Consider the following 59,607-nt stretch of genomic DNA (forward strand, 5'->3'; position numbering starts at 1 on the left):
AAATTTGAACAATTCTTTTGTCTTAAGTTAGTATTTACATTTTGTCAAAAAAAAACAAAAAAAACATTGCATGTCTTAGGATCATATCATGTCATAAACACAACACCTTGGCTTAATCTTCCTGTTAAAAGGATAGTTCACCCAAATACAAAAATTCTGTCGTCATTTACTCAATATTCAATTGTTCGAAACATGTTTTGTTCTGTTGAACACAAAAGAAGATAATTTGAACAATGTTGTAAACCTGTAACCATTGACTTTCATAGTATGTGTTTTACATGTCAATGGTTACAGGTTTTCAACATTCTTCAGAATATCTTCCTTTGTGTTTAACAGAAGAAAGAAACTCAAACAGGTTTGGAACAAGTCAAGTGTGAGTAAATGATGACTGTGAACTATCCATAACCCATTATGGTTTCCTGATAAACCAAAGTCGAGCGAAGTCTCCTGCAGGCTGTGATGTTCATCTGGACAGAGGCAGAGTCAGGTCACTTTTGTCCAGGCTCTTCAAAAAATGCTGAAGACAGAAATGACAATATTAGAGAATATTAACTACACTTTTTTTCAACAGTTGTACAGTTTCTCAAATGATGGGATGCACTTCCGATTTGGGGAACTTCCATTACAAAAAACTGAAACAAATCTATTGATTTTAAATCTATCTGGAGTTCAAAGTTGTGAAGTGTGATTTAAGCCTCAACAAACAAACCATACAAAGATTTTCAACATGTCCATAATGTTGCAGCAAGTTTTCGGGGTTATTCACAGTCTGCTGAGAGTAAATAGCTATTTCTAATGAGGTGTTTTTTAAAAGAATACTCCACTTTTTGTGAAAATATTCTCATTTTGCAAGTCTCCGAGAGTTGAACGGTTGAGTTTTACCATTTTATAATGCATTCAGTCGATCTCTGGATCTGGGGTGTGTTTCCCAAACAACTACATCACTCGCAACTAAACTATCATAGTACGATGCATCGTTTGAGAGAGGAACAATGTAGTGATGAGTGACCAAAACTGTAGTTTCTCTGTCGCAGATCCATCGTTTGAACCACATTAGTTATAACGTAAAGCGCCCATAATGATGCTGTAAACAGGGTGAAGTAGCAACTTCTTTAGAGAAAAACCCCATAATTTTTCTGCAAATTATATTGTTTTACACACACACGCATTAAAAAAAATCCAATATTAGTTTAGCTAAAAACATGCACTCGCTTTCTATATTAACTGAAATGTATGTAAACGGCAAATATAGTGCCTGTGTTTCTTTTGCAAATATTATTGAGAATATTCCATATTCTATTCTAAAACAAAACCACTTAGCTAACACGCATTCTAATCTCATATATAAATCATTAATGCTTGTAATTTACAGTAGGCTATTTATTAAGAAATGAAGAAAAATTCACTTAATAATAATTTGTATTTTTATTATTATTAAGTAGGATCTTATTTATTTATTTATTGTAAAAGTCTACTTTTACAATTTGACACATTCAAACTTTCAGAAATGTTCTAACTAACAGGCCCATGTCATATACACCACAGATACATTTCTTAATGAATAACCTACTAAATTAAAACCACTAACGTATGCTATATATTTTTGTTTTGACAAGCTTTGGAGACATAAAACAAACTCCGCTTTTAAACGGCTGTGTTCAAAATGGCATAAATGTTTTCAAAGTGCACTACGATAGGAGCACAATTGTCAATATGAAGATCGCTAAAACATTTGGAAAGCAAATTACACCTAAGAGAGGTGACTTTAATGTTTTTTTAAGCATTCCAAGTTTAAATGTTGGAACATTCTAAATCAGGGGTGGGCAAACTCGGTCCTGGAGGGCCGGTGTCCTGCACAGTTTAGCGCCAACTCTAATCAAACACACCTGCTTATAGATTTCTAATGATCTTGAAGACACTGATTAGCATGTTCAGGTGTGTTTGATTAGTGTTGGAGCTAAACTAAGCAGGACACCGGCCCTCCAGGACCGAGTTTGCCCACTACTGTTCTAAATGAATAGGGCATAGGGGATAACTGAAACGTGAACACAGCCAGGAACTATGCTTCTAACTACAGCTCTAGAGGTGTAGTTGCAAACATACAATTTTGCGATGCAGTTTGCGCATGTTCGTTGGAACGATGGATTTGGGAAACGCCAAATTCAATTCATCTTTATTTCTATAGCGCTTTTACAATGTGGATTGTGTCTAAACTGATAAATTTGTCCAATTCAACAACATCTATGCTAGATCAACTAACTATGTTTTTAACGACGGAACTTGCGACCTTAGTTGGCTAACGATGGTTTTCTGAAACGCACCACTGGTTGGGAGCACTTTTAGCTTAGCATAAATCATTGAATCAGATTAAACCATTAGCATCTCATTTAAAAATGACCACAGAGTTTAGATGATTTCCCTATATAGTAATTACATCATGTACTAAAACTGATGGATAATGAAAAGTTAGTATTTTCGAGGCTGACATGGTATCATTGCACCTGCTGCAGCCAAAGTTTATTGATGTTTACGTCAGAATGAGCGTATATTAGCCTAGAAATTAGCAACTTCTCATAAGGACCCTATTTAAAAAAAAATGGAGTGTTCCTTTAATATTTAATCTTTAATATTTGATATTAGTTTTTAAAAACACTTTCCTAATTGTTTGCATTTTATCAGCTGTTACTCTCATAATTCAAACAAAGCATCATGGGGTGTATGAAAAAAGAAATGAAAGAAAAATAAACCCATATATTCCAGATCAGTTAACATTGATAAAAGTAATCGTTAAAGCTGCACATTACGTTTCACAGCCAGCAGTGTGTTTCCATGGCAACAAGCCACTGAGGTGACAGTGAAAGCATGGCTCTCGTCGAGCTGCACTGATTTCGGTATCCCAGAATCCTCCTCTTTCCTCCCGAGTCGACCGCGCGCTCCTTTACCCCAGGTGTACACTTCACCGTCTGCAGAAACAAGCAGCACAAACGCCCACATCACGTGACTTAATGACATCTCCGTCCACGTCTAGTTCTCAGATCCTGTGAGAATCATGAATGAACAAAGCTGACGTGAAACAATAAAGGTCTTCAGAGTCTTGTAAGCCTCTGGGACTCAGTCGGGGGAAAGGCTGACCTTTAGCCACATGTCACATTCATTAACCCACCTGCCCCCAATACAACACACTAGAGAAATGTGCAGCACTGCCTTTACTTTCAACTGATGTTATTTGTTGCTGATATATTATATTATATTATATTATATTATATTATATTATATTATATTATATTATATTATATTATATTATATTAATCTTTAATATTTTGCTTAGATTCAAAAAAATTGTTCGAAAAACTGTGATTTTATTCCCCAAAATCATGTATTTTGAGTTGTTTAATAGATAATTTACATGGGCTGATACCATTTTTGCTGTTAAAATTACCAACATTAAATGCCATATTGACCTTATTCTTCACGCACATTGGAACCTTTTTGGCTTAAGACTTCCGGTCTCATTCACTTCCATTGATTTTTTAGACATCAAAACAGCTGGTTATGCTGCTTCATGTTGCAAACTGATTATTACATTATTCTACATGGTCTGTATAGTCATGAACACACTTGTTTGTAGAGCAAGTCTTCTGACCGTTTTCTGCCGTTTATTATTTCTAGTCATTTAGACAGCTGAATCGGAAGTTCTAAAACAATCGCAAAAATGAGCACACTTCTGCATCGCAGAATAAGGTGAATAAAGAACAGTCATAAAAAAAGAAAGAACTGGGTTATATAAGGTTACTTGATGGGTTAGGTTAGGTTTTGGAATACTTTACCAGGTTTATATAATACCTATAATAAGTACATATGCGAAACAGAACTGTAGAAATAAAAGTGTTACCAAAATTATTAGCAAGTGCCAAAGATTGTGGGGGTGTCAATGTAGAAAATCTTAGCATGTAAAACCTTTAGCATCATAACCATCTGGTTAAAAACAAACATTAAAACCAAAAAAAAAACTCAAATTTGGGGGTGTCTGGAACAAATTAACCAAAGAAATTGTTTTTTGTTGTTTTTTTTGGAAAAAGGCGGGAGCACTTTTAGCTTAGCTTAGCATAATTAATTAAATCGGATTAGACCATTAGCATTTCGTTCAAAAAAAAAAAGAAAAAAGTTTTGATAATTTTTGATAATTTATTGAGTCAAGCTTTATTTAGGAAAATTATTGAAACTTTTTTTTTATTTTTGATGCTAATGGTCTAATCCGATTCAATGACTTATGCTAAGCTAAGCTAAAAGTGCTCCCACCAGACCTAAAGATTGGCTGAATGGTTACAAAAAGTAAAACTCAGCTGTTCAACTCTAGATGAACAACTGCAAAAATGAGCGTATTTCCCAACAAAAAAGTGGAGTGTTTCTTTAATGGTCTTAAAAATTGGCTTCATTATTTTTATTCTAATAAATAAAAACTCGGGCGGCACGGTGGCGCAGTGGGTAGTGCTGTTGCCTCACAGCAAGAAAGTCCGGTTTCCCCCACAAGTTATAGGTGAATTGGGTAAGCTAAATTGGCCGTAGTGTATGTGTGTTATTGAGGGTTTATGGGTGTTTTCCAGTGATGGGTTGCAGCTGAGGAAGCATCCGCTATGTAAAACATATGCTGGATAAGTTGGCGGTTCATTTCACTTTGGCGACTCCTGAATAATAATGGGGCTAAGCCGAAAAGCAAATGAATGAATGAATGAAAAAACAACTCTTTTGATTTTGAGCTGATTGATTGATCATCTGTCTTGTTTACCTGCTCCAATAGCCAGAGTGAAGGCATCTCCACACGCAGCCATCGTGATGCCCTGCAGGCCCGACACCTGATACGGCACTCGACTGCTTCTGCGGTGACTGCAGCCAAGCTGTCCATGCTGGTTGCTGCCAAAGGTGAAACACTGTCCTTTTTCTGCATTTAGAGCACACACTCCTCAGACCAAATCAGCAAGCAACACACTCAACTGTAATGTAAACCAAGAGCTCTGACCTGTGACTGCGACAGAGTGTGCTGTGCCGATGTCTATATACACGATCTTCTCTGTGTTCAGAGGAGCCGACTGGACGAGCTGAAACAGATGAACCTCCTCCACCTGACAGAAAGACGAGGGTTCCTCTGTCCCTGAGACCTTATCCAAACCCAGCTTGTTAAATCTGCAATTAACACGCTTAAAGGTGAAACACGCAAAATGAAAATTCTGTTATTTATTACTCACCCTTATGTCATGTTCCAATCATACGAAGCTCCAAGAACAACTCTGTGCACCAAAACAATGTAAAACGTGATTTACCAATTATTTTAATATAGATTATACCAATGTTATAATTTATCATTTAATTTTCATAGAACAGTCATATATAGATGCATTAGTTGCTTTTTATTGGATATTACGTCATTCAATGTGACTACGCATGACTTTACGGAGAGCTTACGACCTACTAATAACAGTTTGCCTTAAGAACATGTGGTGCATCCAAAGTGAGAACAAAATTAGTCACAAGCTAGTAGTTACTAAGCCCCTAGTGTGGACTTTACGTTCCAGAATAAGAAAGAACTTATGATCAGCAGGTGCAACCCTACCCAGATGAGGGTACCGTTGTTTGGATGAAAACAGAGAGAAAATCAAGATTCACTTAGCATTCACACTGTCATTTAAACATTGTAAACAGTGCTGTGTGCTAATTCATTTGAAAATCAGTTTGAAGGTCAATATTATTTGTGCCCTTAAAAAAATATTTTATTTTTCTTGATTGGCTCCTGAACAAACCGCAATTGTCTAATGACATGCCTAGTTAACATAATTAACCTGGTTAAGCCTTTAAATTTCACTTTAAGCTGAAGAATATTAGTATCTTGCTAAATAACTTGTAAAATACTATGTATTGTCATCATGGCAAAGACAAAAGAAAATAGTTATTATAAATTAGTAAACTATTATGTAAAAAAATGTGTAAATTCTTCTCTCTGCTAAACATCACTTGGAAAATATTTGCAAAAACGTTAATATTTCACAGGAGGTCTAATAATTTTACTTTTAACTGTATATATGGCTATACACTATAAACATATTTCATAGAGAGCGATAAATAATTTTGAAATTACTTATAAAGATGTACTTAAGTGGGTCAATTGGCAATTGAAGGACCAGACACTTGTTCATTTATTTGTAACATGTAATTATAAGTCAGAAATTATTTTACTTTTAAGCGTATATAAGTATACTTCTTAATACACTTTTTAAAAATATGTTAAAGTGTAATTGTTTTTAGCAACTTTATTTTGAAAGTCTGGCAAGTCCGTGTAGGAGGTTTAAAAAAAAAGGATATTTCACATTTAGACAGTACAATGGTGTGGCTGACAGGGTGTGATTGTTATTTAAAATATGGACATTGTGCTGGTCATTTCCTGTGATGAAATATCTTTATCATTCACTGCAGGAATGAGGAGTGTGAACTCCCTAAACTGGTTTGGCAATCTGTGAAAAATGCCCTAACATAAGCAAGACAGCTAAGCGTGGAGATATTTTCACATTTTGGCATGCATTTTTACTTGTAATTGTGATCCACTCTCAGGCTCATTAACTCTCAACACATTTGTGAATCTGTGACAGTCAACACTTTAACCAACCACATGCTGCTGTCTGAAGTTCTGCTAGATTATGCTGCCTTCTAGTCATGTTAGAATGACCGTATTTATGAAATGAGTGCACATGAAGTCATCGTTTCTCATAGGAATTTGGGTTTTCTTGAGCCCTGTTTTTTTGTGAGGGAACATTAATTAAAGTGTTGTGTCAGTAGCTAATTTGAGTTTGCAAATACTTTGCATTTCTTACCGCTGACTGTATAATTTGTTATGTGTAGCCAAAAATCCGCATTACCCATCATTCAATGTGGAATACTGAAAATCATGATGCAAATTTAATAGGGATGTCAATGTATAATTTTTAAAAATGCATTAATTAATTGCATTAATGCATTATTAATTGCATGCTTTTTGTGCAATTTTGCAAGTTTGCTAACAAGAGGTCGATTTGCTTTATTCAGACACACAAAAAACATAGTTTTCCTATCTAGACTAATATTTAATAAATGCATCATCACCATACAAATTTATTATTTAGAATTAGATAAAAAATAAATATATTACTTAAAATGTACTTAAGTCATTCCAAGTGGTACTTAAGTGGTAAAGATGACTTTATGATGACTTCATGAATTTTTTTCTGTGATAAAATAGAAGGCGTCAGACAGAAAATCGAAGATGTTAACCTTATCAACTCTTTTTTATCTTTAGGTCATGTTCCAAATCTTTTAAAGCTAGCTGTTATTAAGCCTGGTCTAAAATACTAGAAAATGTTGTTTCTGCCCAATCATGCTCCTTTCTGCAGATGCACAATGTTTTTGAAGTGTTTCAGTCAGGTTTCAGACCTCATCACAGTAAAAAAAAAACGCGTTAGTGCAAATAACCAACGATTTACTCCTAGCTGCTGACCAAGGGTGCATCTCGTTATTAGTTTTACTTGATCTCTGTGCTGCAGTTGACACCACTGACCATAATATCCTCATAGATCGGTTAAATTCTACAGGTGTCCAGGGACAGGTTCTACAATGGTTTAAGTCATACTAAGCTGTTACCAGTTTGTGAATATTAATAGACAGCCTTCACAAGTCAGCCCAGTAAAGTATGGGGTGCCTCAAAGATCAGTTTTAGGCCCTTTGCTGTTTACAATACACATGCTACCCCTGGGAGACATTATTAGAAGACACGTGATCAGCTTTCCCTGCTATGCAGATGATACTCGATTATATATTTCAACTAAACCTGATGAGATGTCTGAACTGTCTAAGCTAACTGAGTGTATTGAAGCTGTTAAAGACTGGATGACCAACAATTATCTTCTCTTAAACTCAGACAAAACAGAATTATTACTTATTGGGCCTAAATCCTGTACACAGCAGATCTCACAACTTAACCTGCAATTAGAGGGATACAAAGTTAGCGTTAGCTCTACTATAAAAGATCTGGATGTCATATTAGAGAGCAATTTAACTTTTGAAAATCATATATCCTATGTCACAAAAACTGCTTTATTTCATCAGAGAAATATAGCTAAATTACGAAGTATGCTATCCATCTCAGATGCAGAAAAGCTAGCCCATGCTTTTATGACTTCTAGGCTGGATTACTGCAATGCTCTCTTTGCTGGCATCCTTTATTAATAAACTTCAGCTAGTACAAAATGCAGCTGCCAGAGTTCTTACCAGGTCTAGAAAATTTGATCACGTCACCCCAATTTTATCCTCCTTACAATGGCTGCCTGTTAAGTTCCGTATTGATTATAAAATATTGCTTCCTAACCAATCTTCTGTCTCGCTACAATCCAACCCGCTCTTTAAGATCCTAAAACTCAGGGCTTCTGGTAGTACCTAGAATAGCAAAGTCGAGTAAAGGAGGTTGAGCCATTACATTTATGGATCAGGCCGTATCCCGAGCTGATGATGTGGTGATCATGGAAGAGTGGAGTGCATGAGACTGATTCCTGAAAGACCACAGTGACAAACAAGTGCCTGCATTTATCCTATGGACCAGCCTGACCTCCCGCCGGTGCCCTACTCACACCTATAGCTTCTCCACGATGGATATCCAGCTTCTTCAGCCTCTGGTTCCTAGTCTGCAGCTCCACACAGGAAGTTTTGCCAGAATAATAATGGTCGTGCCCAACAGAGCCTGGTTTCTCTCTGGGGTTTTTTTCCCCTTCACTTTGTCAATTGGTTAAGTTTTTTTTTTCCTCGCCATTGTCGGCACTGGCTTGCTCGGATTGAGACTTGTGGAGCTGCGCTTCGGTGGATTTGCTCTACAGTGTTTGAACTTTCAGCAGTGAAATTTAAACCACACTGAACTGAACTAAACTGAACTTCAACTCTGAAATCTGGATTTTACTAGAACTATGTTAAGCTGCTTCGACACAATCTATATTGTAAAAAGCGCTATATAAATAAACATGAATTGAATAAAGAGTTTCTTAATTCCACTGAACACTAAAGAGGATATTTTAAAGACAGCTGAAAACTGGTAACTATTAACATCTATAGAAAAAAACAAATACTATGGAAGTCAATGGTTACAGGTTTCCAACATTCTTCAACATATCTTCTTTTGTGCTCAACAAAAGAAAAAAAGTGAAACAGGTTTCAAACAAATGGAGGGATTGATGTGAATAAATGAATAAGTGAATAAATGTTGAAATAATTGTTATTTTGGGTAAATTATCCCTTTAAAGAGCCCATATTATACATGAAATAGGGTCATATTTAGGTTGTAAGGGTCTCCAACAACAGTCTAATATGCATGCAAGGTCATAAAACACTTTGATGGTCTTATAACCTGCATTTATTTTTACCTAATTATCCCAACGACTCCCATATGAATCGTTCAGCGATTCATTTGTTCCCAACCCCCTCCTCAGCGCGAAGCTAATCTGCGCTGATTGGACCGATGACAGCCTGCTGCGATTGGTCGACAGTGACAGCCTTCAGCACGAGACAGAGTGAAATGCCCAGCTGGTAATCAACTATATAAAAGTAGTCACAGTGCACACGCGCTTCATAGTGTAAGGCTTTTTTCACACACACACACACACAACCCTCCTCAGAAGAACTGGGGAGATCGACGCGAGTCTCTCTCTCTCCCTCTCCCTCTCCCTCTCCCTCTCTCTCTCTCACACACACACACACACACACACACAACGCTCCTCAGAAGAACTAGGGAAAGCGACGCGAGTCTCTCTCTCTCTCTCTCTCTCTCTCTCTCTCTCTCTCTCTCTCACACACACACACAACGCTCCTCAGAAAAACTAGGGAAAGCGACGCGAGTCTCTCTCTCTCTCACACACACACAACGCTCCTCAGAAGAACTAGGGAAAGCGACGCAAGTCTCTCTCTCTCTCTCTCTCTCTCTCTCTCTCTCTCTCTCTCTCTCTCTCTCTCTCACACACACACACACACACAACGCTCCTCAGAAGAACTAGGGAAAGTGACACGAGTGTCCTGTCTCCTAGCTTATGATCGATCGCCATAGCAACGACAAACGGCAGTGGAACGCGAGCTCACAAAAGCCTTTAACGTTAAATCCAAAAACAAAGCGACACGCGTCGCGTTTTTAACGTGGCTTACATGTGATAAGAGAATATAAAGAGTAACCGCGTGTACTGTACCAGGTTAACAACTCATCTTTGGGTAGAGACTGTCAATATTATCCATCTGAGCACAGCGTGACTTCATTGGACCGGCGGCGTCTGTGTGTGTGTGTCTAGTGTTTTTTCTGTGTTAGTGGGCGGGGCCGCAGGTTTCAAATCTCCCTGGTTTGCGCGCGTAACTACTGGCGAGGCTTGTGTTTCGTGGCTGCGTCATCGCGAAACACCTAATGACTCGTTATCAAGGCGACTCGTTTGAAGCACTATGAGTCGACTCTTTTATAGATGAATCAATAGTTTTAAACACTGTACACTTACAGATTTAAGCCTTAGCTGGATATTTCACTTCACTTAGAGCTGTGGTACACACTACATGGAAGGGCATTTTCAAAAACCCATAATATGGGCTCTTTAAGATGCTTTAGAGTAGAAGCTTTGTTACAGTATTTGCTTGCTGAGGCAAAACTAATTTTAAAAACTGAACATGTATTATTTTCTTCATCTTGACATAACAAAAAACACAATCTCATGACCTCCAAAAAAAAAAAAAAAAAAAAAAAATTGGACCCCATATCTGATAGCACTAATACAGCTTTTATGTAGGAGTGATGCTCTTTCGGATTAATAAATAGAATTTATAGAATGCTTTTGAAATAAATAAAGTGGTAATTGGTTCAATTATGATTGTAATGGTCTAATTATTAGAATAAGAAAAATTGTAAACAAGGCACAAATATGAATAAATATATAATTTTCACTAAAAGATTAATGCCCACAGAATTCAAGAAAATTAAATAAAACAAAATACTGTTTTTTATTATTAATTTTTGAATATATAGAACAACATTACCACAAAAAACAATAATGGTTAAGACTTACCACCATTTGACTAAATATTCTGGATTTGTCTTTTAAACAAAATAAGTTAAAAACCTCCTTTTAATAAGTAATAATAATACAGCACAATATAATCGTTTTTACTGTATTTATTTTGTGTTGAGCATGAGTGTTGTCCTTTAAAAAAAATTACTTTCACCAAGTTTTTGACTGGTAATGTTTATATGTACAGTTGAAGTCAGAATTATTAAACCCCCTTTGAATTTTTTTTCTTTTTAAATATTTCCCAAATTATGTATAACAGAGCAAGGAAAGGTAGGCTAAATTGTCCGCATTATATGTGTGTGAATGGGTGTGTATGGATGTTTCCCAGGGATGGGTCATGGCTAGAAGGGCAAAACATGTGCTGGATAAGTTGGCGGTTCATTGCGCTGTGGCGACCCCAGATTAATAAAGGGATTAAGCCGAAAAGAAACTGAATGAATGAACAAAAAAAATTGGAAAAAAATATTCAGGAGGGCTAATAATTCTGACTTCAACTGTAGTTTTATTTCAATAGTTTTGCCTTCAACTATACAAAACATACACACTAAATTACATAAACACCACATCATAACATTGTATTTTTTGTTCCTAATGAACAGTGAGAAGACACATTGAGTACCTGTTGTTCCCACAGGCCAGGATCTGGTGCTGTGTGCTCATGATCATGGAACAGTCGACGCCACACAACACGCGCTGGGCTTCGAAATCTGCTGGCAGGCTCACCTGCTGTGGGCAGTTGTGGCTATCCTGAGTGGCCAAACCGAGCCGGCCTGTCAGATGGAGAGATAACAGAGAACGAGTGTGATGAAAAAGAGAGAGAAAGAGGGAACGATGGAGCAGGAAATGCCAGCTCTGCCCGGAGGCTCTGCTGCTGTCTACAAGAGTACAAAAGAGAAAGCCTGACAAGTGATGTTGCTCATTTACCGTTGTCTCCTCGGCCCCAGGAGAAAACCTCGCGCTCATTGGTCACTGCCAGGACGTGGGATGCACCACAAGATACTTGAACCAGCTCATAACCCAGCAGAGCCTCCACTATCTTGGGCTGAATTCAAACACAAGGAACGGAGATCATAAATGCAATTAAAACTGCAGGACTTTTACATTTTGCAAGGATATTTTAATTGGTGTTTTGTTGTGATCCATCATGTTGCTATGGTTTATGGGATGTTGCCATTGTGTTGCTATGCAGTTGCAGTTGTAGCACATTACTCTGAAGTTTCTACCCAGCTAACAGGGAACGCTCTCAAAAATTCTGTAACGTTACCTAATAGTTGTGTAAATGTTAGCACAACACGCTATTAAAGGGCACCTATGATGAAAAATCATCTTTTGGAAGCTGTTTGGACAGAACTGTGTGTAGGTATAGTGCGCACACAGTCATATTGGGGTGATATAAACACAATAAGTCTCTTTTTTTAATTTCCTGACATTTAAAATAGCATCCATATTCCTCCCATTTAGAGGCCGACCGCTACGTGACATATGAGTGCTGTTTCCCTGCCCACCAAATTGATTGACAGCCCTGTATTAACATGTCTCTGTAGTAACATATCAACAAGACAGGACGTGCGCAAAGCAACTGGGATTAAAAGATCTGTTCAGCTCTCTCATCAAATGTGATCAAGAATGAGTTTTACAAGTGTAAAACATTTTTAAAACAGTGTTTGTAATAAATTACAGTGATTTTACCGTCTTTACTTTATCACCAGAGCCGCATGTCAGTACAATTATAAAAGAAGACTCTTCAATCCTGCTTTGTGAACATTAAATCAGGGTTTTTTTGTACATTATTATAATAACATTAACGGATATCAATATAGCAGTGGATATTAACATGTATCCTGTCACATTTGCCGTGCAAAAACAATGCAAAGTTAAATATGCATGCTGTCTGCATGTGTGTGTGTCTGTGTGTATGCGTGAACTTTGTAACAACATTGTGTGTGACTCAACGTTGCAACTCCACAACAAATACATCAAATAATCATTGGGAAAGTTCTTACTGTAGTATTTCTCACAAACTTTACATGAGATCTGCTTCCTTCATGTCTGTCACTGTGCTGTTTATCTGAGACAGCCAAGGCAGAGATTGGGGCACACTCTGACAGGCACATGGAATGGTGGGCGGGGAGAACTAGCATTAAAGGCACAGGCAACAAAAACAGCTACATGGTTGTTCAGAGCAGAAAATGCAATATTCTGAAAGCTATAATAAATAAACTGCTGGGTGTTTTGAGCTGAAACTTTACAGACACATTCTGGAGACACAAAAGACTCATCCTAAATCTTGAAAAAGGGGTAAAATAGGTGCCCTTTAATATAATGTTTTGGAACATTCTTGTAACGCTGAGAGAAAAACGTTCTTAGAACATTAATATAATATGTACAGAATCTTCTAATAACTTTTTAAAATAATGTTCTGTGAACATTATTGCACCCTTAAGCCTCTATAGATAATCCACAATGCTGCAGCTTGCCTGGTCTTCAATGAGCCCAAGAGAGCCCAAGAACACCTCTCTTTATCTCTTTGCATTGGTTACCCGTCGAATCAAGTTCAAATCATTAATGCTTGCTTACAGAACAGCTACTGGCACTGCACCCTCTGGAGGTCACCTGCTCCGAGCCTCCAGTCCGTGTGTGAGAACCACCTTGTGGTACCATCACAGAGAGGCTATAAGTCACTTTCCAAAACCTTTTCATTCAATGTTCCAGGCTGGTGGAATGATTTCCCATTCCCACATGGACTGCGGATACTATAAATTCTGAGTGTGCCTCAAATAGGTGATTGAGCTTAACAAACCACCCATTGAAATCACACTTATTCATCTCACAAACAACACTGTGCATTTATGAAGTGTGCTTCTCACAGGTGAGTGGGCTTGACAAACCACCTGTAGAAACACTTGTTGAATCGCAGAATGTCTCCTCAATCGTGAGTCACTTTGGACAAAAGCGTCAGCTAAATAACTAAATATAAATGTAATGTAAATATAAAATAACTTAAGTCTGTAACGTTTTGAAAACCCTTTAAATGACGTTATTATAACAAAAACATTATTACATCATTTAAAAAAATGCAATAGATGTTTTTGATGGTTGCCAATATGTTGCTAAGCAGTTACTAATGTGCCCTGAGTGACTTCTACTGTGTTCTGGGTGTTGCTAGTGTGTGGGGGATTGTTGTCATTGTGTTGCTTTGCAGAAACTAAACAGTGTATTAGCACACTCCTGTGGAGCTTCTAAGGTGTTGTGGATGGTTGTCAATGTGTTGCTATGCAGTAGCTAAGGTGTTTTTTTTTTTTCGTTTTCAAAACGCTGCTGTGGCGTTTCTATGGTGTTTTGGGTGTTGCAAGTGTGTTGTGTGTTGTTTTCAAAGTGTCGCTATGCACTTGCTAAGGTAGTCTGTTTTTTTAGCACATTGCTATTGTGTTTCTAGACTGTTCTGAGGTGTACTTGGTGTTGTGGGTGGTTGTCAATGTGTCGCTATGCAGTAGCTTAGGTGTTCTTACTGTTTTCAGAACATTGCTGTGGCGTTTCTATGGTGTTCTGGTTGTTGCAAGGGTGTTGTGTGTTGTTATCAAGGTGTTGCTATGCACTTGCTTAAGTATTCTTTGTGTTTTGAACACATTGCTATGGCGTTTCTAGGCTGTTCTGGGGTGTTCTTGGTGTTGTGGTTGGTTGTCAATGTGTTGCTATGCACTTGCTATGGTATTTATTGTGTATTTAACACATTGCTGTGGTGTTTCTAGACTGTTCTGAGGTGTTCTTGGTGTTGTGGGTGGTTGTCAATGTATTGCTATGCAGTTGCCAAGGTCTTCTTACTGTTTTCAGAACATTGCTGTGGCATTTCTATGTTCTGGGTGTTGAAAGTGTGTTGTTTTCAAAGTGTCGCTATGCACTTGCTAAGGTATTCTTTGTGTTTTTAGCACATTGCTATGGAGTTTCTAGACTGTTCTGAGGTGTTCTTGGTGTTGTGGGTGGTTGTCAATGTGTTGCTATGCAGTAGCTAAGGTGTTCTTATTGTTTTCAGAATGTTGCTGTGGTATTTCTATGGTGTTTTGGGTGTTGCAAGGGTGTTGTGTGTTGTTGTTAAGGTGTTGCTATGCACTTGCTAAAGTATTGATTGTTTTTATACACATTGCTATGGCATTTCTAGGCTGTTCTGATGTGTTCTTGGTGTTGTGGGTGGTTGTCAATGTGTTGCTATGCAGTAGCTAAGATGTTCTTATTGTTTTCAGAATGTTGCCGTGGCGTTTCTATGGTGTTCTGGTTTTGCAAGGGTGTTGTGTGTTGTTATTAAGGTGTTGCTATGCACTTACTAAGGTATTCTTTGTGTTTTGAACATTGCTATGGCATTTATAGACTTTTCTGGGGTGTGTTGTGGCTGGTTGTCAGTGTGTTGCTAGGCAGTTGCTAAGGTGTTCTTACTGTTTTCAGAATGCTGCTGGGGCGTTTCTATGGTGTTTGGGGTGTTCCAAGTGTGTTATGTGTTGTTATTAAGATGTTGCTATGCACTTGCTAAGGTATTCTTTGTTTTTAAACACATCGCTATATAATTTCTACTTCTAGGGTGTTCTGGTGTTTCTAGTGTGTTGTGAATGTGTTGTCATACAATTACTAATGTGTTCCGAATGATATTAGCACAGTTTCTAGGGTATTCTGGGTGTTATGGGTGGTTTCCAAGGTATTTTTGTGCAGTTACCAAGGTGTTCTGAATGTCTGTTTTAGCCCATTACTATGGGTAATCTGGGTGTTTAAGCACATTACTATGGGTCATTGGGTTATCTTTGGTCAAAACATGGTGTTAGTTTGTTTGAATCTTCAGCTTGCCTTTGCAAACATCAATATACCAAAATAAAACAACACATCTCCATAACCTACCTGTGTCACATCATTAAAGTTCCCATGACCAAGACAACCATTGCTTCCACTTCCAAACGTCATGATTATACCTCTGTCTGCAAAAAAAAGCCCAAAGCAAATTGAGCAGATTATAGTCACTGCTGACGGTAAACAAAGAATTAATAAACAATAGTTTCTCATCCAGAGCACACTGCTGCATGAGAAGAGCGACTGAACCGGAAGCAAGGCCTTTTAATCCTCTGTAACTGCTAGTGACTAATGATTCCCCTGCAGAGACGAATGGTAAAAGCATATCCTTTACTTTAGAGCAGACAAATGTACACCGCTGTGCTACAACTCCAGGGGACAAGAGATTAGCTTTAGCAGCGCGAACAAATGGTGCTTAATGAGCTCTGTTGGACAGCTACTAAAAAAGGGGTGATTGCGTTGTCCTTTCATCCTTTTTTAAACTTTATCAAAAATGTTCAAATTACTCTGTGCTTCATTTTGAGTAGAACGTCATCTTTGCAGCTTCAGGGTAAAAGTCGTTCACTTAAGTAACACTCCAGTTTTTTTGGAGTTAAACAGTTAAACCAGTTTTGAATCCATTCATCGATCTGTGGACAATGATGAATTGCTATTTTCGAGGATTATATAGGAGCTGATATTGATAGGGGCTGATATCATTGTGCCTGATCCAGACATTGTATGGCAGCAAAGTTCCTTGTTTATATTTCCAGAATAAGAGTATAGTTCCTAGACATATCAGCCTAGAATCTGAAGAACCTGGTCTAATCTGATTCAATGACCTATGCTAAACTGAGCTAAAGACCCCCCCCCCACAATACCTGACGATTGGCTGAATGGATTAAAAAATGGTAAATCTCAACTCTTTAACTCTAGGGGACTTGTAAAATGAATGTACATTACTACAGAAAGAAGCACAATGATCATCATATCAGTATATTATTTTCCAGACATGTAATGTTAGGCAGTATAAAGTAAAATAACGGCCCCCGCAATGCACAATGGATTTTTAAATAACATAAGGCACGAACAGAGGCGAACTGGCTGTGCAAATTATGCAGATTGCACAACGCATTTATAGTGAATGTGTGGAATTCACCTCAATCGTGTCTTCTGCAGAACTTTAAAAAGAATCAGCTTAATTAGAAAATTAGTATGAGGCGAAAAACATCCCATGAGTAATCTAGAGCAAGTGACATGATGTTTCATGTCTAGTGTGAACCCAGCATAAAGGCATGGTCAAACTGCACTTTTCCCCCTACTGATCTCCATTCATACGTATGCGAAGGCGCCAGACCAGAAACCCAAGCTTGCACGACAAGCTCTGCATGTCGCCGCTTTCCAAAATTCAAGCTTGGTGAAATCTGACCTGCGAATTCACATCACATAAATGCCTGAGACAGTGTTGCTAGATATAGCGGACTTTTTCCAGCCCAAAAGCTGTCCAAAACCCGCCCAAACGCACAAAAAAACTATAATTTTTATATTTTTTAATTGATTTAAATCTAAATTAACCTAGTTCTGTCATAATTGTTGGCGCTGCGTGATGCACGTGCACACGAAGGGGAAGTCAGATTTGTACGGGGAGTCAGATTTTGATATTTTGATACAACTTTCCTTCACCTCCTTTTGCGGGTGGGCTCACACTGTTTGCACTATGCACTGGTCACTACTAACTGAATGTAGTAGGAACACACAATTATGTGTTGTTAAAAAAAAGTTATAAAATTTTTCGCTCAAATTTTGCCATCGCCATTTTTAACCCACACAATCAAATTCAAAACCGCACAAATGCCCAATCTGGCAACAACAGCCTGAGACGATACAAAATCAAAACATGATTTCTTTATACAGAAATTTAAATTCTAATAAAATAAAATGTATATCAACCGATTGAGTGTCGCTTTATCTTGTTTTATCCCACCCTTTTATGAAGCACCTTCCAACCGAATTTACCTGTCCAGATGGAGACCTGTTTTAGCTGTATATGCAAACAAATTGTGTGGTATAGCTATTTTATCCAAATCAAAAATAGACGCCCCTCTGGTTTCATCTGTACAGCCAATCTAGGTTGCGTTTCCGAAAAACAGTTGGTTAGCCAACTAAAGTCACAAGTTGCGTAGTTACAAACAAAGTTTGTTGATTTGCCGTTCCAACGAACTTGTATGTAGAGGTGTAGTTAGAAACATAGTTCCTGGCTGTGTTCTATTCCCACTTATCCCCCCTATGCCCTATATTCGTTTAGAACATTCTAACATTAAAACTTGGAATTATAAACAAAAGCATTACAGTCATCTCTCTCAGGTGTAGTTTGCTTTCAAAGTGTTTTTACAGTTCAGTTTTACAATTGCGTTCCCTTCACAGTGCACTTTGAAAACATTGATGTCATTTTGAGCACAGCCTTGGCTCATGATGAACGCTGCAGGTGACCTATTATTTAAAAGCAGAATTTATGTTACGTCTTCAAAGCTTGTGAAAACTTTTCAAAAAATGAAAAATAAATAAAGAATATCCTACTTAATAATAATAATAATCATCATCATCATCATCATCATCATCAATAATGTTATTAAAGTAGAATTTTTTCATTTCCTAATAAATAATAAATATTAAATTTCATTTTTTGAATAAATTGCCTCATTATTTATTTATTTATATGATTTATATATGAGATTAGAATATGTGTTAGCTTTTGTAAGTGATTTTATGTTTTAGAATAGAATATGTAATATCCTCAATATTGTTTATAAAGGAAACACTGGCCCTATATGTGCTGTTTACATATATTTCAATTAATATAGAAAGCGAGTGCATGTTTTTAGCAAAACTAATATTGGAATTTTTTTAAACGCATGTGCGTGTAAAACAATACAATTTGCACAAATAAATGATTGGGTTCTTCTTTAAAGAAGTAGTTACTCCACCCCATTTAGAGCGTCATTATGGACGTTTTATGTAATAACTAACGTGGTTCAACCGATGGATCTGTGACAGAGAAACTACGGTTTTGGTAAACACTCGTCTCTACATCGTTCTTTCCCCAAACGATGCATCATACTATGATAGTTCAGCCGCGAGTTATGTCGTTGTTTGGGAAACACACCCCTGTATATGTTATGAAACAATGATGTCATCAGCCTATGTCTCGTCAATGCTACCTCACGTAACAATAGCTGTTTCCATCTAAAGATGCGAATTAAATTAATGCGCAAAACTGGAATATCGCATTTAAGACATGTGAATAAAGCAGCGTTTCCATCAAATGAGCCAAAGAGAACAAAATCGTCACTTCCTGATGAATTGGCGGCAAATTTCAACAGTAAAAATTGAATTTGCTAAGGTAGGAGAAGCTGCGTCAATCTTTTCTTTATTTAATAAATGACTTGCGCCTCAGAAGACAGTATGCCGACACGCAATGAACGCGCGATGGCTTTTGAAGGCGTCAGACGTGAACAGTTCTGGAAGTAATTAATAATATAATAACACTAATCTGAAATGGTTAAAGAGTTTTACAATGACCAAAACAACATTTCAGATGTTGTACAGTGTGCTCAGTTTGCTGGTTTGTCCATTCACATACATTTTGATCATCGCATGATCTCATATAACAAAATCACATGACTTTTTGAATGCGCATACTGGAATTTGTTAGGTAAAAGTGTGTCTATCATAGTTTATGCGCATCTTTTCTTATTGAATAAAAAGTTTATCCTACTCAGTTATACGCATGTTTTTATGCACATTTTTAAACTTTATGCACATCTTGGCGCTTCCATCAACCGTTTTTTTATGTGCATATCCAAAATGAGCTTAAAAATAGGTGAATGGAAACGTAGCTAATGACAACAACAGCAATGGCAAACTACATTCATGTGTTCATGCTACCAAAGATGCGCATGAAGAAGTCTTCTCCATTTTGTCTGTAACTCAGTGGCAGAATTACTGGAAAATAGAAATGTTTTTGTGTGTGCGCAGATATTTTTGAGATGACTGTTTACTGAAATTGCTTTGAATGAGCCAAAAAAAGGATCTGACAGGAAAAGCTCTGGCTTCGTGTGGATGTAACCTAGGAGGAACACCTGTTAGGCAGGTGGTGAAGAGGTCTCCACAGGACACAGATTTGATGGTGACTCCAGACTGGCCCTCTAGGAAGCGGGAGATGAACTGGGGCTGCATCTGCTCAACGGCGCCGGGCAGAGTTGGCTCACCGGATCCAACCGAGGGCGCCTGGCATAACGTCAAAACAGCATAAGACATGGGAAATGCAAATAAATATGACTTATATTCAATCCAAATGATGCAAAATGAGCATCACACCTCCCATGTGATGAGCCTCCCTGATTTGGTGACTCCCATCTTCTGTGTGCGTCCCAGAGATACTTGAATGACCTCAGTGTTTAACATGGGCAGACGGAGGGGAGTTGAAATGCCACTGCCCCAGGTGTAGACTGAGGATAAAGGCAGCGGGTGCATCATCTTTGAGGACGTCAGACTGGACAAGCCTCCTGGCAAAGTGGAAGAAGTTAGAATAATGGCACCAGAAGAAATATCTCTAGAAATATCAACAACAACAGGTTTTTGTAAATTAAGAGAGTTTTTAAGAAAGTAGCATCCCACCTCTGGTTCTGGTACTGGTTATCCAACCACCAGGTCTCCCATGAGGGCCTGTTTGTACATTAGAAAGTGGCTTTTCTATTCTAAAAAGAGAATGTTTTAATGAATTAATTACAAAAGGCAGGCAAACTGAGTATATATTAGAAGTTATATTTTGCGGCCAAACCATAATTCAAAACCAGTGTAATTAAATGTGGTAGAAAAGTAACTAAAAATAAACGCAACAAAATAGAAATGAAGTGAAAACTGTTAAAAATAATAAACAAAATTATTACATTAAATGTAAAAAAATTATTTTATATTTGTTATAAGTTTAAATATGCATGATAACAAACAAACAAGCACACACAATACAAAAAAGTTATATTAACAGCAGTGGAAAAGATATAAAATAAGAAGTGTGGTATCAAAAAGTGTCACAAAACAAGTTGTAAAGTGGAAGTAAATTTAAAAAATGCATATTAAAAAACATAAAAGAAATAGACAAACAAAATACAGATACAATACTTACCACAAGTTTCAAACACTTAAATGTGGCAAAATAAAACTATAATAATAATAATAATAATAATACAACTCAATAACAAAAACATATATTATAAGAATATAAAATGTATTTACAACACTTTAAATGCTCGTACCAAAAATTAAATTAAATTAAATTAAATTAAATTAAATTAAATTAAATTAAATTAAATTAAATTAAATTAAATTAAATTAAATTAAATTAAATTAAATTAAATTAAATTAAATTAAATACCTGCGCATTTTGACGTTGCCTATGTCAGTGTAGAGATTGAGCAGAGGCCTGATGCAGATGGGATGAGCCATTATCTCATTGAGCTGGGGTCTTTTGGACGGATCCAGATTCAGCATGTTGAGAATCAGCTGTCTCAACTCTGGACTGTAACGATCTGAAATAGGGGCAAATGTGCCGCTCATGATCTTCAGCACCAAGGCTGGCAGGTTCTGAAAATGGACAAGATGCACAGCTTATCGTTCAATATCCATTTAAAGCAGGTGCAGGTGAAAACAATAGTAATTATCATAACTTACTTTACCAGTTGAATGATTTCATTAAGAATTTTTGGCATTTTCTAAAGTTTTCATTAAATATGTATTCATTTGTATGCATTTCTAGAGCAAAAATCTGAACACAGGTTTAAGTTAGGTTCAAAATTCTTGTGTCTTTCTTTCTTTTTCTTTTTTTTACATTTTGGAGTCAAATATTTTTACAGAGGAGATTTTATGAATCTCTTAATCTCAGCAAAAAGCCAAAAATTCACAAATTTTGTGGGTGTAATTTTAACAGTTCTGTAATTACTATTATAGTACTGTAATTGTAATTATAACAGTTCACCATACGTCCCCATGAGATTGCAAACTTTGTTTATAATGCAAGTCAAATTTTAAATGTTTTGTTTTGCAAATAAGGCATTATTCATTCATTCATTCATTTTCTTTTCGGCTTAGTCCCTTTAATAATCTGGGGTCGCCACAGCGGAATGAACCACCAACTTATCCAGCATATGTTTTATGCAGCGGGAAACATCACTGGGAAACAGCCATAAACTGTTCGTTCACACCCATACACTATGGACAATTTAGCTTCCCCAATTCACCTATAGCGCATGTCTTTGGACTTAAGGGGGAACCTGGAGCGCCCGGAGGAAACCCACGCAAACAAGAGGAGAACATGCAAAATCCACACAGAAATGCCAACTGACCCAGCCGAGGCTTGAACCAGCGCCCTTTTTGCTGTGAGGCAATTGTGCTACCCAGTGCACCACCATGACACCCCAAATAAGGCATTATTTCATGAAATATGAACTAATTTGCATACATTTCTAGCACAGAAATCTGAATATTGGATGAAATCAGGTTTGATTTTGTTTTGTTTTTTGACGTATTAGAGTCAAATGTTTTTTACACAGGGGATTTTGGGATCCCTTTTTATCACTACTGCAGAAACACCAAGAAAGATATGATTTTACTAATACATTTGTTTAAATAACATGTATAAAATCAGGCAAATTATAACCGAAAAAAATATTTTTGTCAAAAAAACCTTCAAACTAAAGGAATGAATAAACCTGTCAATTTTGGTCCTGCTAAGGTTTAGATTTATGTCTCATATTGAGAAAATGCACTTTAAACATATGTAATGTAATTTAAAGTCCCCCTATTATGGATTATGAGCATTTTCAATGTTGTGGACATGACATTTGCAGTAAAAACTCAACACATTCACAGAGAAAGTTGATGTTAACATTATATTGAAACATCTGTTTATATTTTCCAGAACAACTGACCACAGAGTTAAGGGATCAGAAAAATATCAATCTGTAAACGTTTTGTACTTTAAATGAGGAAAATAAACATGCGTTATGGATGTGACCCAAATAGCTAGTTTAAAAGTATACAACCTGGCTTTGTAGACATTCTGTGAATTAAACTGCACAACCGAAAAGAAGCAATGATAATCAGAAGGCTAACAGTTGGCTCACTATAAAATAAACAAGATTGGTGTTAATTTAAGTAAGATTTTGGCATTTGTGAGGAAAAAGTGTCATTATGGATGTGTCATCTCTCTGTTATGGATGTGGCAGATGTAAAATTGACACTTGTGTGACTTTGGTCAATTAAATACAATCGTTAGAAAACATTGACACAGTGGCGTGACCGTCACAACCCCCAGCCCCAAACCAAATCTCTTTTTGAGAATTACTTTTCATGCAGTGTGTAACAGTCCTAAGTGGACACAAATTCCCAGCTGAGTTTTAAATCTAAAAGTGCACAGTGTATAGTTATTGACCCTCAAAACAAAAGATTCAATTCAGGATTGTTAACATGAGTCTTCATCCATTTGAATCTTTTATTCTTTTAGTCTTGACGACTAAAGAAAACATTGCCTGTCCACTTGTTGTGCAAGCACATAATGGGTCCCATAATCTTAAAATTGAGAGGTGCATGAAAAAAATGTCTAACCTTAAGGAATCATGACTCTGAATCAGTAAAGGAAATACATCTTACTGCTGCTTCAAACGCTCTTTTGAGACTAGCAAGCTCATAAAGCACACAGCCGAGGGCCCAAATGTCGCTCTTCTGGTTGTATGGCTTTCCTTCACACAGTTCCGGAGAGATATAACATGGCGTCCCAACAACCTGTCAAGAAAATCAGAATCTGAACTGAACTAAATCACATTCTGTCGAATCCAAATCAATGTCATCATCTGGCACTTACAGTATAAGCTTTGCTTTTGCTGACGAGGATCTTGGAAATCCCGAAGTCTCCTATTTTGACGATCATCTGGTGCTTGTCCAAGAGGATGTTCTGGGTTTTTAGGTCTCGATGTAGGATGAGTTTGTTGTGTACATGATAAAGGGCCAGTAAGATCTGAACAAAGAAATGTAAAATAGTGTCCTCATCTAACAGGGAGTTGCAGCGCTTCTGTATGTAATCAGCCAGAGTTCCACCTACAGTAATCAGAAAGAGATTATTTATTACAGACTATATGCATGTTACTTCAAAAATGTTAATAACATTAATAATTCAAAAAGTTCAAAAGCTAGTATAGTAAAGAATATCATGAAGCATTTTAAAGTTAGATATTATTGCAAACTCAGAACAGAAAAAATATTTCTGTGACCTGTATATTTTACATTTTATTAATTGTTTTAAACCTTTATTTGGAGGTGGACACTTGAAGTGATTATTTATTCTTTGTTGTTGTTGTTTTTTTGTTTGTTTTGGAAGAGTTTTTTATATGTTTTTTTGTTTTTATGTCCATTTGTTGTTGTCACTATGTGAGTTTTTTGGGTGGCACTGTTATGAAATGAGGACTCTTGACTGCAAACCAAATCTACCTTCAGGTAAATAAAGTAATCTAACCTAATAACACAAACAAATGTTTAGAAATGCTTTTAAAACATTTGTTTGTTTTATGAAACAAACATGTCTGATTTGACAAATGAAGATTTTAAATTATATCATATGATAGATTAAAGTCTGTACAACAAACAGTACCATACCCCACAAAACAAAACAAAACAAAACAAAACAAAACAAAACGAAATGAAACAAAAAACAAAACAAAACAAAACAAAACAAAACAAAACAAAACAAAACAAAACAAAAAACTGAAACAAAACAAAACAAAACAAAACTTGCCCCAATTTTTTTACAGTACTTAGCATTTACATTAGCATTTACAATACTTAAGTTTACAACTTCCAAAAATAAAAACTTTAGACTAGATTTTAGATTTTACATTATTCAAAAAATAATAAAATAAAATAAAAAATACAATAAAATTAAATAAATTTGTCAAAAAAAGATTTACAATACTTAGCATTTACATTAGCATTTACAATCCTTAAGTATACAACTTCCAAATATTAAAACTTTAGACTAGATTTTACATTTTACATTATTCAAAAACTAGTAAAATAAAATAAAATACAATTTTCAGCCAAAACAAACTGCATTCATAATAATTAAGGATCCAAAGAGACCCATTAAATGTAGCAGAAAAGTACAAATTAAAACAACTTTAAAAATGAAAAACATTAATGCACATGTATGAAAACCCTTCTGTTAAATGCTGTAAAAAAATAAATAAAGTAATAAGTGGTTAATGACTTAAACAATGCTGCCTGTGCCCAATATAATAGACTTTCTTGTAATGTGATATTATCTCTAAGAAATATAAAGTATAAAGCTCTTATAAAGAAATATAAAGCATTTTCTTCCTGTTTTAAACTAGAGAAACACATCAGAACGTGAGTAAAGAAGGTGCATGCCTGGGGCGTACTCCATTGCGATCATTAGTGCCTTGTCCTCCAGGAAGTTTTCATAGTACTCAATAATGTTGGGGTGGCTGAGAAGCTTGAGGACTTGGCATTCATTCTGAGCTGCGAGACGTTCATCACGGGTCATCTGCTCAACGGGAATCTCCTTCAAGATGACCAGCGCACTATCAGTCCGTCTGCGACAGAGGTGCACGATCCTGTCACACAACAATATTTGTTACATTCACAGCAGCAGCTTTAGGTTTTAGGATACTGATATCAGTTGCATCTCTTCTATACAGTGCTTAACAGTACACTTAAGTGAGTGTGAACTACGCATGGGACGATAACTGGTTTCAAGGAAAAGTCAAGGTTTTTCTGTTTAACATGTTCTGTTATGTCATTCTTAAGGGTAAAGTCAGAATTATAAGCCCCCTTTGAATTGTTTTTTTTTTTTTTAGTTTTTCCCAAATTATGTTTAACAGAGCAAGGACATTTTACAGTATGTCTGATAATATTTTTTCTTCTGGAGAAAGTCCTATTTGTTTTATTTCGGCTAGAATAAAAGCAGTTTTTATTTTTTTTAAAGCCATTTTAAGGTCAAAATTATTAGCCCCTTTAAGCTATTTATTTTTCAGATTGTCTAAAGAACAAACCATCGTTATACAATAACCTGCCTAATAACCCTAACCTGCCTAGTTAACATAATTAACCTAGTTAAGCCTTTAAATGTCACTTTAAGTTGTATTGAAGTGTCTTGACAAATATCTAGTCAAATATTATTTACTGTCATCATGGCAAAGATAAAATAAAACAGTTATTAGAAATGAGTTATTAAAACTATTATGTTTAGAAATGTGTTGAAAAAATATTCTCTGTTCAGCAGAAATTAGGGAAAACAATAAACAGGGGGGCTAATAATTCAGGAGGGCTAATAATTCTGACTTCAACTGTATGTAAGGGTTTTTTGTGTGTTGTAAAGAAATCTGTGCTTTTGAAGCGAATGAAGAAAGCAGAAGTCAATGGTTATTTTAATTATTTAGCCTGACATGTTTATTGTTCCAAAATATTTTAAATGTTTCCTAAAATAAAATATATTGTGTTCAGTGGGAGAATAAAAGTTAGACAGACATTTTAAAAGAACATATTTTAGAGTAGGCCGCCAAGGTGGCGCAGTGGGTAGCACGATCGCCTCACAGCAAGAAGTTTGCTCGTTCAAGCCTTGGCTTGGTCAGTTGGCATTTCTGTGTGGAGTTTGCATGTTCTCCCTGTGTTCGCGTGGGTTTCCTCTGGGTGCTCCAGGTTCCCCCACAAGTCCAAAGACATGTGATATAGGTGAGTTGGGTAAGCTAAATTGGCCGTGGTGAATGTGTGTGACTGAGTGTGTATGGGTGTTTCCCAGTGTTGGGTTGTGACTGTAAGAACATATGCTGGATAAATTGGCAGTTCATTCCGCTGTAGCGACCCCAGATTAATAAAAGGATTAAGCCAAAAAGAAAATGAATGAATTTTCCAAAGAACTTATGAATTTTTCAAATAACCCATTTTGTACTTAAAAAAAAAAAACTTTGTGGAATGTAAAAGTTTTATGGATGTTTAAGGTTCTTCGTGAACCATTTTCAGTAAAGAAAGCTTAATATTAAATTGTAGAAGAACCATTGTTGGTTTTCCAAAAAATCTTTCACCAAGCATGTCTTAAAATGACCACTTTCCTTAGTGTAAAGAGCATATTAAAAATCGAAAAATCTTCCACTGTATAGCTTTTGTAAAATAAAAATATAGTTTATTGTGAAAGGTTTTAGAAGTGGAAGCATTAATGGCAATAAATATTAGTATGTAAGTATTTTAATATCAGTGATTAACACGCATACAAGTAAATATACAGTATACGTCTATTTAACCATGTTTGCTGCTGCATTTCCGTCAAAGCTGTAGCTAAATTACGACAGCATTTCCGAAAGCACCTTAGTAAATGTTCTTTTGACATGTAAATCTTAAAAGTGAAGAGCGACCTGTTGCTTAACAGTTCTTTTCTCTTTAAAATGGACAGTGAGGAAATCCTATTCACAGTCACAGTGCCGCTGTAAGCAGTTGAATAGAGTGATAATGTCTCTGAAGGAATGCGGAAACGCGAGAAACCGATCCTGTAAGTTATATTCCGTTAGCTCTGATTCTGAGAGGAGCTCCAGATGTAAAGTGCTCCAGCTTCTCAAGTAAATCTTTTGCCGAGTTTAATAGCGTAAAGACGTGTTATTTTTTTATAAAGCAATCAACTTCAGACGTCACTAAAAGCCCTAAAGCGAACTAATAATGCGTTAGTAGTTTTATTTAAGTTACCCGAAAGCTCCTCTGCCGACCACTTTAATCTTCTCATACTTCTCCATGTTTTCGCTGGCTCCAAAACGCGCCCCGTCACTAGGCAACACTTCCTGTACCCCTACAGAGTTCTAGAGGGGACAAAATAAAGCAGAATGGGAGTCTGAATCCATCGATTTGCCGAAGAAGTTTTGTACTGGTGATAGGGAATATGATCTTTTATGAATCAGCAACTCGAAACCAGTATCAAAGTTTGCTTTTTGTATAACCCAAAAAGCGGACTTTAACAAAAAGTGTATTGTCAATGAGGCTGTTGTCCCTCAGTGGTGTAAAGTAACAAATTACAAATAGTCCAACTACTGGAATTAAGTAGTTTTTCTCAGAAATTGTAATTTACTAAGTAGTTTTAATGGGTCCGGGTCCAGATCGAATCCGGGCCGGATGAGCTACTCCATCGGCGGGTCCGGATCGGACGCGGACCGGATGAACAGCTTCATTAGCGGATACGGGTAAGGTCTGGAACGGGTCCGGTTCGGATCTGCAATTATCCGTTCCGGATCCGTTGCGCTGTGCAAGTTGACTCCAGTACGGACGGATCCTTTCCGAATCATGTAATACCTCCGGTGCGGATTCGTTGCTGGGGCTGTTGGTACTTTTACTCCACTACATTCCTTCAACCTGCAGTCACTACTTTATTTTATTATTATTATTATTATTATTATTATTATTATTATTATTATTATTATTATTATTATTATACTGTATTTCTTGTCTATGGGGATTTTAAAAATCAGTCCTGCGATTCCTGTCTAATCAAATCGCACATAGAAGGTAAATCGCATCAAAATTAACTACCTCAAGAGATGGGCGATTTAAAATTGCAGCAAACTGTTTGGAAGCATTAAAAGTGTCCAAAATCTTTACATTGACCAGAGACAACCTAAGCTCAACAAAATATCACGTCTAATGATGTTACAGCTTGGCGTTGTGTGGACGTTACCAATATTACATCTATCAGACGTTGGATTTTGGTTGCCATACCTAATGAATAAATGTCAGTATTTGACATCAATATGACGTTGGTTTAAGATTTTGGCTTTATGTTAGATTTTGATCACTTTTTAACACAACCTAAAATCAACTAGATATTAACATAATTTGACGTCGTTATTTGACATAAAAATAACTTTGTCCTTATAGATGCTGGCTTGACATTGAATTTTGGTCACTTTACGTCACGACTTAAATTTAACCCAATATTAACGTCTTATGACGTTGTGTACCTGCTGGACAATAACTAAATGCATTACAGAATGTTACGTTTACACACATCCACAAATGACAAATTACTCATACTTTAAGTATGATTTTTCAGTACTCTTTGCACCACTGTTGTTCCTAGCATGACGCTGAACATCTCTTAATACTTTTATCTAACGTTAAATACATCTTGGACATTATGTTATGTAGTGCCAGTGTTGGGAATTAATATGTTATAATGGTAAGTCTCTCTTTAAATAAAACAAATAAATGTATTACTTAGTTACTTTTTAAGGAAAGTCATGTGAAAGTATGTTTTGCATTTTTTTAAGAGTAAGATAGCGATAATATGACAAGTCGTTTTAACATACAGGCCTAATCTACAAAGTGTATAGTCGCTAGCCAAATAGAGTCTAATTTCAGGCAAATCACTAGGCTGCTAGTACTTACTAGAACTTTTAATTCTAGTGTTTATTCATCAGATACTAACATTGATACTTCAAAAGTCAAAAGAGACTTGTAACTACTGTTGTTACTAGTAACTATTATAAAATGTTGGCATTAACTTTTGTAATGATCAGTCAGTGAGATCCTCTTCAGTTTTAAAGTCCATGTGAAATCAAAATTCACTCATTTTTCTTCAGCTTAGTTTCTATTTCAGAGGTCGCCACTGCAGAACGAACCACCGACTATTCCAGCATATGTTTTACGCAGCAGATGCCCTTCCAGCTGCAACCCAGTACTGGGAAACACCAATGCACACTTATTTACACACACACACACACACACACATTCATACACTATGGACAATTATTAGTTTATCCCCTATACGGGATGACTTTGGAATACAGGTCTTTGGACCAAAGCACCCGGAGGACACCCACACCTACATGGGAAGAACATGCAAACTCCACACAGAAATGCCAAGTGACCCAGCCGGGATTCCAACAAGCAACCTTCTTGCTGTGAGGGGACAGTGCTAACCACTGAGCCACCGTGCTGTCCCTGAAATCAAAATGTACATTGTTTATTATTGTTAGGACATATTGTTATTCTTTAGGTTAATAATTAATCTGTGCAAGTTAATGAACAGAAAAACGAAATGTTTTTGTAATCTCCAATCAAAATCTGACCATATGCTTCCTCATTTGGAGTGGTGGTCCTTCTTTTTCTTTGACGGCTTCAGCCACTATATTCTTAACCACCACACCTGTTACACTAGCAAAACAAACTAAGTACATTTTCATTTTATACAGACTATATCAATGTAACCTATTGTGACTATACATATTTTTATGGCGTAGCAGTTAATTCACCTTTATTTGTATAGCGCTTATAAAATGTACTCATTGGTACTACTTTGCAGGCATCAGTGTCTAATTAAATTGTACAAGCATCTATTGAATAAATACTAATATGTAAAAAAGTGTTTATTTACTAGCTTATAGCATAACCCAATGTTTAAACACTATATGTATTGCCTATTGAGTACTAGTATTTAATGAAAAAGATACTAAAGTACGCTGTAAAAAATCCTGGTTGCCTTCAACTTACAGCCTTTGTATTTGAATCAAAATAACCTTATGAATCAATTGAACTTATACTATGTTAAACTGACTCAAAACTGCTTGCATAACATATAAAATTAAGCTAGAACATGATTAACTTAGTTTAATAAGTTACAATGAAATAAAAATGTCTGCTGTCATGACTAATTGTTCATAAATTTTTACAGAGTAGCTAAAACACAAGTGCTAAACGCATGAAAACGGATGTTTTTAAAAATAATTTTCAATTAAATATTAAATCTAATTTGCCGTGATGGAAATACTATTCAAGATTGATCTTTAAAGAAGGTTGAATCAGAGATTCTTTTCAACACCACATAATAATTCAGGTAAAACCAGTTACTATGACCAGTAGAAGACTTGACTATTATGGTGTCACTTTGATTTTCATATAATGGTAAAGCTAAGAGAAACTGACCCACGGTGACCTCCTGACCTTATTGGCCATTTAAAGTGATTAGAATTCAGTTTAATGAGGGGTTTTAGATCTCAGTAGTGCATAAAGACTCCTTGTTTGCAAAATGAACGTTTCCTCTTGATCTCAGGTGAGGAAACAATTATTCATAAGAATCGTATATTTTATTTAATAACATTTAATTAAAATCTTTGAATTCTATGGAATAAAACACTGGAAGATATTTTTACTTAACACAATAATTTACCCAAATATTTTTATTCATTTTTTGTTTTTGTAAATTTATGTAACTTTTTTATATGATTTACAGCCAAATGTCCAGGAAAGGTAAGGATGAATTAAAAAAATTAAGTTAATTTAAATACAATTCTTATGTTAAATTTATTTCACAAGTTTTTTTAACAGCATAAATATATATCTCTCTGTTAATGCAATGTCTGACCAGTGTTATTTTAATATTACTCATATAGTTTTGTCAATATTTTTTGTTAAACACTTGTTGTTTTAAAAATTTAGTTCATGGTAACCAAGTTTGTTGACAAATAAAACGCTATTGGAAAGTGTTACCTTTAAAAAAAATCGTATTTTTTGTCAAAATATTTTCACTATTATAGTTTTATTTAACAGTGAAAACCCCTTAATCTGAAATGCATAATATACTGACCCCATAATACATCCTGTCTGTTCAGAAGCTATTTTAAATCCTCCAAAAGCATTTCAAAAAGATACTGCAAGAGTTTTTTTTTCTGTAAACAGATATGAATAAGACAACGCCTGTGAGAATGAGTTTCGGCAGAGCCCTTTCGCCTCATATATTGTTCTCTTTAATTGCAAATAGTCTGAACAACACTGAACATTCCTGATCACTGACTGTCGCATTCTGCAACATAACATTTCAAACGTGGATTACAGTGTGCTTTATGAGATGAACCAAATATGCAACCAAGCTGGTTCTGGAAAAGTAAAAGCAGAGTTTTAAAGCTGTGAAGCCTAATAAATTAAGTTTCAGCCTAATGTTCTTTTGTTTCTAAAGTTCACAATTTTGCACTATTATGTGACTCAAATGTTCAATGTCATCTTAGGTTGGAACTCAGTGACCTGAATGATTACATGGAGAAGGCTTGAAAATATGAGTGAAGAAGTCTTTAAAATTGTGCTGTCCTTTCACGCAAATTAACGAGTTTCAGCATGATTCTCTTTATACTTTCAGATTTACAACATTTATGTTAGTTTCAATTAAAAAAAACAAAACAACAACTGTGATTTCAGTTTGTTTATCTGAATCAATTATACACTAATTAACGTCACTCTAAATAAAATGCATCTTTATAAACTCATAAAACCTGTCACCTGTTAATAGCACATACATTATTATTATTATATTAACAGATTTATTTGCCACTCCTGTCAGCTAAGAATAGGAAACTAAGGCTAAAATTCGCACAGGCTCACCAAAATTGGACAATAGTCTCGATTTCTGCTGTGACATTTGGATGGAAGGGTCAGAATTTGGTGTCAACTACATGAAAGCATGGATCCAACCTGCCTTGTATCAACGATTCAAACCGGTGGTGGTGTAATGGTGTGGGGGATATTTTCTTGCCATTCTTTGGGCCCATTAGTACCAATTGAGCATCGTGTCAACACCACAGCATACTTGAGTATTGTTGCTGTCCATGTCCATCCTTTTATGACCACAGTGTAATCATCTTCTGATGGTTACTTCCAGCAGGACAACACGCCATGTCGTAAAGCGTGAATCATCTCAGACTGGTTTCTTAAACATGACAATGAGTTTACTGTACTCAAATGGCCTCCACAGTCACCAGAGCTTAATCCAATAGAGCACCTTTGGGATGTGATGGAACAGGAGATTAACATCATGGATGTGCAGCCGACAAATCTGCAGCAACTGCGTGATGCTATCATGTCAATATGGACCAAAATCTCTGAGAAATATTTCCAGAACCTTGTTGAATCTATGCCACGAAGGATTAAAGCAGTTCTAAAGGTAAAAAGGGGTCCAACGCAGTACTAGTAAGGTGTACCCAATAGAGTGGCCGGTGAGTATATCTATCAGCTTCAGGCAGCTAGTCAGATTATCAGAAACCACAAATTAAATCATCCATTACATAAAAAACTATTCCTATGAATTTGTCCTGTTTATTGCATAGTAATGTTAAATAGCCTCATGTGACAAATCTGATATATTTCAAAACACAGACATCACATTTCATACAAGCTTAAGAAGGAACTAAGGTTACTGAGAGTGAGTCAGATTTTTCAGTAACAAAGAATTGTCAAATCAGCAAGTATCTTTAGTTACAAGAACTTTGATGCTATTTCCTCATGTTCAGCTGAAGTTGTCAAGCACTGATTGCTCAACATTATTATTGCTCATCCTCAACCACCCCTGAGATTTGTCAGAAGACTAGCGCTTGGAGCACCTTACGCAGACTGCTTTATACAAAGAAACAAAGATTTTCATTGAAGATACTGTAGATGATTTTTCATTTTTACTGAGATTTGTTCATCATTTTATTAACCTCTTTGCCTTGCTCTATTACACACATCACCGCTTGGTCATCTTTTGGATTTTTTTTTTCCGTGTGTGTGCTGCCCTCTTGTGGATTATGTCAAAAAACTTTTAAATTATTGTTTTTTTATCGACGTAATGAATGAAAGTCGAAGTTTCTAAAGATTATAGAGCGATATTAAATTTAATTGAATGATTATGGTAATATTTTAGCATGTCTCAAAGTTCTGGTGTATCAGCATTTCCAACTCATCGTACTACAAGTCTTTGAATCATTTAGAACTTGGTTAATTGTGTTGAGAGCAAGAAGGTTTATAAGTTGTTTAGGGGGAAACACTACCCCGCGACTTTAACACAATTCCAAAACTGCGACTCTGGTGGGACTCGAACCCACAACCTTTGAATGGCCTCATTCAATCTAGAAGTCCAATGCGCTATCCATTGCGCCACAGAGCCCGCCTGAGTGTATGAGTTTCTGGGTTACGTTTTCATAGCACGGTTCAACGGCAACGTTTTAGGTTGTACGTCGACTGTGGCACAGTCGAGTCTGGTTTAAAATTGAGAAACACTGTCTGGCTGTTCAAAAATGAGCAAAGAGAGTAACTTTGGTGGAGTTAAACACAGACACCCCCAAAACTGGCGGAAGGAATGCATTGTAACATGTACACGTGGTTTCTGGGTGTTTTATGACACATGGAAAAGCGCACTTGCAATAGGCACCGCTGGGATTCGAACCCAGGATCTCCTGTTTACTAGACAGGCGCTTTAACCAACTAAGCCACGGCGCCGACCCTTTTGGCATTATTGGGGTCTCCAGGTCTCCAGTTGGGAATGTGGTGAGAAACCTCAAGATGCAATTGGTTTGTTGTTGTTTTTGACGCACTGTTTATTTACTCGTCATCTCCCACGCGTACTGTAACTCTCCCCGTTTTGCTAAAAATCTGATTTTTTGTGTGGAAGTAGTTTATTTTAAAACATATTAAACACACAACCTAATGATTTGACAGGGTGTCTCTGGGGGACACATTTCCTCCTCAACATAGTTACATTAAATGACAATAAATTTCCTAAATATAAAACTTTAAAAAACAACTTAAATTAACGGCTGCATTTTTAACTTTGTATTTTGCCTATTTTTATTTATTTAAAATAGATAAATAGAGATGTGGTCGAGTAGTCAGTGGCCCGTTACAAGCACACTTTGGAAATTCTGATGTTTAGAAAAATTGCGCCCCCTGGTGGCTGAGAGGAAACGATGCTGCTTTACACTTTTCAACAACTGTCACTTCACGAACATGCAGATAGGGGCGTATTTAGTGATTTGGTGGGGGCCCTAAGCAATTCCAGCCATGGGGCCCAAAAGTTCTAAAATCCATCTTTTGTACTTTCATTTATTTTTAATTGATTTATTTAGCTGTTTTTTTTTCTTATATTAATCACTCCGTTTGTACATTTTGTCTTCATTCATTTTCTTTTTGGCTTATTCGCTTTATTAATCTAGGGTCGCCACAGCGGAATGAACCACCAACTTATTCACCATATGTTTTACACAGCGGATGCCCTTCCAGCTGCAACCAATCACTGAGAAACATCCATACACACTCATTCACACACATACACTACGGACAATTTAGCCTTTCCTATACATCTATACCACATGTTTTTGACTTGTGGGGGAAACTGGAGCAGCTGGAGGAAACCCACGCCAACACGGGGCGAACATGCAAACTCCACACAAAAATGCCAACTGACCCAGCCGAGGCTCGAACCAGCGACTTTCGTTTTAAAAACTAAATCTTTACCTAATTGGACTGCTGGACTTCTCCATGATTGAGGGTGGGGGAAACATTTGCGCAGATGTAATAAACATTAAACTTACATTTTTTTAGACACTCATCATACAAAATTTGATAGAAAATGATCATGTTATAGGCTATATAATTTATAGTATCATTTATACTTCTAGGTATTTATTTAGGGGCCCTCAGATTTCCTGGGACCCTAAGCGGCCTCTTATCTTGCTTAGGTTAAATCCGCCCCTGCATGCAGTTACTGTAGTTGTTTATTGTAAGATTTTATTTTGGGCAGCTTTATTTTTTTGAACTTGTTTAATAGTGACAACATTGAGTGCGCTCTTAAAAGTAATGATTTATTTGCATCCACTGTTATGTGAAGAACATGAAATCATTTGGCTATAACCTTTATTTGTAAGAGTGATATGAATGCAAGACCATCAAAAGTTGGAGGTTGTTCAGTTTTTTAATGTATTTAAAAGTAATCTACCATAACACTGCATTTATTTGACCGAGAACACAATAAAACGTTTCTATCATAGATTGTTATCACAATATAATGTTTTCTTCAAAGTTTGGAGGCCATTCCTGTCATATTTTGAGGACAGATTTATTCCAAATAATTGAATTGTAAGCTCCCCTCCCCCAACCCGCCCCTAACTTTATTTATTTTATTATTTATTTGTATTTTATTTTTTACTATTATTTCGCTTTGTATTATCTACTTTTTTCATGTACATGTTTGAGTTGCTCTGTTAAGATCTTCAGTTTATTGTGACTGTTAAACTGTTTTTTTTAATTCAATAAAAAGACTGGTCTGCTACTACGATATAATAATTTCTATAATTTTTTTAAAAGATTTATTTATCAGATTTCTGTGTGAGTTAACAAACTAAAGTAAAAGAGAAAATAACAGTACAAATGGAAAAAATATATAACGGTACAAAATTGATTAAAAAAATTATAAATAAACTACACTTTAACCCTCATATTGTGCTACACACCGTATTTAAGGCGCATAAACAATATGTGCATTAATTTTACAAATTAAGCATATAAACAGGTCAGTAAAGAAAGTTGGGGTTGGCAGCAGGGGGTATTGGCTAAAATAAATAAAGATAATGAAAAAAAAGAGAGAGAAAAAGGGAAAATATATTGAACTGAATAGGCTGGGGTGGCACATTCTTCAAACTTGTGGTTTTGTATGTTTTTTTTATTTTAAATGTTATATTATGTCTGGGGTGAAACAGTAGCTCAGTGGTTAGCACTCACAGCAAAAAGGTCGCTGGTTTAAGTAGCACTGCTTAATTTTCAGGATCATTATTTAATGTATATGCATGTGTATGCAACTTTTGAATTGACCTGATATGTGATCTAATCCAGTGGTACAAAATACAAAATTGTAATAAGGCACAAAATATCTCGACATTGCATTTCTAAAATGTCAAATATTCTGTAATATATCCGTACTATAAATTATATGACATTTCAAAGTTGAAACCAAGTGTATTTTCCACTGTTGGGTTGCACCTGGAAGTGCATCCGCTGTGTAAAACACATGCTTGGATAAGTTGGCGGTTCATTTCACTGTGGCGACCCCAGATGAATTATTAAGTTGCTAAGTTGGCCATAGTGTACGTGTGTGAATGAGTGTGTGTGGATGTTTCCTAGTACTGGGTTGCAGCTGGAAGGGCACCCGCTGTGTAAAACATATGCTGGATAAGTTGGTGGTTCATTCTGCTGTGAATAAAGGGACTAAGCCGAAGGAAAACGAATGAACTAATAAATGAAAACCAAGTGTATTGACTTTTAGTGTGTTTATAATTTGTAAAATCACAGTTTTAATTCATAATAAAAAATATTAATTATTTTGTAAGAATAGGCATTTGGTTAAAACAATAACATGATAATAACATGGTAATCACATTTTAAAACATGACAATCTTGTAAATCTGCCAAAAAAGGACACATACCGCTGTAGGGGGCGTTTATCCCTCTTTCCTGGTTTTGGAGGGGAGAGAGCAGGATTGGAGGAGGCGAATCCATCTGTATGCAGTTCTCGGCGCTTCCGTTCCGTCTGTCGGAGGATCCTACAGTTCTCTTCATAAACTTGGGAACTGTACACGATGGACGAATGCTAACAGCGCCACATGTTTCTTTCCCATTTTCCTTCCCTGAAGCTATAAAAACGTCTCCATCTTAGCAAAAGAGAACATTGATTTATCAAAAACGACGTCCTGAGGTAAGAAGCACACGTTTGTTTGTAGCAACAGTGTTACAGAGCACGGGTGGATCTTAAATAGAAAGGATGGGTCGTTGTTTGTTATCAGTATGTACTTTTAAAATGTTTTGGCATATTATAGGAGTCATAAAATACTTGAAAATCTAATTTAGGTGATATGTTTGTAATGGAGAAAAGTAGAAGTGGATATAAAAGCAGCACTTCAAATAAAGTCAAACACGCTTTACAACAAATTAGGGGTTTTTCTTTGTTCACAGATTTACTTTGGGATTAACGAACTGCAGATTAGTGTGAGTCGTCTTTACCCATTCCGCTCCAGTGACCTAACAGACAACTTTTTAAAGTTAATTTAAAACTAGCTAGTTTCCACTTGTTCGTTTTTCGATAGCTGGAATATTTACACGTAAATAACATGTTAAACTTTATAAACAGCACGTCATTTTATTCCTGCAAATTTTCTTTGAGCAGCCATTACTCATTTCTTCCTTTATGGTGTGCCATGTTACAAAATGCCAAACTGTGATTCATAACTTTGTTTCCCCTTCAGAAGCATCATTATGAGTGTACTGCCCCCTGTACGAAAAGACCGCATAATCGGACAGCTTCCTAAGGTAAATATTTCTCACACAAGACACTCAGAATTAAAATTTACTGTTGATTTACTCACCCTCAGGTCACGCAAGTTGTAGATGACTTTTTTAGTGAAACATTATATATTTTTTAATTTAAAACTAGTCACTCATTCAACTGCTACAGGCACTTTTAGAGGGAAAAAAAACATACAGGCAAAACAAAATGAATACATGTGGCTCCTGATGATACACTGAGACCTTATAAAAAACACAATCAGTCTGTGCAAGAAAATTATTTACATCTTTAGAAATCATTAGATTAGAACTGTCTTGTGTACCTTCTTGACAATCTGGAGCACAAGCATGCTGTAATAAGGGCTGCACAATATATCGTTTTAGCATCAATATCACAATGTGAACATCTGCAATACTCACATCACAGGATCTACAATGACTGGGCTCCACTCAGCTCTTCGTTTGTGAAGGTTTTGCAAAGTTTAACCCTGATAGAGAGAGGTTTTCATTTGCATTTATTCGTATGATGATTATACAGTAATGTTGTATAAGATGATTTTATATATATATATATATATATATATATATGACTTTCAAGGTGCCATTAGCCAATGAGTTCCATTCTCTCCTAGGACTAAGGTTTCAGCTAAAAATCTTCTTTAGTTTTTTCTCTGAGAAACAAAATTGTCCACACATTCATTGACCTGAGGGTAGGTAACATTCATTTTTATTTTTTGGGTGATTCCTTTAAGGTGTTGTTAGTTTCCTCTATCTGAAGTGATGAGTGTTAATATTCACTCCTGTTGTAGTGTTTCAACAAAGGCACTGCTTTGAACACAGAGAATGCATTTCACAGCAAGGTGAAGACGGCCTGTCAGCAGCAGAGGACAGGAACTGTGGGGTGAGATGTTATCCTTTGTTTTGTTAAATCGATGGTTTTGGGCCATATTCAGGATTGGTGAAGTGGTTTTATCCTCTGCTTTTTCTCCTTTTGGTCCAGTAGGTTTAAGATCTCCAAGGTTATTGTAGTTGGAGATCTGGCGGTGGGGAAAACCTGTTTGATTAATAGGTGAGCAAAGCGGCAGTTCACAGATTAATATTTTATAACTACATCAGAGCAGTCAGAATAAAAACAGTCTGTTTTATAGATTTTGTAAAGATGTCTTTGACAAAAATTACAAAGCTACCATTGGTGTGGACTTTGAAATGGAGAGGTTTGAAGTTCTCGGAGTCCCCTTCAGTCTGCAACTGTGAGTACACGTTATGACAGTAAAATGATTTATGACCAAGTCATTTTCATGGTTATTTGATAGCAGTTTTGTTGTTTTTTCAGATGGGACACTGCAGGACAGGAGAGGTTTAAATGCATTGCCTCAACATACTACAGAGGAGCTCAGGGTACATGACTTTCTAGAAAATTATTCCAGGGTATCTGCAGGGTCTTAAAAAGTCTTAAATCTCAAAAGCTAAATTTTAGGCCTTAAAAAGTCTTAAATCTACTGAAATGTTTTTTTTGTAGGTCTTAAATCTTTTTTAACAGATCTTAAATTTCCTTTGTTCATGTATAGCTGCCCAATCTGGCCATGAGCACTCATACAATCACCAACAATTCCAACCTCAAAAAAAACTTTTATCTAAAAATAGCATTTTTAACTCTATTTACCATCATGTTTCAATAACTTTCCTTACAGCAACATTTCATTGTCTATTTATTTACTGCTGAGGATACTGACCTGACCTTTATTTTTTATTATTAAATTATTATTATTGTATTATTAAATGTATTAAATTATAATCATTTTTTGGTAGGGCAAGTGAAAATCTTTTCCAACTGGGATATTCGAAATACACCCTTAGCATTTAGCCTTGTATAAGTCTAAAATTTCCTTCATAACGGTCTTAAAAAGGTCTTAAAATGTTTTGGTGAAACCTGCAGAAACCCTGTATTTAGATATTGCTATTAAATTTGACAAACAAACGTAAGGAAATGGTGTATAACAAATGGACTTGAAGGGTTAGTTCACTCAAAATGTATACACTCACCCCCTGTGCATCCAACATACTTTTTTTCTTCAGCTGAACATAATTGTTTTAATTGACAATTCTCTGTAAATCAGCCGTCAGTAGCAAGTCTACCTCCAACATTTTGGTACCATAGTATTGTACCTTTAGATCCCAACCTTTAGATTCTCAAAAATGGTACAGTAAGGTTAATTATTTTGGTACTTCTGATAGTGGAAATGTAAATAAATGCACACTTAAGTGTACCAAACCATACCACTAAGTGAAAAATGAGCCCTAATGTATTTTTTTGACTCTCAAAGTGTCAGTAGGCATTGCCTTGCTTTTTGTAAATGGATAATTTCAGCTTAAAATCATCTTTAATGTTCTAATGAAGAATAAAAGGTCACCTACCCTTTGGATCATCTTTGGTTAAGTAAATGAATAGTACATTTTTTATGAATTCTTAAAGGTTTAAACTTTAATCTCTCTAACGTGATAAGTGTACTCAAATACACTCCAATAGATGTTATGTACTAAATATTGGGTACATAACAGCGTAATTAATTAAATGTTAATATTATTACAAAATATCTAAATCTGGTAATAATAAAGAGTGGCATTTTTCCTTTTTTTGTACTTTTGAGGGATTCATGGTCTTTTTCATGTTCTGTTTCCAGCTGTAATCATTGTATTTGACCTGACTGATGTGGCTTCACTGGAGCACACCAGGTAAATTACATCATCTTTACTAACCTACAGGATTAACAAACACAGTGTGCGTCACACATTTAAATCTATCATTCTCTTCTGAAGGCAATGGCTTGAAGACGCTATGAAAGAGAATGATCCTACCAGCGTGTTACTGTTCTTGGTGGGAACGAAGAAAGATCTGAGTGTGAGTGACCATCTTTAAATCCAATATAGCTACCTTTACACTTGACATTACACATAATCCAGTACTGTCTCTTCCAGTACACATGTGCTATCAAAACATTGTCTTTTCTGCAGTCTCCTGCGCAGTATTCACTAATTGAGCAGGATGCAATTAAAATAGCAGATCAGATGAAAGCGGAGTACTGGGCTTTGTCTGCCTTGTCTGGTGAGTTTGAAACTAGAGCTATTATAATATAAAGTCCTGCCAGGATTTTGCTGAAAAAAAAAATTTTTTTTTTTGCGACTAAATTTAAATGAAAAGTGAAATTCTTTTATTGTTTTGCTTAGAAAATGTACATAAATTTAAATCTTAATTTATTATTAATTAATGACCTCGAGAGCCATTTATCTGTGTAAGTTATGTAAAGTAAGTAAATACTGAGAGAAACTAGAGTTTTGTCCTAAAGCCTGCTCTATTATATTTGAAAATGAAACCAATTCCTTAAAAATAAATGCTTAGTTGTCCGTGTTGTTTGGCGGCTATTCGTACATAGTGATGGAAATGATGCAGAGCGTGCATCCTTCTGTTTGTGTGTGTGTGAGAGAGAGAGAGAAAGAGAGGCCTATGCTTATGTAGACAGATACATGCAGTATATGAAATATTCAGAAGTTGGTACATCTCACATGGCAGTTCAAACAGGCTTTAAATGCGCATTGCGATAGTCACATGATGTAGACCACACATTGGGCTAGAAGTGTGTGTTGACAACTCAAGGCTTTGCACACCTGATGAGCATATGGTGCTTTGTGGCATGGTGGAAATTTGACTGCATGTGTCCTGACTGCCCAATATACATGCACTGGCAACTTTATTAGGTACACCTTACTAGTACCAGGTTGGACACTCTTTTGCCTTCAGAACTGCTTTAATCCTTCGTGACAAAGATTCAACAAGGTACTGGAAATATTTCTTAGAGATTTTGGTCCATATTGATATGATAGCATCACGCAGTTGCTGCAGATTTGTCGGCTGCACATCCATGATACGAATTTCTTGTTTCACAACATCCTAAACGTGCTGTATTGGATTGAGATCTGGTGACTGTGGAGGCCATTTGAGTACAGTAAACTCATTGTCATGTTTAAGAAACCAGTCTGAGATGATTTACTCTTTATGACATGGTGCGTTATCCTGCTGGAAGTAGCCATCAGAAAATGGGTACACTGTGGACATAAACCATTACACCACCACCAGCCTGAACCGTTGATACAAGGCAGGATGGATCCATGCTTTCATGTTGTTGATGGCAAATTCTGACCCTACCATCCGAATGTCACAGCAGAAATTGAGACTCATCAGACCAGGAAACATTTTTTCCAATCTTCCATTGTGCAATTTTGGTGAGCCTGTGCAAAATGTAGCCTCAGTTTCCTGTTCCTGTCCTAGTGGCACCCGGTGAGGTCTTCTGCTGCTGTTGCCCATACACCTCAAGGTTGGACGGGTTGTGCATTCAGAGATTGCACAAGCTTCTGTTGCCTTTCTATCAACTCAAACCAGTCGGGCCATTCTCCTCTGACCTCTGGCATCAAAAAGGCATTTGTGCCCACAAACCTGGCGCTCACTGGATATTTTCTCTTTTTCAGACCATTCTCTGTAAACCCTAGAGATGGTTGTGCGTGAAAATCCCAGAAGATCAGCAGTTCATGAAATACTCAGACCAGTCCGTCTGGCACCAACAACCATGCCACGTTCAAAGTCACTTAAATCACCTTTCTTTCTTCCCCATTCTGATGCTCGTTTTGAACTGTATCAGATCGTCTTGACCTTGAGTTGCAGGCATGTGATTGTGTTAAGGAGCAGTTGGACAGGTGTACCTAATAAAGTGGCCAGTGAGTGTATATGGGTAATCTGCGTCAATTTAAAAAAATGCCAACTCCACAAAATGGTGATTTTGCTTGATTTTGCGTTACATTCAGCGATCACTGAATCCTGGAGGATCTGATAATAATGCATTTCGTTTCAATGGGACTTATTTTGAGTAATTTATTGCAATGTCTTAAAAGTTGCTGCAGTTTTTGTTGTTTAACTATTACTGTTTTGGTGCCTGTAGGGGAGAATGTGAGAGACTTTTTCTTCAGAGTCGCATCTTTAACCTTTGAGGCCAATGTACTGGCAGAACTGGAGAAAAGTGGATCAAGACGTATTGGGGAAGTTGTTCGTAAGTACAGTAGGATTTTATTTAATCCATTAGAATTTGACTGCATCATGAAAGGTCACTTCACGTTCAGAATAAGTTTTCCATTTGATAAAAGATTAATAACATGCAATAATAAATAGCAGACATGATCTGTATCGTTTTTGCATTTGAATTAAACTGTAAACTTCTTTCTTCACACAGAAATCAACAGCAACTCTAATAACCTGTATGCAACGTCCAAGAAGAAACAGAGCAACTGTTGTCAGTAGATTCTGACTATATAAAAAGGCAAAAATTTGCACCGACACATAATGGTTCCAAAGCAAAACACATAAAAATGTACATATCTGTGCATAGGGAGAAGATACGAAAAGTGGGATTTCAAGCAAAAGAGAGCTCTGCAAAGAGCAGTGTGGTTTGTTATTCAGAGGGCGTAACTGAATATCCGCTGGATAAAAGAAAACATTCCTTTGTTGGAAAACCTGAGGTTTGCATTTTTTGTGGCAAAGCGGTATTCTGTTTTCTCAAGAGCTGTCTGCACACTTTACCAATGATCATTACAGTGTGTTCAATAATTTTTTTTATTTAATTTTCTTGCTTAGTTTACAGTCAGGAGTAATTTTTATACAAGGTACACAAGAGGATCATGCATGAGTTGCACAATATAAAAATTAACAGTGATAACTATTTTTCTATATCAAAAATACCGTTTATTAAAATGGTCATTATGTTGAAGTTATGTAGGAATTCCTTTATATACCTTCATCTTGCTGTAAAACTTTATAAGTATTAGGGCTTACATACATACAGTAGTTTTTTTGTGACCGGCAATTTTATTATAAATAAAATGCTTTTCTTTTTTAAACGAGCCATTTATTTATTTAAAAACCTCTTACATTAAATACAATATGCCCTTTCCTTAATATCTTAATGTAACATTATAACTGTATTAATGTTGTTTGATTAAAAGATGAAATTTGCAAAATTTGACCATTTTCAAGTTAGAAATCTCAGTTTCAGCCTGATAGCGTGCTCTATTGGTATTTTCGTGTAACAGCCATAGACATGTTGGTTCATTTCCAATATGAGATAATATAAAGTTTAGAATGACAAGATGCACAAATGTATGTCACAACCTCTGAATAATTTCTTACATTTGCGCTGAATCATTTGCAGAAATATAATATGTACAATTAATAAATTCTTTTGTGAAATAAATAGTCATGTGAAGTAAAAACATTTGAAACCTATTTTATATAGGGGCAACCTCAAATCTCAATTTCATATGTCTAGCCAAATCTGTTTATGTAACACAATTTGGACATACAGTGCTGGGCATATATAGGTACACCCCTCACAAATCTATCTTTTAAATTCATATTTTTAATAGGAAGCTATACAATATTATATGTGTGCATATACTTTAGATTAGTCAGTGCTGAAGCCAAATCTGGAGCTTATCTAACAAAATAATTTAAGAGAACGGTCCAAAAACTAGTACACCCACAAAGATTAAATGCAAATTTAAAAAAGGAAAAATCAAGAGAAGCAAAAATAAATAAATTAAATTGAATTTAATTGTTTTATCTTTCAATTTCTAAATATGTTTGGTGACTAAAATATTATTTTAATAAATATATCTGTTTAATAAATCTGTTTTGTTTAAATGCACCAAAATACATTGCCTAGAGAAATGGATAATAATATTCATTTTCAAAATGCAGTGTCCTCAATTATTCTGAGCAATGTATATGTCATGTAAATGTAAAACCCATCTATATTGTTATTATAGAAATAGAAAGAAAATTAGATATTCTAGGTATTATAAAAATATTATGTTTCTATTTATATGGCACTTGCTACATTTAATACCAACAACAAAAAAATCAGTGATATATACATGTTTTGCAATGAGGATTTATAGAAAACGTTTAAATTCTGACAAAATGCAATATACTGTATATGAAATATTACATTTCCATTTGAATATGTGCCTGATTTCCATGCATTTAAACACTGAAGTTCTTAAAATACTCCAGATATTGACTGTCTATTTGAGCTTGCAGCTCTTTCGGAATGCAGTGGGAATATTTATAGTTTTCCTTCAGCCATTTTCCTCCCTCGCTGTTTTCAATGGCCACAGCAGCAATACCTACAATAGAGAAATAATGGTTTTACTTTAGTTTGATGGTCCCTTTAACACATTTTGTTGACTATAAGTAATGTCACATAAAAGTAATGTCTACTAACTCTCATACGTTAGAACAGTAATAGTAGATTGGTAGGATTAGGGTTCTGATAGGTTGTACTGGCAAGTTTACTTGTATGAGATAATCACAATAAGATGTTAGCGGATTTTAAGCTGACAGTCACTTACACTGTAATGGCAGTTAGTTGACATGTAGGTGCCAGTTTAATGTTGGTGTCAATCAAATGTTCAAACTCAAACCATCAAAGTGAAGTTAATGAAATAATAGCTGTCATTTTGGTGAGTTAATCTAAAGTGCTGACCTGTTAGCTTTTCATTAAAGCAAAAAGCAGCTGTCCAAATCTTTTTTGTAATATCTTGCATGTAGCAAATAATATAACAGTAATTTCTAAGAAAATCTCTGACCAGTGCTACTAATTTTTTTCCTAGCACACTTAAATGCTTACCTACAACAATAGCTCCTTGATTCTCCACCAGTTTGATAGCAGCTCTCATGGTTCCTCCAGTCTCAATCCACTGGTCTACTAAAAGAACCCGTAAACCTGAAATACATATTTACCATAATTACGTAATTTACCATTTTGCAGTTACTGAGAGCTGGATGTGATGCTGAATTCCAATGAGATTGTATTGTAAAATTCTGTGTGCATATATCAAAATGATTTGATTATGAGAGTGTTTAAAGGTATAGTGCACCCAAAAAGGAATAGTATGTCATTTAATCACCCTTCACTTGATCCAAATCTAGTTTTTCTTCCACTGTTGAACACAAAAGCAGATAGTTTGAAGAATGTTGGAGGTCATCTTGTTTTGTGTTTACCAGATAAAAGGAAACTCATGAAGGTTTGGATCAACTTAACCCTTTCACTGCCCCACCAAGAAAAAAAAATTGGATCACATTCCTTAACTCCTAATGTCGCTAGTTAACACACTCAGTGCATCCCATAATTTTTTAAATATCAACCTCTACCAAATGGTTGATGTGTCGGTTTATGGTAAAGTAATCGGAAGTAATACAGTTATGAAAATATGCAAATTGTAAGACCAATTTATTTAAAAACAATCAAAATAAAACATTTTTGGATACTATATCATCTTTATTTTTTGAAGTGTGCCATAAAATATTTCATATTCTCATTTAACATGTTTTCTTTTCTTTTTTTTACAATAAAACCAAAATCAGGTGTAGTAGTGTAGTAGTGTAAGCCATTATTTAAAACAGTCAAAATATGCTCGACCATCTGGTAGAGCAGGCAGTTAAAGGGCTAAGGGTGATAAATGGTTAGTAAAATGTAATTTTGGGGTGAATTGTGCCTTGTATCTATTTTCATGTGGCTTTCAACAACATTAGCCATTATAGTCACTTTAGATACATCAGTAGTACCTGGCTTTAACACATCAACACGCACTTCCATGAGTTTCTCTCGTCCAGAATAGTCGCTGTAGTCCTGAGTGCGAGTTTCAACACATAAGTGTCCTGCTTTACGAATAGCCAGAAATCCTTTTCCCAATGCTGTGGCTACAGCTGACCCTGACAATGCAGGAGAAACTTTAAATTAAATCTGTTTTTTTAGTTGTTTTCAATTCCACAAAGTTAATATATAAGCTACTTTCATTAGAGAAGCCTTTAGTATATCCCACTCTATATTTAGACTATTTGCTAAGAGTTATATTTACTTTTCCTGCAACGTGAACTGTGCTAAAAATACTGTCTCTCTAGTATAAGCGTTCTCACTAGCTACACAAAGAGCAAAGTTTCATACCGAGGATGAAGCCCATGGCATCTATTCCAGCCACCAGGTCAATGGTCTCATTCTGGAATGGTTTGAGAAGATCTTTTACACAATCTGACAGTGCCTGGATCAGTCAGGAGAAAACGGTTTCAAAACTATGAAGCACTTTCTAGTGTAGCTTAACACTTTCCATGCTTCATGAAGTTAGAGCTAGATTATTGATTAACATATATGGTTTACTAGATAAAGTTTTGATTGCAACAAGAATTGTTATTTACCTGGGAATTGCAATAGAGTCTTGATGGATCAAGCCATGCAAACTTTGGTCCTTTTGTGTTTGGTGCCATAAGAGACAAGTACCAGCCCTCTTCTCTGTTTTGGGGAACTGCTAAAACATCCATTCTGAAAAGAGCTCTATAGACTTCTGCAAACTCGCTCCGGTAACGGAATGTAATTTGGTGTCGAGTTCAACAAGTCTAGAGTGGGCGTTTTCACGTCTCTCCCAGAGCAATCGCTTAGCCATTAGGTCAGACCAGACCCACACTGGTTAGTGTTTGTTTACTCGGCGGAATACACGCAGCTTTCATTTTCCACCTCAGTGAATAGTGTGTATAAGATTCGTGTTCAGAATTATAGCGGAATCATCCGTTTGTTGGTGTTTTGTCGTCTTAAATCTGTTTTAAACGGATGACGTAAAATTAGCCTTTCTAAAAGTGTAACGGTAAACGTGATTACCCAAAAGTTCAGTAACTCATAGCATTGCACTTCATGTGCCTCGTTGTCTTTGTGTCAAGTCGCTTGGAAAAAAATACATTTTAAAGAATTAAACTTTTAGCATAAATGCGGTTGTTGACACCGCTTGTTTGTCAAAATTGATGAAGGCGGCGCAAAGATATGGCAAGTCGTTTTAATATTGAATCAAAACATTTCTACCATAGTCTTAATCCCAAATACGTTAAAATTACGTGGAAAATAAACAAAGTGAAATAAATTGTTGCTGAAATAACAAAACATTACCCCAAAAATAGTTTTAATGCTACAGCCATGTATTTAACTTACTGTGTTCTAAATCTATGGCGTGCATTTAAGTTTATGTTTTAGACAAGGTTATCTTGTATTTACAAATACTAGTTTGGGCTGTTGTTTAATATCCTAGTAATATTCTTTAGGCTATATTTATGTAAAGTTAAGTTATGTAAAGAGTATAAGAGTATATATATATATATATATATATATATATATATATATATATATATATATATATATATATATATATATATATATATATATATATATACTCACTTAAAACAGTTGGGTTAATAATAACCCAACAGGTAACCCATAGATGGGTCAATTTGGCAACGACCTTCTGTTGGGTTATTTAACCTTCTGTTGGGTTGATAAGGTTAACCCAACAATTTGGGTTATAAAAATAACTAATTTGTTGGGTTATTTCGTTATTTCGGCTTAACCATATAATAAAAAATTATTATTATCATTATTATAGTAGTAGTAATCTTTATATGTAAATAAAAACACACAGCTTTTATTACATTGGCAAAGCTTTATTTAAATCCATGAATTTAGTGCCACTCCTTTCAAAATAAACTCCTGAGAGCAGTTTAGTTCATCCCCAAGCAGCAGGACAAGAGGGTTCTGTCTCTGTTGCTCCTCCTCCTCCTCTAAGTACTGAATGAAATACAAGTATACACATAAATTAAATAATGTCCAACATTTATTGTCATAAATAATGCACCTAGAAGTCGCAAATCAACAAATTCTTGTTTTGCGTCCTGGTATGAGGGCTGAACCATCTTGCTGCACAATCTGTATGGCAGTGAAGAAATGATAGCTGGCTGAGTTGTTAAAGCACCATCTCCAAAGCGGGATCTCCAAGACTGTCTTTATATCAAATAGAAAAAAACAATAATTAAACTCAAAACAAGCCCCTCATATCAAAGGGGAAATGCTACAAATTGGGATTAAAACAGAGCTGTTATGCAGGATTGTCTCACCAGATGAAATGTTTGCTTGAACTGATAGATCCAAGGCTCGCTTCTCTTTTTTGCAATACGAGAGGATCTGCAGTGATGCATCTCCCCAAATCTTAAAAAGTTTCCTTGGTGTGTGGGTATAAAATACCTGTCCTGAGCAATCTAAAAATAAATAAACAAAAACAGCACTTAAATCCATGCCATACAAACAGTACACTGAATTTATTAAAGGGATATTTTACACACAAATGGAAATTCTGTCATCATTAATTCACCCTCCGCTTGTTCTAAATCTCTCCTCAGATGAACACAAAACATGATATTTTGAACAATATAGGTAACTAAACCATTCTTGGTCCACAGTGAAATTCCATAGCGTTTGTTTCTTCTGTTGAAGTCAGTGGGGACTATTAAGTTTTTGATTTGCTTTGTCCTTTAAAGTTAACATTTGTGGTCAGCAGAAATAAATTAAATCAATAAATAAAAATCAATCAACAACTTGAGGATGAGTAAGTGATGAATACACCCAAAAATCAGTGAAACACCCACACACTTCGATTTTAAAAAGAAGGCGTGGCACCTAACCCCACCCCTAAACCCAACTGTCATTGGGGGATGAGAAAATCGTATTAAATTGTACTAAATCGTACGAATTAGATCGTATGAACTCATACGAATAATCACTAAATCAAAAAGTTACGAATTGCCATGAGATTGTGTTGGTTTAGACTGTGAAGGACTGTGATGCAAACTTCACACAGCAATGCCAACTGACCCAGCTCCAGGACATGATGGATTCGCCTCTGCTGCTGAATGAGTGTATGGGTGTTTCACTGATTTTTGGGTGTATTCATCATTTACTCACCCTCAAGTGTTTGTTTTTTTATTTCTGCTGACCACAAATGATAACTTAAAGGACAAAGCAAATCAAAAACTTGATCGTCCCCACTGACTTCAACAGAGGAAAAAAATGCTATGGAATTTCACACCAACAATGGTTTAGTTACCTACTCCTCCATATAGCAAATGATGTTCGCTCCAACCTTAAAACAGAAATTGTAAATTTGCACATGTATGCAGGACCAAATAACAACAAAAATCATGTACTTACCCAGTTTAGGAAAGGAGAAAAGATAACTGGAAGGTTGCAAGTGGTCATCTCCAGAAGTACCTTAAACAGATAGAGAGAAAAGAAAACTATGAACATGTGCACTTTTAGTTGCAGGAGTAGTCTTTTATGAGAGTTCTTAAGGTGGATCAAATTTGGTGGGCAAATAAGGTCCATTTTACATGGTCAATTGTGCACTGATGTTCATCAGTGTGCTTAATTCTCATGCTCAGAAACTTGCAAAAGAGTCAAACTCCTGATCACAGATTTCTACTGAAATAACTGGAACCTGTCAGTAAATTGTCATAACGCAATGATTATTATAAATAGGTTAATGTCTGTAATATCTCAATTTATTTGGTCAAATGTTCCAGGAGTGGAGTTCTGAAATTTCTGAACTGTGCTTAGACTCTATATCAGTCATCTGTACTCACCTGTGGCCTCATGCCTGATACAGAGTCTAATACCAAATTCACACTTAAATAAGGCACAGAAACACTTTTGAAAGAGACGTTTGTGTCTTTACACACTACCGGTGCTGTTCAGAGACGTATAAATGCATTTACAGAAGAATTACAAATGTATAAGTTTGTACAAATGTACAAATTTACAGTATATGATACTGCTTAAGTGTGTGTATCTGTGCATTTTTACATCATGTACATATTACAAAATACAGAGCTGTCATTTTCTCACCTCTCAACAAGATTATGAAGGAGGTCCAAAGCTCGCTCTGTCCAGCGCAACCTACAATGAACAAACAAACAAAAAATAAAATAAACCACAAATGAACATGAGCTGACAGACAACATTTATCAGTTGAGGGGTCACAGCATCACTAAAATCTCACCTGAATTGAAAACTGGACATGTATGTTTAAGGGCTTTGTATTATTGTTTATTAGCATATATTACTACTATTATTATACAAAGCTATCAGATGTTACAATTCTTATATAACATTTTTTAGGCTTATATTTAATTGCTGTATGACATGCGAGTATAACTGATAAAACATTTATATTAGCATCCAACATTATCAGGGTGTGGTTTCATCCCTGTAGGTTAGTATAAGATGTAGGGAAAATGTAATTTTCAGGGCCTTTAATATAGTACACACAAACAGTAATAACAACATTTAACTTTCAATATAATTCCGTACTTCTTGGAAAACCAGCAACTTCCTGAACAAAATGTAGCACATATATATGTCTATATTAGCATTTAGTTGTTACAATATAGTTTCCTAGCGTAAGGACAGTGTTTTTTAAGACAACATAACATACCTTCACCAAGAGTGGACGCGACTCCGGTTTGATGTCTCTGCTGGGTCCTAAAGGCGAGAATGACGGCGGAATATCTCAAATACGTGTATCATTTCCTCCAAAACAACTAGAGATGAACACGGAGGCAGAGAAAGCGTTTTTATCCGCAAATAGATCGGCTATGAAGCGCGAACGCTTGTATCATCAATAATTGAGAGTCAGGTGAAAGGGATATATAAAAAAACACGGCAATTTGATTAAAAAAATAACAACATTACTGCATTAGAGCTTACATAAACTTTATAATGCAAGAACAACATCACGTACGCATATTAATACAGCGGTTCTGTGACTTCAGTTAAATCCGTTGACTGTTGAAATTCAAAAATTGCTAACCAACTGGTTGAGTTATTAAATAAATAACCCAATAGAGGTTTAAAATAACCCTACAAAGCACCAAATATTTTTAACTCAACCATTGGGTTAACTAAATAACCCAACATTTTTTAGAGTGTATAGGCTTGTACGTCTTATAGTTTAAATGTTAAAACAGCTTGCCATATTTAGGGGTCTGTGCTGGACAGCAGCCAAGAAATGCGCAGAAATGCAAAAACGCCAAGGTTTCGATGTGTTTTTAGAATTGATCAATAACTTAGAGTATGTGAGTGGGACTAACTGGGATAGGAGGGTGTTCTTTTCTTATTATGATATCCCTCCGCATTATCACATAAGATGAGCCCAGCTATGGAGCTGAGTGATACTGCTGAAGAATTAATATATTTTCGCAATATCAGAAGATGCGCTAAAACTTTCGCTTGTTTTTTTTACGCGTTTATCAAGTAGAAGCCAAATCAGATGTGCCGGATTCAGAAAGACTGATTATAGCGTATAAGTGTGCAAGTATTTGTAAGCCATTTTTTTTCTTAACAAAATAATAAGACATTTCACACAATGGGTCTTTCAGAACAATAATGCATAACAGAGTCTTCAAAATTGGTATAGGTTCAATAGGCTAATAAAATTGTGAAGATAAACATGAATTGGTTAAATAAATAGTAACAATAAAAATTGTTAAATAAAAATCTCTTTTTGAAAGCATGTTTGCCTATTATTTAACTTTGATTTATTTTAGATAGATTTATTATTTCATTGTAGATATAATTGTTTTTCAATGTTGCTTTCTTGCTGCAGAAAAAAAAAGTCTAAGCAATATTAGCACAGTTATATTGTGCAAAGTGGATAAGCATGTTTCCATTTGCACTGCACCTCATTTTGCAGGATAAGCCATATCCACACAATCTGACCGGTCATTTTCATGCAATTATATGTAATATTCGGAGTTTTAAGCTTACATGTCAGTGTTTAAAGGGCTTTTTGTTACATGTAATGCTACCAGAAATGAGATAAATGTCTGCAAAAAAAAAATAACAAATCTTCAGGTATGTGGAACACGGAGTGATTAGTATCCTGGCAAAAGTTTTTAATAATACAAGGGACGGATTTTCTAACAATGTCGCATGTTGCCTCTGGTGATTTTACATCATTCGTTTCCTCCCCCAATCCGATTTCTTTGCCAAAGCCCACTGTTGGGGACTTTCTGAAAGCCGACGTAAATATTTTGCATTTGTACATTTGTACTCAATCCCTCTTTTTTATACTTTAGTTCTTTGTTTAAAACCCTTTCAACGGTTTGCGCCAAATATTATTAGGTTGGCTACAGGCCAAATATGATAAAACATTTCTATATATTTTTAATATCATAGGAACTAATAGCCTAATAATAATAATAATTATATATATATATATATATATATATATATATATATATATATATATATATATATATATATATATATATATATATATATATATATATATATATATATATATATATATATAGTTTCTCTGAAAGAAATGCAGCAACAGAAACATCAAAATATTTTATTGCTTGCTCGCAACAGTCATGCATAATTTCAAACATATTTACATATAAATAAACGTGCATTCTCTTCTCAAATTCCGCCTGTTCGCTTTCCTGGCGCCTGCATCTGTTAAGAGTCAGAAAGTTAAGATCCATGTAACCATAGGAAAAGACACTGACTGATGTTCAGTTATTGCAGAGATCTTCATTGGTCTGCATTGAAAAAGCCCACTGTTCCAAATTAGGTCACTACCCATTTCTTTTGTGAAATTAGAATGCCCAATCTCGTTGGGTCGGAAGAATCACCCCATCTCTTGTTACTATGGAAAGCGCCAAAGGAACCTCCTCCTTACTGCGTCACCAAAGTAAATCTCGAGGTGTGGGGAGCGATGGGGTTACTAGCGGTCAGGAACACAGATATCCATTACATCTAATACCCATTATAAACATGCACGTGCAATAACGATTTCATTAAAAAGAACACGCATTAATAATGCTTTTGCATTTCATTAAAAATGTTTGTATATTATTGTCATATTTATATATACGAAGTTACATATTTATATACGCATTTTTTCGCATTGGATAACTTGAAGGTGATCAAAATCAATTCAAAAATATGTGATTTCAGTAGTATGCTATATATCTTAATGGCGTTTGAAACAAAACACATACGCTTATATATATATATATATATATATATATATATATATATATATATATATATATATATATATATATATATATATATATATATACATATATATATATATGTGTGTGTGTGTGTGTGTGTGATGCTAGATAGATTGTCGGTTTTACAAAGTGATAAATGTAATATTCGATGCTGATCATATAATGTAAATTCCACAAGGAACGGATTGGTGCAATTTTAACGCGTACTTGGACTAACTTTTGTGGTATAAAACAAAACATGCAGTTTTATGCGTGGCGCAGTTTTAAGGAGTAGCCATGTCAATAAATGCTTTTTAATATTTATTCCACATTTTTCGAGTGCCTTGGGCTGATTTATGCAATACACTGACTTTTAAAAGAAATGTTCTAAAGGTAAATTTTATATTAAAGCCACGAAAAACATCTTTGAATTCTAATTTCTGTGAAGTTTCTAAAATAAAATTTGAAGAACGGGTTTTTCACTATAAAGAATCTTTTGCGCAATGAAAGGTTTCTAGTTAAATTTGTATTCTTAATGGGGGAAAAGAGACCCTTTATTTTGTTAAACCCGTGTCCTGTATAAGATTTCAATATTTTCTTTTTTAATTCCTACATGTCACACTTCTATTTGCGTTAAATGCTTCTGTGTTTCTTTTGCTTTCACTATGATGCTTTGTCTTGTCCTTAATTTAAAAAAAAAACAATAAAAAACAAAAAACAAAATGTGATTTCAACAATGCATCGAATTACGTTTTTAAAAGAAATAAAGGCATAAAAACATCAGTTTTCCTCGCAAAATTCCCTTTAGAGAATTTGCCCTTTAGGGTTTTACACACGCATAAAGAGTCCATTGGAAATCACTGCACATTGTTCACTTGCCATAAAGACGCCAGGAGGAGGAAACAGATGTACATGGGGTATTCAAGTTCACTGGAGGAAGAAAGGGTTAATTGAATGACAGACCCCTCCCATTATTGACTGGCATTATATTAATAGGCAGTGTGAAAGAAGCCGGCAGTCGCTGGTCAGGACGCAAGAGAGGTTGCGGTGCTGTCTGACGCTCCGTGGTGCTGAAAGTGCCGCCCGCCGCGATGTGGTCCGTGTTTTTCGTCTTTCTGTCTTATCTAGACAGAAACTTTGTTAAAGGAGAGTTCTTAAGCCAAGCTTTAGATGCCGAAAAGGAGAGCAAGGAGCTCTTTTACATGCTCAACAACACCCTTTGCGCCAAAAGTTCAGTTGTAGGAGAGTACCACCTCCATCAGGTCACCGATGGGGCAGAAGAGGTCCGCTCTGTGCATGACTCCGAGGGGCGCCTGCTCGACTGCTCAGTCATCCAAAACCAAATGCAGGTCAAATCCTTCATGCACGTCTGCAGACTTGGGCTGAGAAACCAAATGAGCTCTGACTTGAAGATGAGCTTGACTGGGGTGTCCGAAGCGAAGGCGAACTGTAACAAGCTAAAATCAAAAGGAGCCAAGAACGTGATCCCGACGACAAAACAAGCGAAAGAGGCGAACAATAAAAAGACGCGAACCAAGCGAGGCTTCACTTATCCCGGGACACTTTGGTGTGGCGCTGGAAACATCGCAGATCATTATGAACAGCTGGGTGAGTTGGCTTTAATACAGGCTACTTATTTGTGCTCATTATCACTTAATATTTGGACTGTTTAGACGGGTGATTATAATGTCGCATGTGATTTTTTTCCACCCAGGCGAGTTCGAAGAGACTGACAGATGTTGTCGCGTTCACGATCACTGCCCATACGTCATCCATGCGTTCTCCTCCAACTATGGATACACCAACTTTAAATGGCACTCACTCAGCCATTGTGACTGCGACAATGCGTAAGTTGAATGTGTATGAGCTTTGTGTAGTCAAATTTACTTTGTTGAAACATACTTTAAACATACTTTATGATGAGAAATAATAGACATTAAATTACAGAAATTTACTGTAAAATAACAGACGTTAAATTTAAGGAAATTTCTGTAATTTAATGTCCGTTATTTTACTGTACATTTCTGTTATTTTACGACCGTTATTTTCACGTTTTTTTAACGTAAAATTACGGATTTTTTTACAGTGTATTTTAATAAGTTAGGTAAGCTGTTTTAAGTCAGGTTAACAAAATATAAGTTCAATAAACATATAAGGTCAATTTAATTCAGCTTAAATTTTAAGGCAACCAGTTTTTTACTGTGTAAAAGTGTAGTATTTTAAAGCGATTCATTCGTGCACTGTTAAAAAAAGAAATTAGTCCTGACAGCATATGTTTTTAGGTCATTCTAACTCATTAATCTAATTTAGTTATGTTTTAACTTAATTTTATAAGGTATGCAAGGTGTTTTGAGTTTGGTTAAGCTTAAAAATGTAAGGTAACCAGGATTTTTTTACAGTGTGGATAGACAACAACGGGATTTAATTATGAAAAATATTGACGCTAACTACCTACAACGAATTAGAAAAACGTTAAGAACATGTCACTATATTATAGGATCCTTAAATGAACATATTTTGAACGGGTTTAGTTGGCATTGATGGTTTCATAAAGAATTTTTTACATACACTGATGCTTTTACTGCACAGTAGATTCTTTATGGTGTTCTTTAGATTAAAACATTCTTTACACTAACAAAATTAGTTTAAGAACCATTCTGGACAAATGGTTACCTTTGGTTTGGCCCCCATCCCATCTGAAAGTAGTTTAGAGATTCAATGTACCATTTTATTTGTTTGTTTTATTTTTAAGCTACAAAAAAGCTATCTAAAATTAAATGTTTCAATTGAAATGCTGTAAATTAATCAGATTTAGCTTAAAATGTACATACAACGGATAGAGGACAATGCAGAGACTTTGGTAAGTGAATAAGGGCAAAGGCAGATTCAGCTTATAGTGTATTGAACTCCACTGTGTTATAAATATGATTATGTTTTTATTGCAATAAGTTATAATTTCATTTATATTTCAAAATAAAATTTTCTATTTATTTTTTAATATAATGAAAAAAATAATATGAATTAGGTAATTACCCATGACAACTTTAATGTAAAATAGTTTGCTATATTTATCTATGGCCCATGGCTATCAATGACATTTGGTATTTGGCCCTTTATACAAAAATATTTGGGCACCTCTGCTCTAAAAGGTTATTTGAGAAAACCAAAATGGTACCATTGCTGCTGCAAAAAAAAATATAAAAAATAAATACATACATATTTTAGCGGTTTTTATTAATAGCGTAGGTGACACCAATCTTCAAATTTATAGAAACTCTTATATCTGCATCTTTCAGCTTAAAAGAATGCCTGAGGCTCGTCAATGACACCTCCTCCAGAGTGGTTGGACAAGCCTTCTTTAATGTGATCGAAGTGCCTTGCTTTGAGTTTTCCTTTGAAGAGCAGTGTGTTGAGCGCCACTGGTATGGTGTGTAAGTATCAAATCGATGTAATACTTAAGATTAAACTTAAACTTACTCGTGAAAAAACATTCATGAAACTCTTATTTATCCTCTCCATCATGAAGGTGTAAAAAGTATGAAAGAGTTCCTGTTGCAGTGATTAAAGAATCAATCCCTTATGACTTCGGGGGTATTGATGTCATTGACGTACTGACTCTCGCTCCTCCCAAGGGGAAGCAGTCAGACAAAGAAACGCAGAACAAGACTGAAAGCACAACAGAGTCTACGTTCTCTGAATCAAAGACCACCAGCCCCGAGGAGCCCTCGCTTACAAATGTGGTGACGGCCGCGGAGGATTTCATTAAAGTGCTCGCCACAGTCTCCACCTCTCAAAGCTCATCCACAGATGCAGGGAAAGGAGAAACTCAGACATCAGAGAAGAAGAAGAAGAAAACATCTGGGAAAAAGAAAAAGGAGAACAAGAAGAAAAGGGGCAAGGGTAAAGGCAGGAAGAAGAATAAAAAACTTGATGCCGTGTTAAAAGTCGATGAAGGCACATCCGGTGCTCCGTCGACCAATCCAAATGAAGAGGTCATAGGTAAGAACAACTTCATGGAGGAAACGGCAAACACAAATCGATTAAGCCTAAAAGAAAACAATTTCATGAACAGCGAGCTAGACGCAGTAGGAAATGGGCCGCTTTCTAATAAGATGATGAGGGATGATCCTCAAAGGTCGAATGATAATCGGGATGCTGATCAATCCTCAGTGAAGACAGATAGAGATCCAGAGATTCTTGAGTACAGGCAAGTAAATGACACTGAGTTAGTCTCTCCCTCACCTAAAGATTACATTACCCCTGCCATCCGTGAAAAGACCAGAGGTAAGCTAAGACAAAGAGGCGGAAAGAAAAAGCAAAGGAAAAACAATCTTTCCACAGAAGTTTCCCAACCCTTTTTCAAAGAAGAAACGCTTTTAAATACTGCGACCGAAGGTGTTAACCTTGCAGCGTCCAGCACAGAGAGCCCTGTTACACTGGAGGTGACACAAAGTACACAGTATATGGAAGAAAAGGGACCAGTAGGAACACCTACAGTTAAATCCAAAACACCAAGGCAGAGAGAAGGAAGAAAGAGACTGAGGAAAGTCATTGCTGCCTCTACCGAGGAACTCCCTCGTGAATCTACCTCTCAAGACCCTCTATTGTCTACAAGTACTGTTGAACTGGCTGACTTGCAAGAGAGACTGGGATTGGACAATCTTCAAAACGCACAACAGATTTCGAAGGACACCAAGCGAGGACGGCGTGTAATCAAAATCTGCTATGAAGCCATTTTGCCTGATGTTGCAGATACAACACCCCTTCCAGCACTGATCGAAAAGGACAATGAGTTTCAGTAGAAGGACCCGGAGGTACATACGGTGATTCCTTTTCTACAGACTAACACTCAGTCCATGCCTCCCCGCAGACCTGGAAAGACCAAAATGAAGAGAAGCAGGGAGAGAGGAACTCGAGACAAGCGTGTAAAAGTTAAGAGAGAGTGAAAATCACCTCATCTTCTAGGCCAGTGTTTCTCAACCACGTTCCTGGAGGACCACCAACACTACATGTTTTGCATGTCTCCTTTCTCTGTCACACCCATTAGAGATGTTTCAGTGCTAATGAGCTGAAGATCTGAATCAGGAGTATTTGGTTAAGGAGACATGGCAAATGTGCAGAGCTGGTGGCCCTCTAGGAACATGGTTGAGAAACACTGTCATCGGATATGATGTTTTAATAAACTGCATGTTTTTATCTTCTGTTTTTATAGCTCTGCTGATGCTAGATTGACAAATCAGATCAATTCTTGAGAAGCATGTGTTTCTCGACATGATTGCCGAATAAAGTAAATATGAGCACTGCTGGTTCTCCTGAAGTGTGGTTTAAGAAAACATTCCTCCGCTACACAATACTGGGTTTTGTTTTTAATAGTTTTGAGTGCACTTCCAGGTAACCTGATTATTTGCCCTCTCTGAAAAGAAAATGAACCCATGTACCTGCAGAACATTTATGACGGTCTTTGTTCTAAAGCAGACTTTGTCCTTCGTAGGCCTGTGCCAATGGACTTAAGCAGAAAGGGTCACATTCTTCTCAAAG

At 35.9% G+C, this 59,607-nt stretch overlaps 4 protein-coding genes and 2 non-coding genes across 8 annotated transcripts; 2 read left to right on the forward strand and 4 right to left on the reverse strand.

The window, feature by feature from the left end:
• Positions 1–302: 302 nt before the first annotated feature.
• Positions 303–28,304, reverse strand: nek8 (NIMA-related kinase 8). Its single transcript, XM_056474431.1, has 16 exons — positions 28,090–28,304; positions 27,714–27,823; positions 25,389–25,594; positions 23,830–24,062; positions 23,619–23,750; positions 21,346–21,554; positions 20,589–20,668; positions 20,289–20,476; positions 20,051–20,198; positions 15,984–16,060; positions 12,027–12,144; positions 11,722–11,872; positions 5,018–5,181; positions 4,787–4,939; positions 2,805–2,963; positions 303–517 (listed from the first exon to the last, which is right to left on the reverse strand). The coding sequence occupies exons 2-16, from the start codon at positions 27,758–27,760 to the stop codon at positions 489–491; spliced, it is 2,094 nt and encodes a 697-aa protein (XP_056330406.1). The 5' UTR covers positions 27,761–27,823; positions 28,090–28,304; the 3' UTR covers positions 303–488.
• A 5,536-nt stretch (positions 28,305–33,840) lies between these two features.
• On the reverse strand, positions 33,841–33,927 carry trnar-ucu (transfer RNA arginine (anticodon UCU)). Its single transcript is given in 2 exon segments — positions 33,841–33,876; positions 33,891–33,927. It is a non-coding gene; the product is annotated as a tRNA-Arg (tRNA).
• A 258-nt stretch (positions 33,928–34,185) lies between these two features.
• trnat-agu (transfer RNA threonine (anticodon AGU)) lies at positions 34,186–34,259 on the reverse strand. The gene has a single exon. It is a non-coding gene; the product is annotated as a tRNA-Thr (tRNA).
• Positions 34,260–37,300: 3,041 nt separating this feature from the next.
• On the forward strand, positions 37,301–43,649 carry rab34a (RAB34, member RAS oncogene family a). 2 transcript variants are annotated; one of them, XM_056473481.1, is made up of 11 exons: positions 37,301–37,506; positions 38,054–38,117; positions 38,903–38,994; positions 39,094–39,162; positions 39,242–39,343; positions 39,427–39,491; positions 40,775–40,826; positions 40,911–40,992; positions 41,106–41,196; positions 43,082–43,189; positions 43,370–43,649. In XM_056473481.1, the coding sequence occupies exons 2-11, from the start codon at positions 38,064–38,066 to the stop codon at positions 43,435–43,437; spliced, it is 783 nt and encodes a 260-aa protein (XP_056329456.1). In that variant the 5' UTR covers positions 37,301–37,506; positions 38,054–38,063; the 3' UTR covers positions 43,438–43,649. The 2 variants fall into 2 exon arrangements, with proteins under 2 accessions (XP_056329456.1, XP_056329457.1); XM_056473482.1 differs by having other exon boundaries at positions 37,302–37,506; positions 39,097–39,162.
• A 1,420-nt stretch (positions 43,650–45,069) lies between these two features.
• zgc:174895 (uncharacterized protein LOC100126024 homolog) lies at positions 45,070–47,970 on the reverse strand. Of its 2 annotated transcripts, none has more exons than XM_056473645.1 (5): positions 47,389–47,970; positions 47,141–47,192; positions 46,762–46,908; positions 45,824–45,919; positions 45,070–45,320 (listed from the first exon to the last, which is right to left on the reverse strand). In XM_056473645.1, the coding sequence occupies exons 1-5, from the start codon at positions 47,509–47,511 to the stop codon at positions 45,178–45,180; spliced, it is 561 nt and encodes a 186-aa protein (XP_056329620.1). In that variant the 5' UTR covers positions 47,512–47,970; the 3' UTR covers positions 45,070–45,177. The 2 variants fall into 2 exon arrangements, with proteins under 2 accessions (XP_056329620.1, XP_056329619.1); XM_056473644.1 differs by having other exon boundaries at positions 47,141–47,234; positions 47,389–47,966.
• A 7,062-nt stretch (positions 47,971–55,032) lies between these two features.
• Positions 55,033–59,372, forward strand: proca1 (protein interacting with cyclin A1). Its single transcript, XM_056474502.1, has 4 exons — positions 55,033–55,677; positions 55,784–55,916; positions 57,366–57,500; positions 57,596–59,372. The coding sequence occupies exons 1-4, from the start codon at positions 55,161–55,163 to the stop codon at positions 58,869–58,871; spliced, it is 2,061 nt and encodes a 686-aa protein (XP_056330477.1). The 5' UTR covers positions 55,033–55,160; the 3' UTR covers positions 58,872–59,372.
• The last annotated feature ends 235 nt before the right edge of the window (positions 59,373–59,607 follow it).

Source organism: Danio aesculapii, chromosome 15, assembly GCF_903798145.1.
Source record: "Danio aesculapii chromosome 15, fDanAes4.1, whole genome shotgun sequence".
Lineage (NCBI taxonomy): Eukaryota > Metazoa > Chordata > Actinopteri > Cypriniformes > Danionidae > Danio > Danio aesculapii.

Coding starts and splice junctions, on each gene's coding strand:
- proca1 (XM_056474502.1), top strand. CDS start 55,161: ATGTGGTCCGTGTTTTTCGTCTTTCTGTCTTATCTAGACAGAAACTTT. Junction 55,678..55,783: donor AGATCATTATGAACAGCTGG/GTGAGTTGGCTT, acceptor TTTTCCACCCAG/GCGAGTTCGAAGAGACTGAC. Junction 57,501..57,595: donor GAGCGCCACTGGTATGGTGT/GTAAGTATCAAA, acceptor TCCATCATGAAG/GTGTAAAAAGTATGAAAGAG.
- rab34a (XM_056473481.1), top strand. CDS start 38,064: ATGAGTGTACTGCCCCCTGTACGAAAAGACCGCATAATCGGACAGCTT. Junction 40,827..40,910: donor GCTTCACTGGAGCACACCAG/GTAAATTACATC, acceptor TCTCTTCTGAAG/GCAATGGCTTGAAGACGCTA. Junction 40,993..41,105: donor GAACGAAGAAAGATCTGAGT/GTGAGTGACCAT, acceptor TCTTTTCTGCAG/TCTCCTGCGCAGTATTCACT.
- zgc:174895 (XM_056473644.1), bottom strand. CDS start 47,511: ATGGATGTTTTAGCAGTTCCCCAAAACAGAGAAGAGGGCTGGTACTTG. Junction 46,909..47,140: donor TGCCATGGGCTTCATCCTCG/GTATGAAACTTT, acceptor CTGCATTGTCAG/GGTCAGCTGTAGCCACAGCA. Junction 45,321..45,823: donor TCAAGGAGCTATTGTTGTAG/GTAAGCATTTAA, acceptor TCTCTATTGTAG/GTATTGCTGCTGTGGCCATT.
- nek8 (XM_056474431.1), bottom strand. CDS start 27,760: ATGGAGAAGTATGAGAAGATTAAAGTGGTCGGCAGAGGAGCTTTCGG. Junction 5,182..11,721: donor CTGGCCTGTGGGAACAACAG/GTACTCAATGTG, acceptor TGTTAATTGCAG/ATTTAACAAGCTGGGTTTGG. Junction 2,964..4,786: donor CACTCTGGCTATTGGAGCAG/GTAAACAAGACA, acceptor TTGTTTCTGCAG/ACGGTGAAGTGTACACCTGG.